This window comes from Schistocerca gregaria, chromosome 9 (genome assembly GCF_023897955.1).
Source record: "Schistocerca gregaria isolate iqSchGreg1 chromosome 9, iqSchGreg1.2, whole genome shotgun sequence".
NCBI classification, from domain to species: Eukaryota; Metazoa; Arthropoda; class Insecta; order Orthoptera; family Acrididae; genus Schistocerca; species Schistocerca gregaria.
This window is the reverse complement of record NC_064928.1, coordinates 44868681-44940769: the sequence shown is the minus strand read 5'-3', so window position 1 is coordinate 44940769 and position 72089 is coordinate 44868681.

The window sequence follows — 72089 nt, the reverse complement described above, 5'->3', positions numbered from 1 at the left end:
ATCCAGATGCAATTTCTGTGTTTCATCAACACTCTGTTAGTCCACAGATTTCAGAATGCCTCCAGATGTGCATCGGAAACTATTACTGGTCTTCCAGGGAACGATCAAAGCGTAGACAGTTTGAGACATTTCTCCCATGGAGGAAAGTGCGCATGGTGACTGTTGTATTCAATCCCGATGCAATTTCTGTGTTTCATAAACACTCTGATTGTCCACACATTACAGAATGCCCCCAGATGTGCATCGGAAACTACTACTGGTCTTCCAGGGATTGATCAAAGCGTATACTGTTTGAGACATTACTCAGATGGAGGATAGTGCGCATGGTGACTGTTGTATTAATTCCCGATGCAATTTCTGTGTTTCATCAACTCTCCGATAAACCAAAGATTACAGATTGCCACCAGATGTGCGTCGGAAACTACTACTGGTATTCCAGGGAACGATCAAAGCGTAGACTGTTTGAGACACTACTCCCATGGAGCGAAGTGCGCATGGTGACTGTTCTATTCAAACCCGATGCAATTTCTGTGTTTCATCAACATTCTGATAGTATACAGATTACAGAATGCCACCAGATGTGCATCGGAAACTACTACTGGTCTTCCAGGGAACGATCAAATCGTAGACTGTTTGAGACAATACTCCCATAGGGGAAAGTGCGCATGGTGACTGTTGTATTCAATCCCGATGGAATTTCTGTGTTTCATCAACACTTTGAAGGTCCACAGATTGAAGAATGCCTCCACAATAGCAAGGGAAACTACTACTGGTCTTCCAGGGGACGATCAAATCGTAGACTGTTTGAGACATTTCGCCCATGGAGGAAAGTGCGCATGGTGACTGTTGTATTCAATCCCGATGCAATTTCTGTGTTTCATAAACACTCTGATAGTCCACAGATTACAGAATGATACCATATGTGCATTGGAAACGACCACAGGCCTTACAGTTAACGATCAAAGCGTAAACTGTTTGAGACATTACTCCCGTTGTGGAAAGTACGCATGGCGACTGTTGTATTCATTCCCGATGCAATTTCTGTGTTTCATCAACACTCTGATAGTCCACAGATTACAGAATGCCACCAGATGTGCATCGGACACTACTACTGGTCTTCCAGGGAACGATCAAAGCGTAGACTGTTTGAGACATTACTCCCATGGAGGAAAGTGCGCATGGAGACTGTTGTATTCAATCCCGATGCAATTTCTGTGTTTCATCAACACTCCGATAAACCAAAGATTACAGAACGCCACCAGATGTGTATCGGAAACTACTACTGGTCTTCCAGGGAACGATCAAAGCGTAGACCGTTTGAGACATTACTTCGTGGAGGAAAGTGCGCATGGTGACTGTTGTATTTAATCCCATGCAATTTCTGTGTTTCATCAAAACTCTGATAGTCCACAGATTACAGAATGATACCATATGTGCATTGGAAACTACTACTGGCTTTACAGTTAACGATCAAAGCGTAAACTGTTTGAGACATTACTCCCGTTGAGGAAAGTGCGCATGGTGACTGTTCTATTCAAAGCCGATGCTATTTCTGTGTTTCATCAACACCTGGATAGACCACAGATTACAGAATGCCTCCAGATGTGCATCGGAAACTACTACTGGTCTTGAGGGAACGATCAAATCGATGACAGTTTTAGACACTACTGCCATGGAGGAAAGTGCGCATGGTGACAGTTGTATTCAATCCAGAAGCAATTTCTGTGTTTCATCAACACTCTGTTCGTCCACAGATTACAGAATGCCTCCAGATGTGCATCGGAAACTATTACTGGTCTTCCAGGGAACGATCAAAGCGTAGACTGTTTGAGACATTTCTCCCATAGGGGAAAGTGCGCATGGTGACTGTTGTATTCAATCCCGATGCAATTTCTGTGTTTCATCTACACTCTGATAGTCCACACATTACAGAATGCCACCAGATGTGCATCGGAAACTACTACTGGTCTTCCAGGGAACGACCAAAGCGTAGACTGTTTGAGACATTACTCCCATGGAGTGAAGGGCGCATGGTGACTGTTGTATTCAATACCGATGCAATTTCTGTTTCTCATCAACACTCTGATAGACCACTGATTACAGAATGCCACCAGATGTGCATCGGAAACTACTACTGGTCTTCCGTTGAACGATCAAAGCGTTGACTGTTTGAGACATTACTCCCGCGGAGAAAAGTGCGCATGGTGAATGTTGTATTCAATCACGATGCAATTTCTGTGTTTCATCAACACTCTGATAGTCCACAGATTACAGAATGATACCAGATGTGCATTGGAAACTACTACTGGTCTTACAGGGAACGATTAAAGCGTAAACTGTTTGAGACATTACTCCCGTTGAGGAAAGAGCGCATGGCGACTGTTGTATTCATTCCCGATGCAATTTCTGTATTTCATCAAAACTCTGATAGTCCACAGATTACAGAATGCCACCAGATGTGCATCGGAAACTACTACTGGTCTTCCAGGGCCTATCAAAGCGTGGACTGTTTCGGCCATTACTCCAATTGAGGAAAGTGCTGATGGTGACTGTTGTATTCAATCCCGATGCAAATTCTGTGTTTCATCAAAACTTTGAAGGTCCACAGATAACAGAATGACTCCATATGTGCATCGGAATCTTCTACTGGTCTTCCAGGGAACGACCAAACCGTAGACTGTTTGAGACACTACTCCCATGGAGGAAAGTGCGCATGGTGACTGTTGTATTCAATCCCGATGGAATTTCTGTGTTTCATCAACACTTTGAAGGTCCACAGATTGCAGAATGCCTCCAGATGTGCATCGGAAACTATTACTGGTCTTCCAGGGAACGATCAAAGCGTAGACTGTTTGAGACATTTCTCCCATGGAGGAAAGTGCGCATGGTGACTGTTGTATTCAATCCCGATGCAATTTCTGTGTTTCATAAACACTGTGATTGTCCACACATTACAGAATGCCCCCAGATGTGCATCGGAAACTACTACTGGTCTTCCAGGGATTGATCAAAGCGTAGACTGTTTGAGACATTACTCAGATGGAGAATAGTGTGCATGGTGGCTGTTGTATTCATTTCCGATGCAATTTCTGTGTTTCATCAACACTCCGATAAACCAAAGATTACAGAATGCCACCAGATGTGCATCGGAAACTACTACTGGTATTCCAGGGAACCGTCAAAGCATAGAATGTTTGAGACATTACTCCCGCGGAGAAAAGTGCGCATGGTGAATGTTGTATTCAATCACGATGCAATTTCTGTGTTTCATCAACACTCTGATAGTCCACAGATTACAGAATGATACCAGATGTGCATTGGAAACTACTACTGGTCTTACAGGGAACGATTAAAGCGTAAACTGTTTGAGACATTACTCCCGTTGAGGAAAGAGCGCATGGCGACTGTTGTATTCATTCCCGATGCAATTTCTGTATTTCATCAAAACTCTGATAGTCCACAGATTACAGAATGCCACCAGATGTGCATCGGAAACTACTACTGGTCTTCCAGGGCCTATCAAAGCGTGGACTGTTTCGGCCATTACTCCAATTGAGGAAAGTGCTGATGGTGACTGTTGTATTCAATCCCGATGCAAATTCTGTGTTTCATCAAAACTTTGAAGGTCCACAGATAACAGAATGCCTCCATATGTGCATCGGAATCTTCTACTGGTCTTCCAGGGAACGACCAAACCGTAGACTGTTTGAGACACTACTCCCATGGAGGAAAGTGCGCATGGTGACTGTTGTATTCAATCCCGATGGAATTTCTGTGTTTCATCAACACTTTGAAGGTCCACAGATTGCAGAATGCCTCCAGATGTGCATCGGAAACTATTACTGGTCTTCCAGGGAACGATCAAAGCGTAGACTGTTTGAGACATTTCTCCCATGGAGGAAAGTGCGCATGGTGACTGTTGTATTCAATCCCGATGCAATTTCTGTGTTTCATAAACACTGTGATTGTCCACACATTACAGAATGCCCCCAGATGTGCATCGGAAACTACTACTGGTCTTCCAGGGATTGATCAAAGCGTAGACTGTTTGAGACATTACTCAGATGGAGAATAGTGTGCATGGTGACTGTTGTATTCATTCCCGATGCAATTTCTGTGTTTCATCAACACTCCGATAAACCAAAGATTACAGAATGCCACCAGATGTGCATCGGAAACTACTACTGGTATTCCAGGGAACGGTCAAAGCATAGACTGTTTGAGACATTATCCCATGGACGAAAGTGCGCATGGTGAATCTTGTATTCAATCCCGATGCAATTTCTGTATTTCATCAACACTTTGAAGGTCCACAGATTACAGAATGCTTCCAGATGTGCATCGGAAACTACTACTGGTCTTGAGGGAACGATCAAATCGATGACAGTTTTAGACACTACTCCCATGGAGGAAAGTGCGCATGGTGACTGTTGTATTCAATCCAGATGCAATTTCTGTGTTTCATCAACACTCTGTTAGTCCACAGATTACAGAATGCCTCCAGATGTGCATCGGAAACTATTACTGGTCTTCCAGGGAACGATAAAAGCGTAGACTGTTTGAGACATTTCTCCCATGGAGGAAAGTGAACATGGTGACTGTTGTATTCAATCCCGAAGCAATTTCTGTGTTTCATAAACACTCTGATAGTCCACACATTACAGAATGCCCCCAGATGTGCATCGGAAACTACTACTGGTCTTCCAGGGATTGATCAAAGCGTAGACTGTTTGAGACATTACTCAGATGGAGAATAGTGCGCATGGTGACTGTTGTATTCATTCCCGATGCAATTTCTGTGCTTCATCAACACTCCGATAAACCAAAGATTACAGAATGCCACCAGATGTGCATCGGAAACTACTACTGGTAATCCAGGGAACGACCAAAGCGTAGACTGATGAGACATTTCTCCCTTGGAGCGAAGGGCGCATGGTGACTGTTGTATTCAATACCCATGCAATTTCTGTGTCTCATCAACACTCTGATAGTCCACTGATTACAGAATGATACCAGATGTGCATTGGAAACTACTACTGGTCTTACAGGGAACGATCAAAGCGTGAACTGTTTGAGACATTACTCCCGTTGAGGAAAGTGCGCATGGCGACTGTTGTATTCATTCCCGATGCAATTTCTGTGTTTCATCAAAACTCTGATAGTCCACAGATTACAGAATGCCACCAGATGTGCATCGGAAACTACTACTGGTCTTCCAGGGAACTATCGAAGCGTGGACTGTTTCAGCCATTACTCCAATTGAGGAAAGTGCTGATGGTGACTGTTGTATTCAATCCCGATGCAAATTCTGTGTTTCATCAAAACTTTGAAGGTCCACAGATAACAGAATGCGTCAATATGTGCATCGGAATCTTCTACTGGTCTTCAAGGGAACGATCAAACCGTAGACCGTTTGAGACATTACTCCCATGGAGGAATGTGCGCATGGTGACCGTTGTATTCAAAGCCGATGCAATTTCTATGTTTCATCAACACCCGGATAGACCACAGATTACAGAATGCCTCCAGATGTGATTCGGAAACTACTACAGGTCTTGAGGGAACGATCAAATCAATGACAGTTTGAGACATTATTCCCATCGAGGTAAGTGCGCATTGTGATTGTTGTATTCAATCCCAATGCAATTTCTGTGCTTCATCAACACTCTGATAGTCCACAGATTACAGAATGCCTCCAGACGTGCATCGGAAACTACTACTGTTCTTCCAGGGAACGATCAAAGCTTAGACTGTTTGAGACATTACTCCCATGGAGGAAAGTGCGCATGGTGACTGTTGTATTCAATCCCGATGCAATTTCTGTGTTTCATCAACACTTTGAAGGTCCACAGATTACAGAACGCCTCCAGACGTGCATCGGAATCTTCTACTGGTCTTCCACAGAACTATCAAATCGTAGACTGTTTGAGACATTACTCGCATGGAGGAAAGTGCGCATGGTGACTGTTGTATTCAATCCCGATGCAATTTCTGTGTTTCAACAACACTCTGATAGTCCACAGATTACAGAATGCCTCCAGATGTTCATCGGAAACTACTACTGGTCTTCCAGGGAACGATCAATACGTAGAATGTTTGAGACATTATCCCATGGAGGAAAGTGCGCATGGTGAATCTTGTATTCAATCCCGATGCAATTTCTGTATTTCATCAACACTTTGAAGGTCCACAGATTACAGAATGCTTCCAGATGTGAATCGAAACTACTACTGTTCTTCCAGGGAACGATCAAAGCGTAGACTGTTTGAGACATTACCCCCATGGAGGAAAGTGCGCATGGAGACTGTTGTATTCAATCCCGATGCAATTTCTGTGTTTCATCAACACTCTGTTAGTCCACAGATTACAGAATGCCTCCAGATGTGCATCGGAAACTATTACTAATCTTCCAGGGAACGATCAAAGCGTAGACTGTTTGAGACATTTCTCCCATGGAGGAAAGTGCGCATGGTGACTGTTGTATTCAATCCCGATGCAATTTCTGTGTTTCATAAACACTCTGATAGTCCACACATTACAGAATGCCCCCAGATGTGCATCGGAAACTACTACTGGTCTTCCAGGGATTGATCAAAGCGTAGACTGTTTGAGACATTACTCAGATGGAGAATAGTGCGCATGTTGACTGTTGTATTCATTCCCGATGCAATTTCTGTGTTTCATCAACACTCCGATAAACCAAAGATTACAGAATGCCACCAGATGTGCATCGGAAACTACTACTGGTATTCCAGGGAACGATCAAAGCGTAGACTGTTTGAGACATTACTCCCATGGAGCGAAGTGCACATGGTGACTGTTCTATTCAAACCCGATGCAATTTCTGTGTTTCATCAACATTCTGATAGTATACAGATTACAGAATGCCACCAGATGTGCATCGGAAACTACTACTGGTCTTCCAGGGAACGATCAAATCGTAGACTGTTTGAGACAATACTCCCATAGGGGAAAGTGCGCATGGTGACTGTTGTATTCAATCCCGATGCAATTTCTGTGTTTCATCTACACTCTGATAGTCCACACATTACAGAATGCCCCCAGATGTGCATCGGAAACTACTACTGGTCTTCCAGGGAACGACCAAAGCGTAGACTGTTTGAGACATTACTCCCATGGAGTGAAGGGCGCATGGTGACTATTGTATTCAATACCGATGCACTTACTGTGTCTCATCAACACTCTGATAGACCACTGATTACAGAATGCCACCAGATGTGCATCGGAAACTACTACTGGTCTTCCGTTGAACGATCAAAGCGTAGACTGTTTGAGACATTACTCCCGCGGAGAAAAGTGGGCATGGAGAATGTTGTATTCAATCACGATGCAATTTCTGTGTTTCATCAACACTCTGATAGTCCACAGAGTACAGATTGATACCAGATGTGCATTGGAAACTACTACTGGTCTTACAGGGAACGATTAAAGCGTGAACTGTTTGAGACATTACTCCCGTTGAGGAAAGTGCGCATGGCGACTGTTGTATTCATTCCCGATGCAATTTCTGTGTTTCATCAAAACTCTGATAGTCCACAGATTACAGAATGCCACCAGATGTGTATCGGAAACTACTACTGGTCTTCCAGGGACCTATCAAAGCGTGGACTGTTTCAGCCCTTACTCCAATTGAGGAAAGTGCTGATGGTGACTGTTGTATTCAATCCCGATGCAAAAATCTGTGTTTCATCAAAACTTTGAAGGTCCACAGATAACAGAATGCCTCCATATGTGCATCGGAATCTTCTACTGGTCTTCCAGGGAACGACCAAACCGTAGACTGTTTGAGACACTACTCCCATGGAGGAAAGTGCGCATGGTGACTGTTGTATTCAATCCCGATGGAATTTCTGTGTTTCATAAACACTTTGAAGGTCCACAGATTGCAGAATGCCTCCAGATGTGCATCGGAAACTACTAATGGTCTTCCAGGGATTGATCAAAGCGTAAACTGTTTGAGACATTACTCAGATGGAGAATAGTGTGCATGGTGACTGTTGTATTCATTCCCGATGCAATTTCTGTGTTTCATCAACACTCCGATAAACCAAAGATTACAGAATGCCACCAGATGTGCATCGGAAACTACTACTGGTATTCCAGGGAACGATCAAAGCATAGACTGTTTGAGACATTACTCCCATGGAGCGAAGTGCGCATGGTGACTGTTGTATTCAATCCAGATGCAATTTCTGTGTTTCATCAACACTCTGATAGTCCACAGATTACAGAATGATACCATATGTGCATTGGAAACTACTACTGGCCTTACAGTTAACGATCAAAGCGTAAACTGTTTGAGACATTACTCCCGTTGAGGAAAGTACGCATTGCGACTGTTGTATTCATTCCCGATGCAATTTCTGTGTTTCATCAACACTCTGATAGTCCACAGATTACAGAATGCCACCAGATGTGCATCGGAAACTACTACTGGTCTTCCAGGGAACGATCAAAGCGTGGACTGTTTTAGCCATTACTCCCATTGAGGAAAGTCCTGATGGTGACTGTTGTATTCAATCCCGATGCAAATTCTGTGTTTCATCAAAACTTTGAAGTACCACAGATAACAGAATGCGTCAATATGTGCATCGGAATCTTCTACTGGTCTTCAAGGGAACGATCAAACCGTAGACTGTTTGAGACATTACTCCCATGGAGGAATGTGCGCATGGTCACCGTTGTATTCAAAGCCGATGCTACTTCTGTGTTTCACCAACACCCGGATAGACCACAGATTACAGAATGCCTCCAGATGTGATTCGGAAACTACTACTGGTCTTGAGGGAACGATCAAATCAATGACAGTTTGAGACATTATTCCCTTGGAGGAAAGTGCGCATTGTGATTGTTGTATTCGATCCCGATGCAATTTCTGTGCTTCATCAACACTCTGATAGTCCACAGATTACAGAATGCCTCCAGACGTGCCTCGGAAACTACTACTGTTCTTCCAGGGAACGATCAAAGCGTAGACTGTTTGAGACATTACTCGCATGGAGGAAAGTGCGCATGGTGACTGTTGTATTCAATCCCGATGCAATTTCTGTGTTTCAACAACACTCTGATAGTCCACAGATTACAGAATGCCTCCAGATGTTCATCGGAAACTACTACTGATCTTCCAGGGAACGATCAAAACGTAGACTGTTTGAGACATTATCCCATGGAGGAAAGTGCGCATGGTGAATGTTGTATTCAATCCCGATGCAATTTCTGTATTTCATCAACACTTTGAAGGTCCACAGATTACAGAATGCTTCCAGATGTGAATCGAAACTACTACTGGTCTTCCAGGGTACGACCAAACCCTAGACTGTTTGAGACATTACTCCCATAGAGGGAAGTGCGGATGGTGACTGTTGTATTCAATCCCGATGCAATTTCTGAGTTTCAACAACACTCTGATAGAAAACAGATTACAGAATGCCTCCAGATGTGCATCGGAAACTACTACTGGTCTTCCAGGGAACGATCGAAGCGTAGACTGTTTGAGACATTACTCCCATGGAGGAAAGTGGTCATGGTGACTGTTGTATTCAATCCCGATGCAATTTCTGTGTTTCATTAACACTTTGAGGGTCCACAGAGTACAGAATGCCTCTAGATGTGCATCGGAAACTACTACTGGTCTTCCAGGGAACGATCATAGCGTAGACTGTTTGAGACAATACTCCCATGGAGGAAAGTGCACATGGTGACTGTTGTATTCAATCCCGATGCAATTTCTGTGTTCCATCAACTCTCTGGTAGTCCACAGATTACAGTTTGCCTCCAGATGTGCATCGGAAACTAGTACTCGTCTTCCTGGGAACGATCAAAGCGTAGACTGTTTGAGAGATTACTCCCATGGAGGAAAGTGTGCATGGTGACTGTTGTATTTAATCCCGATGCAATTTCTGTGTTTCATCAACACTTCGAAGGTCCACAGATTACAGATTGCCTCCAGATATCCATTGGAAACTACTACTGGTCTTCCAGGGAACGATCAAAGCGTAGACTGTTTCAGACGTTACTCCCTTGGAGGAAAGTGAGGATGGTGACTGTTGTATTCACTCCCGATGCAATTTCTGTGTTTCATCAACACTTTGAAGGTCCACAGAGTACAGAATGCCTCCAGATGTGCATCGGAAACTACTACTGGTCTTCCAGGGAACGTTCAAAGCGTAGACTGTTTCTGACATTTCTCCCATGGAGGAAAGTGAGGATGGTGACTGTTGTATGCAATCCCGATGCATTTTCTGTGTTTCATCAACACTCTGACAGTCCACTGATTACAGATTGCCTCCAGATGTGCATCGGAAACTATTACTGGTCTTCCTGGGAACGATCAATGCGTATACTGTTTGAGACATTACTCCCATAGAGGAAAGTGCGCATGGTGACAGTTGTATTCAATCCCGATGTAAATTCTGTGTTTCATCAACACTTTGAAGGTCCACAGCTTACAGATTGCCTCCAGATGCGCATCGGAAACTACTACTGGTCTTCCAGGGAACGATCAAAGCGTAGACTCTTTGAGACATCACTCCCATGGAGGAAAGTGCGCATGGTGACTGTTGTATTCAATCCCGACGCAATTTCTGTGTTTCAACAACACTCTGATAATCCACAGATTACAGAATGCCACCAGATGTGCTTCGGAAACCACTACTGGTCTTCCAGGGAACGATCAAGCCGTAGACTGTTTGAGACATTACTCCTAAGGAGATAAGTGCATATGGTGACTGTTGTATTCAATCCCGATGCTATTTCTGTGTTTCATCAACACTCTGATAGTCCACAGATTACAGAATGCCACCAGATGTGCATCGGAAACTACTACTGCTCTTCCAGGGAACGATCAAAGCGTAGACTGTTTGACTCATTACTCTCGTGGAGGAAAGTGCGCATGGTGAATGTTGTATTCAATCCCGATGCAATTTCTGTGTTTCATCAACACTCTGATAGTCCACAGATTACAGAATGATACGAGATGTGCATTGGAAACTACTACTGGTCTTCCAGGGAACGATCAAAGCGTAAACTGTTTGAGACATTACTCCCATTGAGGAAAGTGCGCATGGTGACTGTTGTATTCAATCCCGATGCATTTTCAGTGTTTCATCAACACTCTGATAGTCCACAGATTACAGAATGCCACCAGATGTGCATCGGACACTACTACTGGTCTTCCAGGGAACGATCAAAGCGTGGACTGTTTCAGTCATTACTCCCATTGAGGAAAGTCCTGATGGTGACTGTTGTATTCAATCCCGATGCAAAATCTGTGTTTCATCAAAACTTTGAAGTACCACAGATAACAGAATGCGTCAATATGTGCATCGGATTCTTCTACTGGTCTTCAAGGGAACGATCAAACCGTAGACCGTTTGAGACATTACTACAATGGAGGAATGTGCGCATGGTGACCGTTGTATTCAGAGCCGATGCTATTTCTATGTTTCATCAACACCCGGATAGACCACAGATTACAGAATGCCTCCAGATGTGATTCGGAAACTACTACAGGTCTTGAGGGAACGATCAAATCAATGACAGTTTGAGACATTATTCCCATGGAGGAAAGTGCGCATTGTGATTGTTGTATTCAATCCCGATGCAATTTCTGTGCTTCATCAACACTCTGATAGTCCACAGATTACAGAATGCCTCCAGACGTGCATCGGAAACTACTACTGTTCTTCCAGGGAACGATCAAAGCTTAGACTGTTTGAGACATTACTTAAATGGAGGAAAGTGCGCATGGTGACTGTTGTATTCAATCCCGATGCAATTTCTGTGTTTCATCAACACTTTGAAGGTCCACAGATTACAGAACGCCTCCAGACGTGCATCGGAATCTTCTACTGGTCTTCCACAGAACTATCAAATCGTAGACTGTTTGAGACATTACTCGCATGGAGGAAAGTGCGCATGGTGACTGTTGTATTCAATCCCGATGCAATTTCTGTGTTTCAACAACACTCTGATAGTCCACAGATTACAGAATGCCTCCAGATGTTCATCGGAAACTACTACTGGTCTTCCAGGGAACGATCAATACGTAGACTGTTTGAGACATTATCCCATGGAGGAAAGTGCGCATGGTGAATCTTGTATTCAATCCCGATGCAATTTCTGTATTTCATCAACACTTTGAAGGTCCGCAGATTACAGAATGCTTCCAGATGTGCATCGAAACTACTACTGTTCTTCCAGGGAACGATCATAGCGTAGACTGTTTGAGACATTACTCCCATGGAGGAAAGTGCGCATGGAGACTGTTGTATTCAATCCCGATGCAATTTCTGTGTTTCATCAACACTCTGTTAGTCCACAGATTACAGAATGCCTCCAGATGTGCATCGGAAACTATTACTGGTCTTCCAGGGAACGATCAAAGCGTAGACTGTTTGAGACATTTCTCCCATGGAGGAAAGTGCGCATGGTGACTGTTGTATTCAATCCCGATGCAATTTCTGTGTTTCATAAACACTCTGATAGTCCACACATTACAGAATGCCCCCAGATGTGCATCGGAAACTACTACTGGACTTCCAGGGATTGATCAAAGCGTAGACTGTTTGAGACATTACTCAGATGGAGAATAGTGCGCATGGTGACTGTTGTATTCATTCCCGATGCAATTTCTGTGTTTCATCAACACTCCGATAAACCAAAGATTACAGAATGCCACCAGATGTGCATCGGAAACTACTACTGGTATTCCAGGGAACGATCAAAGCGTAGACTGTTTGAGACATTACTCCCATGGAGCGAAGTGCACATGGTGACTGTTCTATTCAAACCATATGCAATTTCTGTGTTTCATCAACATTCTGATAGTATACAGATTACAGAATGCCACCAGATGTGCATCGGAAACTACTACTGGTCTTCCAGGGAACGATCAAATCGTAGACTGTTTGAGACAATATTCCCATAGGGGAAAGTGCGCATGGTGACTGTTGTATTCAATCCCGATGCAATTTCTGTGTTTCATCTACACTCTGATAGTCCACACATTACAGAATGCCCCCAGATGTGCATCGGAAACTACTACTGGTCTTCCAGGGAACGACCAAAGCGTAGACTGTTTGAGACATTACTCCCATGGAGTGAAGGGCGCATGGTGACTGTTGTATTCAATACCGATGCAAATACTGTGTCTCATCAACACTCTGATAGACCACTGATTACAGAATGACACCAGATGTGCATCGGAAACTACTACTGGTCTTCTGTTGAACTATCAAAGCGTAGACTGTTTGAGACATTACTCCCGCGCAGAAAAGTGTGCATGGTGAATGTTGTATTCAATCACGATGCAATTTCTGTGTTTCATCAACACTCTGATAGTCCACAGATTACAGAATGATACCAGATGTGCATTGGAAACTACTACTGGTCTTACAGGGAACGATTAACGCGTAAACTGTTTGAGACATTACTCCCGTTAAGGAAAGTGCGCATGGCGACTGTTGTATTCATTCCCGATGCAATTTCTGTGTTTCATCAAAACTCTGATAGTCCACAGATTACAGAATGCCACCAGACGTGCATCGGAAACTACTACTGGTCTTCCAGGGACCTATCAAAGCGTGGACTGTTTCAGCCCTTACTCCAATTGAGGAAAGTGCTGATGGTGACTGTTGTATTCAATCCCGATGCAAATTCTGTGTTTCATCAAAACTTTGAAGGTCCACAGATAACAGAATGCCTCCATATGTGCATCGGAATCTTCTACTGGTCTTCCAGGGAACAACCAAACCGTAGACTGTTTGAGACATTACTCCCATAGAGGAAAGTGCGGATGGTGACTGTTGTATTCAATCCCGATGCAATTTCTGAGTTTCAACAACACTCTGATAGAAAACAGATTACAGAATGCCTCCAGATGTTCATCGGAAACTACTACTGGTCTTCCAGGGAACGATCAATACGTAGACTGTTTGAGACATTATCCCATGGAGGAAAGTGCGCATGGTGAATCTTGTATTCAATCCCGATGCAATTTCTGTATTTCATCAACACTTTGAAGGTCCGCAGATTACAGAATGCTTCCAGATGTGCATCGAAACTACTACTGTTCTTCCAGGGAACGATCATAGCGTAGACTGTTTGAGACATTACTCCCATGGAGGAAAGTGCGCATGGAGACTGTTGTATTCAATCCCGATGCAATTTCTGTGTTTCATCAACACTCTGTTAGTCCACAGATTACAGAATGCCTCCAGATGTGCATCGGAAACTATTACTGGTCTTCCAGGGAACGATCAAAGCGTAGACTGTTTGAGACATTTCTCCCATGGAGGAAAGTGCGCATGGTGACTGTTGTATTCAATCCCGATGCAATTTCTGTGTTTCATAAACACTCTGATAGTCCACACATTACAGAATGCCCCCAGATGTGCATCGGAAACTACTACTGGACTTCCAGGGATTGATCAAAGCGTAGACTGTTTGAGACATTACTCAGATGGAGAATAGTGCGCATGGTGACTGTTGTATTCATTCCCGATGCAATTTCTGTGTTTCATCAACACTCCGATAAACCAAAGATTACAGAATGCCACCAGATGTGCATCGGAAACTACTACTGGTATTCCAGGGAACGATCAAAGCGTAGACTGTTTGAGACATTACTCCCATGGAGCGAAGTGCACATGGTGACTGTTCTATTCAAACCATATGCAATTTCTGTGTTTCATCAACATTCTGATAGTATACAGATTACAGAATGCCACCAGATGTGCATCGGAAACTACTACTGGTCTTCCAGGGAACGATCAAATCGTAGACTGTTTGAGACAATATTCCCATAGGGGAAAGTGCGCATGGTGACTGTTGTATTCAATCCCGATGCAATTTCTGTGTTTCATCTACACTCTGATAGTCCACACATTACAGAATGCCCCCAGATGTGCATCGGAAACTACTACTGGTCTTCCAGGGAACGACCAAAGCGTAGACTGTTTGAGACATTACTCCCATGGAGTGAAGGGCGCATGGTGACTGTTGTATTCAATACCGATGCAAATACTGTGTCTCATCAACACTCTGATAGACCACTGATTACAGAATGACACCAGATGTGCATCGGAAACTACTACTGGTCTTCTGTTGAACTATCAAAGCGTAGACTGTTTGAGACATTACTCCCGCGCAGAAAAGTGTGCATGGTGAATGTTGTATTCAATCACGATGCAATTTCTGTGTTTCATCAACACTCTGATAGTCCACAGATTACAGAATGATACCAGATGTGCATTGGAAACTACTACTGGTCTTACAGGGAACGATTAACGCGTAAACTGTTTGAGACATTACTCCCGTTAAGGAAAGTGCGCATGGCGACTGTTGTATTCATTCCCGATGCAATTTCTGTGTTTCATCAAAACTCTGATAGTCCACAGATTACAGAATGCCACCAGACGTGCATCGGAAACTACTACTGGTCTTCCAGGGACCTATCAAAGCGTGGACTGTTTCAGCCCTTACTCCAATTGAGGAAAGTGCTGATGGTGACTGTTGTATTCAATCCCGATGCAAATTCTGTGTTTCATCAAAACTTTGAAGGTCCACAGATAACAGAATGCCTCCATATGTGCATCGGAATCTTCTACTGGTCTTCCAGGGAACAACCAAACCGTAGACTGTTTGAGACATTACTCCCATAGAGGAAAGTGCGGATGGTGACTGTTGTATTCAATCCCGATGCAATTTCTGAGTTTCAACAACACTCTGATAGAAAACAGATTACAGAATGCCTCCAGATGTGCATCAGAAACTACTACTGGTCTTCCAGGGAACGATCGAAGCGTAGACTGTTTGAGACATTACTCCCATAGAGGAAAGTGCGGATGATGACTGTTGTATTCAATCCCGATGCAATTTCTGAGTTTCAACAACACTCTGATAGAAAATAGATTACAGAATGCCTCCAGAGTGCATCGGAAAATACTACTGGTCATGAGGGAACGATCAAAGCGATGGCAGTTTGAGACATTACTACAATGGAGAAATGTACGCATGGTGAATGTTGTATTCAATCCCGATGCAATTTCTGTGTTTCATCAACAGATTGAAGGTCCACAGATTACAGAATGCCTCCAGATATGCATCCGAAACTACTACTGGTCTTCCAGGGAACGATAATAACGTAGACTGTTTGAGACAATACTCCCATGGAGGAAAGTGCACATGGTGACTGTTGTATTCAATCCCGATGCAATTTCTGTGTTTTATCAACACTCTGATAGTCAACAGGTTACAGAATGCCTCCAGATGTGCATCGGAAACTACTACTGGTCTTCCAGGGATCGATCAAAGCGTAGACTGTTAGAGACATTACACCCATGGTGGAAAGTGTGCATGGTGACAGTTGTATTCAATTCTGATGCAATTTCTGTGTTTTATCAACACTCTGATAGTACACAGATTACAGAATGCCTACAGATGTGCATCGGAAACTACCACTGGTCTTCCAGGGAACGATCAAAGCGTAGACTGTTTGAGACATTATTCCCATGGAGGAAAGTGAGGATTGTGACTGTTGTATACAATCCCGATGCAATTTCTGTGTTCCATCAACTCTCTGGTAGTCCAGAGATTACAGTTTGCCTCCAGATGTGCATCGGAATCTAGTACTCGTCTTCCTGGGAACGATCAAAGCGTAGACTGTTTGAGACATTACTCCCATGGAGGAAAGTGTGCATGGTGACTGTTGTATTTAATCCCGATGCAATTTCTGTGTTTCATCAACACTTTGAAGGTCCACAGCTTACAGATTGCCTCCAGATATCCATCGGAAACTACTACTGGTCTTCCAGGGAACGATCAAAGCGTAGACTGTTTCAGACGTTACTCCCATGGAGGAAAGTGAGGATGGTGACTGTTGTATTCACTCCCGATGAAATTTCTGTGTTTCATCAACACTTTGAAGGTCCACAGAGTACAGAATGCCTCCAGATGTGCATCGGAAACTACTACTGGTCTTCCAGGGAACGTTCAAAGCGTAGACTGTTTCAGACATTACTCCCACGGAGGAAAGTGAGGATGGTGACTGTTGTATTCAATCCCGATGCATTTTCTGTGTTTCATCAACACTCTGATAGTCCACAGATTACAGATTGCCTCCAGATGTGCATCGGAAACTATTACTGGTCTTCCTGGGATCGATCAATGCGTATACTGTTTGAGACATTACTCCCATAGAGGAAAGTGCGCATGGTGACAGTTGTATTCAATCCCGATGCAATTTCTGTGTTTCATCAACACTTTGAAGGTCCACAGCTTACAGATTGCCTCCAGATGCGCATCGGAAACTACTACTGGTCTTCCAAGGAACGATCAAAGCGTAGACTCTTTGAGACATCACTCCCATGGAGGAAAGTGCGCATGGTGACTGTTGTATTCATTCCCCTTGCCATTTCTGTGTTTGATCAACACTCTGATAAACCACAGATTACAGAATGCCACCACATGTGCATCGAAAACTACTATTGGTATTCCAGGGAACGATAAAATCGTAGACTGTTTGAGACACTACTCCCAGGGAGGAAACTGCGCATGGTGACTGTTGTATTCAATCCCGACGCAATTTCTGTGTTTCAACAACACTCTGATAAATCACAGATTACAGAATGCCACCAGATGTGCATCGGAAACCACTACTGGTCATCCAGGGAACGATCAAGCCGTAGACTGTTTGAGACATTACTCCTAAGGAGATAAGTGCATATGTTGACTGTTGTATTCAATCCCGATGCTATTTCTGTGTTTCATCAACACTCTGATAGTCCACAGATTACAGAATGCCACCAGATGTGCATCGGACACTACTACTGGTCTTCCAGGGAACGATCAAAGCGTGGACTGTTTCAGCCATTACTCCCATTGAGGAAAGTCCTGATGGTGACTTTTGTATTCAATCCCGATGCAAAATCTGTGTTTCATCAAAACTTTGAAGTACCACAGATAACAGAATGCGTCAATATGTGCATCGGAATCTTCTACTGTTCTTCCAGGGAACGATCAAAGCTTAGACTGTTTGAGACATTACTCCCATGGAGGAAAGTGCGCATGGTGACTGTTGTATTCAATCCCGATGCAATTTCTGTGTTTCATCAACACTTTGAAGGTCCACAGATTACAGAACGCCTCCAGACGTGAATCGGAATCTTCTACTGGTCTTCCACAGAACTATCAAATCGTAGACTGTTTGAGACATTACTCGCATGGAGGAAAGTGCGCATGGTGAGTGTTGTATTCAATCAAGATGCAATTTCTGTGTTTCAACAACACTCTGATAGTCCACAGATTACAGAATGCCTCCAGATGTGCATCGGAAACTATTACTGGTCTTCCAGGGAACGATCAAAGCGTAGACTGTTTGAGACATTACTCCCATGGAGGAAAGTGCGCATGGTGACTGTTGTATTCAATCCCGATGCAATTTCTGTATTTCATCAACACTTTGAAGGTCCACAGATTACAGAATGCTTCCAGATGTGAATCGAAAGTACTACTGTTCTTCCAGGGAACGATCAAAGCGTAGACTGTTTGAGACATTACTCCCATGGAGGAAAGTGCGCATGGAGACTGTTGTATTCAATCCCGATGCAATTTCTGTGTTTCGTCAACACTCTGTTAGTCCACAGATTACAGAATGCCTCCAGATGTGCATCGGAAACTATTACTGGTCTTCCAGGGAACGATCAAAGCGTAGACTGTTTGAGACATTTCTCCCATGGAGGAAAGTGCGCATGGTGACTGTTGTATTCAATCCCGATGCAATTTCTGTGTTTCATAAACACTCTGATAGTCCACACATTACAGAATGCCCCCAGATGTGCATCGGAAACTACTACTGGTCTTCCAGGGATTGATCAAAGCGTAGACTGTTTGAGACATTACCCAGATGGAGAATAGTGCGCATGGTGACTGTTGTATTCATTCCCGATGCAATTTCTGTGTTTCATCAACACTCCGATAAACCAAAGATTACAGAATGCCACCAGATGTGCATCGGAAACTACTACTGGTATTCCAGGGAACGATCAAAGCGTAGACTGTTTGAGACATTACTCCCATGGAGCGAAGTGCACATGGTGACTGTTCTATTCAAACCCGATGCAATTTCTGTGTTTCATCAACATTCTGATAGTATACAGATTACAGAATGCCACCAGATGTGCATCGGAAACTACTACTGGTCTTCCAGGGAACGATCAAATCGTAGACTGTTTGAGACTATACTCCCATAGGGGAAAGTGCGCATGGTGACTGTTGTATTCAATCCCGATGCATTTTCTGTGTTTCATCTACCCTCTGATAGTCCACACATTACAGAATGCCCCCAGATGTGCATCGGAAACTACTACTGGTCTTCCAGGGATTGATCAAAGCGTAGACTGTTTGAGACATTACCCAGATGGAGAATAGTGCGCATGGTGACTGTTGTATTCATTCCCGATGCAATTTCTGTGTTTCATCAACACTCCGATAAACCAAAGATTACAGAATGCCACCACATGTGCATCGGAAACTACTACTGGTATTCCAGGGAACGATCAAAGCGTAGACTGTTTGAGACATTACTCCCATGGAGTGAAGAGCGCATGGTGACTGTTGTATTCAATACCGATGCAATTACTGTGTCTCATCAACTCTCTGATAGACCACTGATTACAGAATGCCACCAGATGTGCATCGGAAACTACTACTGGTCTTCCAGGGACCTATCAAAGCGTGGACTGTTTCAGCCCTTACTCCAATTGAGGAAAGTGCTGATGGTGACTGTTGTATTCAATCCCTATGCAAATTCTGTGTTTCATCAAAACTTTGAAGGTCCACAGATAACAGAATGCCTCCATATGTGCATCGGAATCTTCTACTGGTCTTCCAGGGAACGACCAAACCGTAGACTGTTTGAGACACTACTCCCATGGAGGAAAGTGCGCATGGTGACTGTTGTATTCAATCCCGATGGAATTTCTGTGTTTCATCAACACTTTGAAGGTCCACAGATTGCAGAATGCCTCCAGATGTGCATCGGAAACTATTACTGGTCTTCCAGGTAACGATCAAAGCATAGACTGTTTGAGACATTACTCCCATGCAGCGAAGTGTGCAAGGTGACTGTTGTATTCAATCCCGATGCAATTTCTGTGTTTCATCAAAACTTTGAAGTACCACAGATAACAGAATGCGTCAATATGTGCATCGGAATCTTCTACTGGTCTTCAAGGGAACGATCAAACCGTAGACTGTTTGAGACATTACTCCCATGGAGGAATGTGCGCATGGTGAATCTTGTATTCAATCCCGATGCAATTTCTGTATTTCATCAACACTTTGAAGGTCCACAGATTACAGAATGCTTCCAGATGTGAATCGAAACTACTACTGTTCTTCCAGGGAACGATAAAAGCGTAGACTTTTTGAGACATTACTCCCATGGAGGAAAGTGCGCATGGTGACTGTTGTATTAAATCCCGATGCAATTTCTGTGCTTCATCAACACTCTGACAGTCCACAGATTACAGATTGCCTCCAGACGTGCATCGGAAACTACTACTGTTCTTCCAAGTAACGATCAAAGCGTAGACTGTTTGAGACATTACTCCCATGGAGGAAAGTGCGCATGGTGACTGTTGTATTCAATCCCGATGCAATTTCTGTGTTTCATCAACACTCCGATAAACGAAAGATTACAGAATGCCACCAGATGTGCATCGGAAACTACTACTGGTCTTCCAGGGAACGATCAAAGCGTAGACTGTTTGAGACATTACTCCCGTGGAGGAAAGTGCGCATGGTGACTGTTGTATTTAATCATGATGCAATTTCTGTGTTTCATCAACACTCTGATAGTCCACAGATTACAGAATGATACCATATGTGCATTGGAAACTACTACTGGCCTTACAGTTAACGATCAAAGCGTAAACTGTTTGAGACATTACTCCCGTTGAGGAAAGTACGCATTGCGACTGTTGTATTCATACCCGATGCAATTTCTGTGTTTCATCAACACTCTGATAGTCCACAGATTACAGAATGCCACCAGATGTGCATCGGAAACTACTACTGGTCTTCCAGGGAACGATCAATACGTAGACTGTTTGAGACATTATCCCATGGAGGAAAGTGCGCATGGTGAATCTTGTATTCAATCCCGATGCAATTTCTGTATTTCATCAACACTTTGAAGGTCCGCAGATTACAGAATGCTTCCAGATGTGCATCGAAACTACTACTGTTCTTCCAGGGAACGATCATAGCGTAGACTGTTTGAGACATTACTCCCATGGAGGAAAGTGCGCATGGAGACTGTTGTATTCAATCCCGATGCAAATTCTGTGTTTCATCAAAACTTTGAAGTACCACAGATAACAGAATGCGTCAATATGTGCATCGGAATCTTCTACTGGTCTTCAAGGGAACGATCAAACCGTAGACTGTTTGAGACATTACTCCCATGGAGGAATGTGCGCATGGTGACCGATGTATTCAAAGCCGATGCTACTTCAGTGTTTCACCAACACCCGGATAGACCACAGATTACAGAATGCCTCCAGATGTGATTCGGAAACTACTACTGGTCTTGAGGGAACGATCAAATCAATGACAGTTTGAGACATTATTCCCATGGAGGCAAGTGCGCATTGTGATTGTTGTATTCAATCCCGATGCAATTTCTGTGCTTCATCAACACTCTGATAGTCCACAGATTACAGAATGCCTCCAGACGTGCATCGGAAACTACTACTGTTCTTCCAGGGAACGATCAAAGCGTAGACTGTTTGAGACATTACTCCCATGGAGGAAAGTGCGCATGGTGACTGTTGTATTAAATCCCGATGCAATTTCTGTGTTTCACCAACACTTTGAAGGTCCACAGAATACAGAATGCCTCCAGATGTGCATCGGAATCTTCTACTGGTCTTCCACGGCACTATCAAATCGTAGACTGTTTAAGACATTACTCGCATGGAGGAAAGTGAGCATGGTGACTGTTGTATTCAATCCCGATGCAATTTCTGTGTTTCAACAACACTCTGATAGTCCACAGATTACAGAATGCCTCCAGATGTTCATCGGAAACTACTACTGATCTTCCAGGGAACGATCAAAACGTAGACTGTTTGAGACATTATACCATGGAGGAAAGTGCGCATGGTGAATGTTGTATTCAATCCCTATGCAATTTCTGTGTTTCATCAACACTTTGATGGTCCAGAGATTACAGAATGCCTCCAGATGTGAATCGGAACTACTACTGGTCTCCCAGGGTACGACCAAACCGTAGACTGTTTGAGACATTACTCCCATAGAGGAAAGTGCGGATGGTGACTGTTGTATTCAATCCCGAAGCAATTTCTGAGTTTCAACAACACTCTGATAGAAAACAGATTACAGAATGCCTCCAGATGTGCATCGGAAACTACTACTGGTCTTCCTGGGAACGATCGAAGCGTAGACTGTTTGAGACATTACTCCCATGGAGGAAAGTGGTCATGGTGACTGTTGTATTCAATCCCGATGCAATTTCTGTGTTTCATTAACACTTTGAAGGTCCACAGAGTACAGAATGCCTCCAGATGTGCATCGGAAACTACTACTGGTCTTCCAGGGTACGACCAAACCGTAGACTGTTTGAGACATTACTCCCATAGAGGAAAGTGCGGATGGTGACTGTTGTATTCAATCCCGATGCAATTTCTGAGTTTCAACAACACTCTGATAGAAAACAGATTACAGAATGCCTCCAGAGTGCATCGGAAAATACTACTGGTCTTCAGGGAACGATCAAAGCGATGGGAGTTTGAGACATTACTACAATGGAGAAATGTACGCATGGTGAACGTTGTATTAAATCCCGATGCAATTTCTGTGTTTCATCAACAGATTGAAGGTCCACAGATTACAGAATGCCTCCAGATATGCATCCGAAACTACTACTGGTCTTCCAGGGAACGATCATAGCGTAGACTGTTTGAGACAATACTCCCATGGAGGAAAGTGCACATGGTGACTGTTGTATTCAATCCCGATGCAATTTCTGTGTTTTATCAACACTCTGATAGTCAACAGGTTACAGAATGCCTCCAGATGTGCATCGGAAACTACTACTGGTCTTCCAGGGATCGATCAAAGCGTAGACTGTTAGAGACATTACACCCATGGTGGAAAGTGTGCATGGTTACCGTTGTATTCAATTCTGATGCAATTTCTGTGTTTTATCAACACTCTGATAGTCCACAGATTACAGAATGCCTACAGATGTGCATCGGAAACTACCACTGGTCTTCCAGGGAACGATCAAAGCGTAGACTGTTTGAGACATTATTCCCATGGAGGAAAGTGAGGTTTGTGACTGTTGTATACAATCCCGATGCAATTTCTGTCTTCCATCAACTCTCTGGTAGTCCACAGATTACAGTTTGCCTCCAGATGTGCATCGGAAACTAGTACTCGTCTTCCTGGGAACGATCAAACCGTAGACTGTTTGAGACATTACTCCCATGGAGGAAAGTGTGCATGGTGACTGTTGTATTTAATCCCGATGCAATTTCTGTGTTTCATCAACACTTCGAAGGTCCACAGCTTACAGATTGCCTCCAGATGCGCATCAGAAACTACTACTGGTCTTCCAGGGAACGATCAAGCCGTAGACTGTTTGAGACATTACTCCTAAGGAGATAAGTGCATATGGTGACTGTTGTATTCAATCCCGATGCTATTTCTGTCTTTCATCAACACTCTGATAGTCCACAGATTACAGAATGCCACCAGATGTGCATCGGAAACTACTACTGCTCTTCCAGGGCACGATCAAAGCGTAGACTGTTTGACTCATTACTCCCGTGGAGGAAAGTGCGCTTGGTGAATGTTGTATTCAATCCCGATGCAATTTCTGTGTTTCATCAACACTCTGATAGTCCACAGATTACAGAATGCCGCCAGATGTGCATCGGACACTTCTACTGGTTTTCCAGGGATCGATCAAAGCGTGTACTGTTTCAGACATTACTCCCATTGAGGAAAGTGCGGATGGTTACTGCTGTATTCAATCCCGATGCAAATTCTGTGTTTCATCAACACTTTGAAGGTCCACATATAACATAATGCCTCCATATGTGCATCGGAATCTTCTACTGGTCTTCCAGGGAACGATCAAACCGTAGACTCTTTGAGATATTACCCCCATGGAGGAAAGTGCGCATGGTGACTGTTGTATTCACTCCCGATGCAATTACTGTGTTTCATCAACACTTTGAAGGTCCACAGCTTACAGATTGCCTCCAGATGCGCATCGGAAACTACTACTGGTCTTCCAGGGATCGATCAAAGCGTAGACTGTTTGAGACATTTCTCCCATGGAGGAAAGTGCGCATGGTGAATGTTGTATCCAATCCCGATGCAATTTCTGTGTTTCATCAACACTCTGATAGTTCACACATTCCAGAATTCCCCCAGATGTGCATCCGAAACCACTACTGGTCTTCAGGGAACGATCAAAGCGATGGGAGTTTGAGACATTACTACAATGGAGAAATGTACGCATGGTGAACGTTGTATTAAATCCCGATGCAATTTCTGTGTTTCATCAACAGATTGAAGGTCCACAGATTACAGAATGCCTCCAGATATGCATCCGAAACTACTACTGGTCTTCCAGGGAACGATCATAGCGTAGACTGTTTGAGACAATACTCCCATGGAGGAAAGTGCACATGGTGACTGTTGTATTCAATCCCGATGCAATTTCTGTGTTTTATCAACACTCTGATAGTCAACAGGTTACAGAATGCCTCCAGATGTGCATCGGAAACTACTACTGGTCTTCCAGGGATCGATCAAAGCGTAGACTGTTAGAGACATTACACCCATGGTGGAAAGTGTGCATGGTTACAGTTGTATTCAATTCTGATGCAATTTCTGTGTTTTATCAACACTCTGATAGTCCACAGATTACAGAATGCCTACAGATGTGCATCGGAAACTACCACTGGTCTTCCAGGGAACGATCAAACCGTAGACTCTTTGAGATATTACCCCCATGGAGGAAAGTGCGCATGGTGACTGTTGTATTCACTCCCGATGCAATTACTGTGTTTCATCAACACTTTGAAGGTCCACAGCTTACAGATTGCCTCCAGATGCGCATCGGAAACTACTACTGGTCTTCCAGGGATCGATCAAAGCGTAGACTGTTTGAGACATTTCTCCCATGGAGGAAAGTGCGCATGGTGAATGTTGTATTCACTCCCGATGCAATTTCTGTGTTTCATCAACACTTTGAAGGTCCACAGAGTACAGAATTCATCCAGATGTGCATCGGAAACTACTACTGGTCTTCCAGGGAACGTTCAAACGTAGACTGTTTCAGACATTACTCCCATGGAGGAAAGTGAGGATAGTGACTGTTGTATTCAATCCCGATGCAATTTCTGTGTTTCATCAACACTCTGATAGTCCACAGATTACAGAATGCCACCAGATGTGCATCGGAAACTACTACTGGTCTTCCAGGGAACGATCAAAGCGTGGACTGTTTTAGCCATTACTCCCATTGAGGAAAGTCCTGATGGTGACTGTTGTATTCAATCCCGATGCAAATTCTGTGTTTCATCAAAACTTTGAAGTACCACAGATAACAGAATGCGTCAATATGTGCATCGGGATCTTCTACTGGTCTTCAAGGGAACGATCAAACCGTAGACTGTTTGAGACATTACTCCCATGGAGGAATGTGCGCATGGTGACCGTTGTACTCAAAGCCGATGCTACTTCTGTGCTTCACCAACACCCGGATAGACCACAGATTACAGAATGCCTCCAGATGTGATTTGGAAACTACTACTGGTCTTGAGGGAACGATCAAATTAATGACAGTTTGAGACATTATTCCCATGGAGGAAAGTGCGCATTGTGATTGTTGTATTCAATCCCGATGCAATTTCTTTGCTTCATCAACACTGTGATAGTCCACAGATTACAGAATGCCTCCAGACGTGCATCGGAAACTACTACTGTTCTTCCAGGGAACGATCAAAGCGTAGACTGTTTGAGACATTACTCCCATGGAGGAAAGTGCGCATGGTGACTGTTGTATTAAATCCCGATGCAATTTCTGTGTTTCATCAACACTTTGAAGGTCCACAGAATACAGAATGCCTCCAGATGTGCATCGGAATCTTCTACTGGTCTTCCACGGCACTATCAAATCGTAGACTGTTTAAGACATTACTCGCATGGAGGAAAGTGCGCATGGTGACTGTTGTATACAATCCCGATGCAATTTCTTTGTTTCAACAACACTCTGATAGTCCACAGATTACAGAATGCCTCCAGATGTTCATCGGAAACTACTACTGATCTTCCAGGGAACGATCAAAACGTAGACTGTTTGAGACATTATCCCATAGAGGAAAGTGCGCATGGTGAATGTTGTATTCAATCCCGATGCAATTTCTGTATTTCATCAACACTTTGAAGGTCCACAGATTACAGAATGCTTCCAGATGTGAATCGAAACTACTACTGGTCTTCCAGGGTACGACCAAACCGTAGACTGTTTGAGACATTACTCCCATAGAGGAAAGTGCGGATGGTGACTGTTGTATTCAATCCCGATGCAATTTCTGAGTTTCAACAACACTCTGACAGAAAACAGATTACAGAATGCCTCCAGATGTGCATCGGAAACTACTACTGGTCTTCCAGGGAACGATCGAAGCGTAGACTGTTTGAGACCTTACTCCCATGGAGGAAAGTGGTCATGGTGACTGTTGTATTCAATCCCGATGCAATTTCTGTGTTTCATTAACACTTTGAAGGTCCACAGAGTACAGAATGCCTCCAGATGTGCATCGGAAACTACTACTGGTCTTCCAGGGTACGACCAAACCGTAGACTGTTTGAGACATTACTCCCATAGAGGAAAGTGCGGATGGTGACTGTTGTATTCAATCCCGATGCAATTTCTGAGTTTCAACAACACTCTGATAGAAAACAGATTACAGAATGCCTCCAGAGTGCATCGGAAAATACTACTGGTCTTGAGGGAACGATCAAAGCGATGGCAGTTTGAGACATTACTACAATGGAGAAAAGTACGCATGGTGAACGTTGTATTCAATCCCGATGCAATTTCTGTGTTTCATCAACAGATTGAAGGTCCACAGATTACAGAATGCCTCCAGATATGCATCCGAAACTACTACTGGTCTTCCAGGGAACGATCATAGCGTAGACTGTTTGAGACAATACTCCCATGGAGGAAAGTGCACATGGTGACTGTTGTATTCAATTCCGACGCAATTTTTGTGTTTTATCAACACTCTGATAGTCAACAGGTTACAGAATGCCTCCAGATGTGCATCGGAAACTACTACTGGTCTTCCAGGGATCGATCAAAGCGTAGACTGTTAGAGACATTACACCCATGGTGGAAAGTGTGCATGGTGACAGTTGTATTCAATTCTGATGCAGTTTCTGTGTTTTATCAACACTCTGATAGTCCACAGATTACAGAATGCCTACAGATGTGCATCGGAAACTACCACTGGTCTTCCAGGGAACGTTCAAAGCGTAGACTGTTTTAGACTTTATTCCCATGGAGGAAAGTGAGGATTGTGACTGTTGTATACAATCCCGATGCAATTTCTGTGTTCCATCAACTCTCTGGTAGTCCACAGATTACAGTTTGCCTCCAGATGTGCATCGGAAACTAGTACTCGTCTTCCTGGGAACGATCAAAGCGTAGACTGTTTGAGACATTACTCCCATGGAGGATAGTGTGCATGGTGACTGTTGTATTTAATCCTGATGCAATTTCTGTGTTTCATCAACACTTCGAAGGTCCACAGCTTACAGATTGCCTCCAGATATCCATCGGAAACTACTACTGGACTTCCAGGGAACGATCAAAGCGTAGACTGTTTCAGACGTTACTCCCATGGAGGAAAGTGAGGATGGTGACTGTTGTATTCACTCCCGATGCAATTTCTGTGTTTCATCAACACTTTGAAGGTCCACAGAGTACAGAATGCCTCCAGATGTGCATCGGAAACTACTACTGGTCTTCCAGGGAACGTTCAAAGCGTAGACTGTTTCAGACATTACTCCCATGGAGGAAAGTGCGCATGGTGACTGTTGTATTCAATCCCGATGCATTTTCTGTGTTTCATCAACACTCTGATAGTCCACAGATTACAGATTGCCTCCAGATGTGCATCGGAAACTATTACTGGTCTTCCTGGGAACGATCAATGCGTATACTGTTTGAGACATTACTCCCATAGAGGAAAGTGCGCATGGTGACAGTTGTATTCAATCCCGACGCAATTTCTGTGTTTCAACAACACTCTGATAATCCACAGATTACAGAATGCCACCAGATGTGCATCGGAAACCACTACCGGTCTTCCAGGGAACGATCAAGCCGTAGACTGTTTGAGACATTACTCCTAAGGAGATAAATGCATATGGTGACTGTTGTATTCAATCCCGATGCTATTTCTGTGTTTCATCAACACTCTGATAGTCCACAGATTACAGAATGCCACCAGATGTGCATCGGAAACTACTACTGCTCTTCCAGGGTACGATCAAAGCGTAGACTGTTTGACTCATTACTCCCGTGCAGGAAAGTGCGCTTGGTGAATGTTGTATTCAATCCCGATGCAATTTCTGTGTTTCATCAACACTCTGATAGTCCACAGATTACAGAATGATACGAGATGTGCATTGGAAACTACTACTGGTCTTCCAGGGAACGATCAAAGCGTAAACTGTTTGAGACATTACTCCCATTGAGGAAAGTGCGCATGGTGACTGTTGTATTCAATCCCGATGCAATTTCTGTGTTTCATCAACACTCTGATAGTCCACAGATTACAGAATGCCGCCAGATGTGCATCGGAAACTTCTACTGGTTTTCCAGGGAACGATCAAAGCGTGGACTGTTTCAGACATTACTCCCATTGAGGAAAGTGCGGATGGTTACTGCTGTATTCAATCCCGATGCAAATTCTGTGTTTCATCAACACTTTGAAGGTCCACATATAACATAATGCCTCCATATGTGCATCGGAATCTTCTACTGGTCTTCCAGGGAACGATCAAACCGTAGACTCTTTGAGATATTACCCCCATGGAGGAAAGTGCGCATGGTGACTGTTGTATTCAATCCCTATGCAATTTCTGTGTTTCATCAACACTCTGATAGTCCACAGATTACAGATTGCCTCCAGATATCCATCGGAAACTACTACTGGTCTTCCAGGGAACGATCAAAGCGTAGACTGTTTCAGACGTTACTCCCATGGAGGAAAGTGAGGAAGGTGACTGTTGTATTCACTCCCGATGCAATTTCTGTGTTTCATCAACACTTTGAAGGTCCACAGAGTACAGAATGCCTCCAGATGTGCATCGGAAACTACTACTGGTCTTCCAGGGAACGTTCAAAGCGTAGACTGTTTCAGACATTACTCCCATGGAGGAAAGTGAGGATGGTGACTGTTGTATTCAATCCCGATGCATTTTCTGTGTTTCATCAACACTCTGATAGTCCACAGATTACAGATTGCCTCCAGATGTGCATCGGAAACTATTACTGGTCTTCCTGGGAACGATCAATGCGTATACTGTTTGAGACATTACTCCCATAGAGGAAAGTGCGCATGTTGACAGTTGTATTCAATCCCGACGCAATTTCTGTGTTTCAACAACACTCTGATAATCCACAGATTACAGAATGCCACCAGATGTGCATCGGAAACCACTACTGGTCTTCCAAGGAACGATCAAGCCGTAGACTGTTTGAGACATTACTCCTAAGGAGATAAATGCATATGGTGACTGTTGTATTCAATCCCGATGCTATTTCTGTGTTTCATCAACACTCTGATAGTCCACAGATTACAGAATGCCACCAGATGTGCATCGGAAACTACTACTGCTCTTCCAGGGTACGATCAAAGCGTAGACTGTTTGACTCATTACTCCCGTGCAGGAAAGTGCGCTTGGTGAATGTTGTATTCAATCCCGATGCAATTTCTGTGTTTCATCAACACTCTGATAGTCCACAGATTACAGAATGATACGAGATGTGCATTGGAAACTACTACTGGTCTTCCAGGGAACGATCAAAGCGTAAACTGTTTGAGACATTACTCCCATTGAGGAAAGTGCGCATGGTGACTGTTGTATTCAATCCCGATGCAATTTCTGTGTTTCATCAACACTCTGATAGTCCACAGATTACAGAATGCCGCCAGATGTGCATCGGAAACTTCTACTGGTTTTCCAGGGAACGATCAAAGCGTGGACTGTTTCAGACATTACTCCCATTGAGGAAAGTGCGGATGGCTACTGCTGTATTCAATCCCGATGCAAATTCTGTGTTTCATCAACACTCTGATAGTCCACAGATTACAGAATGCCAACAGATGAGCATCGGAAACTACTACTGGTGTTCCAGGGAACGATCAAAGCGTAGACTGTTTGAGACATTACTCCCATGGAGGAAAGTGCGCATGGCGACTGTTGTATTCAATCCCGATCGAATTTCTGTGTTTCATCAACACTTTGAAGGTCCACAGATTGCAGAATGCCTCCAGATGTGCATCGGAAACTACTACTGGTCTTCCAGGGAACGATCAAAGCGTAGACTGTTTCAGACGTTACTCCCATGGAGGAATGTGAGGATGGTGACTGTTGTATTCACTCCCGATGCAATTACTGTGTTTCATCAACACTTTGAAGGTCCACAGCTTACAGATTGCCTCCAGATGCGCATCGGAAACTACTACTGGTCTTACAGGGATCGATCAAAGCGTAGACTGTTTGAGACATTTCTCCCATGGAGGAAAGTGCGCATGGTGAATGTTGTATCCAATCCCGATGCAATTTCTGTGTTTCATCAACACTCTGATAGTTCACACATTCCAGAATTCCCCCAGATGTGCATCGGAAACTACTACTGGTCCTCCAGGGAACGATCAAAGCGTAGACTGTTTCAGACGCTACTCCCATGGAGGAAAGTGAGTATGGTGACTGTTGTATTCACTCCCGATGCAATTTCTGTGTTTCATCAACACTTTGAAGGTCCACAGAGTACAGAATGCATCCAGATGTGCATCGGAAACTACTACTGGTCTTCCAGGGAACGTTCAAACGTAGACTGTTTCAGACATTACTCCCATGGAGGAAAGTGAGGATAGTGACTGTTGTATTCAATCCCGATGCATTTTCTGTGTTTCATCAACACTCTGATAGTCCACAGATTACAGATTGCCTCCAGATGTGCATCGGAAACTATTACTGGTCTTCCTGGGAACGATCAATGCGTAGACTGTTTGAGACACTACTCCCATAGAGGAAAGTGCGCATGGCGACTGTTGTATTCAATCCCGATGCAATTTCTGTATTTCATCAACACTTTGAAGGTCCACAGCTTACAGATTGCCTCCAGATGCCCATCGGAAACTACTACTGGTCTTCCAGGGAACGATCAAACCCTAGACTGTTTGAGACATTTCTCCCATGGAGGAAAGTGCGCATGGTGAATGTTGTATCCAATCCCGATGCAATTTCTTAGTTTCATCAACACTCTGATAGTCCACACATTCCAGAATTCCCCCAGATGTGCATCGGAAACTACTACTGGTCTTCCAGGGAACGATCAAAGCGTAGACGGTTTGAGACATTACTCCCATGGAGGAAAGTGCGCATGGTGACTGTTGTATTCATTCCCATTGCAATTTCTGTGTTTCATCAACACTCTGATAAACCACAGATTACAGAATGCCACCAGATGTGGATCGGAAACTACTACTAGTATTCCAGGTAACGATCAAAGCGTAGACTGTTTGAGACACTACTCCCAGGGAGGAAACTGCGCATGGTGACTATTGTATTCAATCCCGACGCAATTTCTGTGTTTCAACAACACTCTGATAATCCACAGATTACAGAATGCCACCAGATGTGCATCGGAAACCACTACTGGTCTTCCAGGGAACGTTCAAAGCGTAGACTGTTTCAGACATTACTCCCATGGAGGAAAGTGAGGATAGTGACTGTTGTATTCAATCCCGATGCATTTTCTGTGTTTCATCAACACTCTGATAGTCCACAGATTACAGATTGCCTCCAGATGTGCATCGGAAACTACTACTGGTCTTCCATGGAACGATCAAAGCGTAGACTGTTTGAGACATTACTCCCGTGCAGGAAAGTGCGCTTGGTGAATGTTGTATTCAATCCCGATGCAATTTCTGTGTTTCATCAACACTCTGATACTCCACAGATTACAGAATGATACGAGATGTGCATTGGAAACTACTACTGGTCTTCCAGGGAACGATCAAAGCGTAAACTGTTTGAGACATTACTCCCATTGAGGAAAGTGCGCATGGTGACTGTTGTATTCAATCCCGATGCAATTTCTGTGTTTCATCAACACTCTGATAGTCCACAGATTACAGAATGCCGCCAGATGTGCATCGGAAACTTCTACTGGTTTTCCAGGGAACGATCAAACCGTAGACTCTATGAGATATTACCCCCATGGAGGAAAGTGCGCATGGTGACTGTTGTATTCAATCCCTATGCAATTTCTGTGTTTCATCAACACTCTGATAGTCCACAGATTACAGAATGCCAACAGATGAGCATCGGAAACTACTACTGGTGTTCCAGGGAACGATCAAAGCGTAGACTGTTTGAGACATTACTCCCATGGAGGAAAGTGCGCATGGCGACTGTTGTATTCAATCCCGATCGAATTTCTGTGTTTCATCAACACTTTGAAGGTCCACAGATTGCAGAATGCCTCCAGATGTGCATCGGAAACTACTACTGGTCTTCCAGGGAACGATCAAAGCGTAGACTGTTTCAGACGTTACTCCCATGGAGGAATGTGAGGATGGTGACTGTTGTATTCACTCCCGATGCAATTACTGTGTTTCATCAACACTTTGAAGGTCCACAGCTTACAGATTGCCTCCAGATGCGCATCGGAAACTACTACTGGTCTTACAGGGATCGATCAAAGCGTAGACTGTTTGAGACATTTCTCCCATGGAGGAAAGTGCGCATGGTGAATGTTGTATCCAATCCCGATGCAATTTCTGTGTTTCATCAACACTCTGATAGTTCACACATTCCAGAATTCCCCCAGATGTGCATCGGAAACTACTACTGGTCTTCCAGGGAACGATCAAAGCGTAGACGGTTTGAGACATTACTCCCATGGAGGAAAGTGCGCATGGTGACTGTTGTATTCATTCCCATTGCAATTTCTGTGTTTTATCAACACTCTGATAAACCACAGATTACAGAATGCCACCAGATGTGCATCGGAAACTACTACTAGTATTCCAGGTAACGATCAAAGCGTAGACTGTTTGAGACACTACTCCCAGGGAGGAAACTGCGCATGGTGACTATTGTATTCAATCCCGACGCAATTTCTGTGTTTCAACAACACTCTGATAATCCACAGATTACAGAATGCCACCAGATGTGCATCGGAAACCACTACTGGTCTTCCAGGGAACGTTCAAAGCGTAGACTGTTTCAGACATTACTCCCATGGAGGAAAGTGAGGATAGTGACTGTTGTATTCAATCCCGATGCATTTTCTGTGTTTCATCAACACTCTGATAGTCCACAGATTACAGATTGCTTCCAGATGTGCATCGGAAACTACTACTGGTCTTCCAGGTAACGATCAAAGCGTAAACTGTCTGAGACATTACTCCCGTTGAGGAAAGTGCGCATGGCGACTGTTGTATTCATTCCCGATGCAATTTCTGTGTTTCATCAGCACTCTGATAGTCCACAGATTACAGAATGCCACCAGATGTGCATCGGAAACTACTACTGGTCTTCCAGAGAACGATCAAAGCGTGGACTGTTTGAGCCATTACTCCCATTGAGGAAAGTGCTGATGGTGACTGTTGTATTCAATCCCGATGCAAATTCTGTGTTTCATCAACACTCTGATAGTCCACAGATTACAGAATGCCTCCAGATGTGCATCGGAAAGTACTACTGTTCTTCCAGGGAACGATCAAAGCGTCGACTGTTTGAGACATTACTCCCATGGAGGAAAGAGCGCATGGTGACTGTTGTATTCAATCCCGATGCAATTTCTGTGTTTCATCAACACTCTGATAGTCCACAGATTACAGAATGCCACCAGATGTGCATCGGAAACTACTACTGGTCTTCCAGGCAACGATCAAATCGTAGACTGTTTGAGACATTACTCCCATAGAGGAAAGTGCGCATGGTGACTGTTGTATTCAATCCCGATGCAATTTCTGTGTTTCATCAACACTCTGATAGTCCACAGATTACAGAATGCCGCCAGATGTGCATCGGAAACTTCTACTGGTTTTCCAGGGAACGATCAAACCGTAGACTCTATGAGATATTACCCCCATGGAGGAAAGTGCGCATGGTGACTGTTGTATTCAATCCCTATGCAATTTCTGTGTTTCATCAACACTCTGATAGTCCACAGATTACAGAATGCCAACAGATGAGCATCGGAAACTACTACTGGTGTTCCAGGGAACGATCAAAGCGTAGACTGTTTGAGACATTACTCCCGTGGAGGAAAGTGCGCATGATGAATGTTGTATTCAATCTCGATGCAATTTCTGTGTTTCATCAACACTCTGATAGTCCACAGATTACCGAATGATACCAGATGTGCATTGGAAACTACTACTGGTCTTACAGGTAACGATCAAAGCGTAAACTGTCTGAGACATTACTCCCGTTGAGGAAAGTGCGCATGGCGACTGTTGTATTCATTCCCGATGCAATTTCTGTGTTTCATCAGCACTCTGATAGTCCACAGATTACAGAATGCCACCAGATGTGCATCGGAAACTACTACTGGTCTTCCAGAGAACGATCAAAGCGTGGACTGTTTGAGCCATTACTCCCATTGAGGAAAGTGCTGATGGTGACTGTTGTATTCAATCCCGATGCAAATTCTGTGTTTCATCAACACTCTGATAGTCCACAGATTACAGAATGCCTCCAGATGTGCATCGGAAAGTACTACTGTTCTTCCAGGGAACGATCAAAGCGTCGACTGTTTGAGACATTACTCCCATGGAGGAAAGAGCGCATGGTGACTGTTGTATTCAATCCCGATGCAATTTCTGTGTTTCATCAACACTCTGATAGTCCACAGATTACAGAATGCCACCAGATGTGCATCGGAAACTACTACTGGTCTTCCAGGCAACGATCAAATCGTAGACTGTTTGAGACATTACTCCCATAGAGGAAAGTGCGCATGGTGACTGTTGTATTCAATCCCGATGCAATTTCTGTGTTTCATCAACACCCTGATAGTCCACAGATTACAGAATGCCGCCAGATGTGCATCGGAAACTTCTACTGGTTTTCCAGGGAACGATCAAACCGTAGACTCTATGAGATATTACCCCCATGGAGGAAAGTGCGCATGGTGACTGTTGTATTCAATCCCTATGCAATTTCTGTGTTTCATCAACACTCTGATAGTCCACAGATTACAGAATGCCAACAGATGAGCATCGGAAACTACTACTGGTGTTCCAGGGAACGATCAAAGCGTAGACTGTTTGAGACATTACTCCTATGGAGGAAAGTGCGCATGGCGACTGTTGTATTCAATCCCGATCGAATTTCTGTGTTTCATCAACACTTTGAAGGTCCACAGATTGCAGAATGCCTCCAGATGTGCATCGGAAACTACTACTGGTCTTCCAGGGAACGATCAAAGCGTAGACTGTTTCAGACGTTACTCCCATGGAGGAATGTGAGGATGGTGACTGTTGTATTCACTCCCGATGCAATTACTGTGTTTCATCAACACTTTGAAGGTCCACAGCTTACAGATTGCCTCCAGATGCGCATCGGAAACTACTACTGGTCTTACAGGGATCGATCAAAGCGTAGACTGTTTGAGACATTTCTCCCATGGAGGAAAGTGCGCATGGTGAATGTTGTATCCAATCCCGATGCAATTTCTGTGTTTCATCAACACTCTGATAGTTCACACATTCCAGAATTCCCCCAGATGTGCATCGGAAACTACTACTGGTCTTCCAGGGTACGACCAAACCCTAGACTGTTTGAGACATTACTCCCATAGAGGGAAGTGCGGATGGTGACTGTTGTATTCATTCCCATTGCAATTTCTGTGTTTTATCAACACTCTGATAAACCACAGATTACAGAATGCCACCAGATGTGCATCGGAAACTACTACTAGTATTCCAGGTAACGATCAAAGCGTAGACTGTTTGAGACACTACTCCCAGGGAGGAAACTGCGCATGGTGACTATTGTATTCAATCCCGACGCAATTTCTGTGTTTCAACAACACTCTGATAATCCACAGATTACAGAATGCCACCAGATGTGCATCGGAAACCACTACTGGTCTTCCAGGGAACGTTCAAAGCGTAGACTGTTTCAGACATTACTCCCATGGAGGAAAGTGAGGATAGTGACTGTTGTATTCAATCCCGATGCATTTTCTGTGTTTCATCAACACTCTGATAGTCCACAGATTACAGATTGCTTCCAGATGTGCATCGGAAACTACTACTGGTCTTCCAGGGAACGATCAAAGCGTAGACTGTTTGAGACATTACTCCCGTGGAGGAAAGTGCGCATGATGAATGTTGTATTCAATCTCGATGCAATTTCTGTGTTTCATCAACACTCTGATAGTCCACAGATTACCGAATGATACCAGATGTGCATTGGAAACTACTACTGGTCTTACAGGTAACGATCAAAGCGTAAACTGTCTGAGACATTACTCCCGTTGAGGAAAGTGCGCATGGCGACTGTTGTATTCATTCCCGATGCAATTTCTGTGTTTCATCAGCACTCTGATAGTCCACAGATTACAGAATGCCACCAGATGTGCATCGGAAACTACTACTGGTCTTCCAGAGAACGATCAAAGCGTGGACTGTTTGAGCCATTACTCCCATTGAGGAAAGTGCTGATGGTGACTGTTGTATTCAATCCCTCAATCCCGATGCAAATTCTGTGTTTCATCAACACTCTGATAGTCCACAGATTACAGAATGCCTCCAGATGTGCATCGGAAAGTACTACTGTTCTTCCAGGGAACGATCAAAGCGTCGACTGTTTGAGACATTACTCCCATGGAGGAAAGAGCGCATGGTGACTGTTGTATTCAATCCCGATGCAATTTCTGTGTTTCATCAACACTCTGATAGTCCACAGATTACAGAATGCCACCAGATGTGCATCGGAAACTACTACTGGTCTTCCAGGCAACGATCAAATCGTAGACTGTTTGAGACATTACTCCCATAGAGGAAAGTGCGCATGGTGACTGTTGTATTCAATCCCGATGGAATTTCTGTGTTTCATCAACGCTTTGATGGTCCACAGATTGCAGAATGCCTCCAGATGTGCATCGGAAACTACTACTGGTCTTCCAGGGAACGATCAAAGCGTAGACTGTTTGAGACATTTCTCCCATGGAGGAAAGTGCGCATTGTGATTGTTGTATTCAATCCCGATGCAATTCCTGTGTTTCATCAACACTCTGATAGTCCACAGATTACAGAATGCCTCCAGATGTGCATCGGAAAGTACTACTGTTCTTCCAGGGAACGATCAAAGCGTCGACTGTTTGAGACATTACTCCCATGGAGGAAAGTGCGCATGGTGACTGTTGTATTCAATCCGGATGCAATTTCTGTGTTTCAACAACACTCTGATAGTCCACAGATTACAGAATACCTTCAGATGTGCATCGGAAACTACTACTTTTCTTCCAGGGAACGATCAAGACGTAGACTGTTTCAGACATTACACCCATATAGGAAAGTGCTCATGGTGACTGTTGTATTCAAAGCCGATGCTATTTCTGTGTTTCATCAACACCTGGATAGACCACAGATTACAGAATGCCACCAGATGTGCATCGGAAACTACTACTGGTCTTGAGGGAACGATCAAATCGATGACAGTTTGAGACATTACTCCCATGGAGGAAAGTGCGCATGGTGACTGTTGCATTCGATCCCGATGCAATTTCTGTGTTTCATCAACACTCTGATAGTCCACAGATTACAGAATGCCACCAGATGTGCATCGGAAACTACTACTGGTCTTCCAGGCAACGATCAAATCGTAGACTGTTTGAGACATTACTCCCATAGAGGAAAGTGCGCATGGTGACTGTTGTATTCAATCCCGATGGTATTTCTGTGTTTCATCAACGCTTTGATGGTCCACAGATTGCAGAATGCCTCCAGATGTGCATCGGAAACTACTACTGGTCTTCCAGGGAACGATCAAAGCGTAGACTGTTTGAGACATTTCTCCCATGGAGGAAAGTGCGCATTGTGATTGTTGTATTCAATCCCGATGCAATTCCTGTGTTTCATCAACACTCTGATAGTCCACACATTCCAAAATGCCCCCAGATGTGCATCGGAAACTACTACTGGTCTTCCAGGGAACGATCAAAGCGTAGACTGTTTGAGAAATTACTCCCATGGAGCGAAGTGCGCATGGTGACTGTTGTATTCAATCCCGATGCAATTTCTGTGTTTCATCAACACTCTGATAGTCCAGTGATTACAGAATGCCACCATATGTGCATCGGAAACTACTACTGGTCTTCCAGGGAACGATCAATGCGTAGACTGTTTGAGACATTACTCCCGTGGGGGAAAGTACGCATGGCGACTGTTGTATTCTTTCCCGATGCAATTTCTGTGTTTCATCAACACTCTGATAGTCCACAGATTACAGAATGCCACCAGATGTGCATCGGAAACTACTACTGGTCTTCCAGGGATCGATCAAAGCGTGGACTGTTTCAGCCATTACTCCCATTGAGGAAAGTCCTGATGGTGACTTTTGTATTCAATCCCGATGCAAATCCTGTGTTTCATCAAAACTTTGAAGGTCCACAGATAACAGAATGCCTCCATATGTGCATCGGAATCTTCTACTGGTCTTCCAGGGAACGACCAAACCGTAGACTGTTTGAGACATTACTCCCATGGTGGAAAGTGCGCATGGTGACTGTTGTATTCAATCCCGATGCAATTTCTGTGTTTCATCAACACTCTCATAGTCCACAGATTACAGAACGCCTCCAGATGTGCATCGGAAACTACTACTGTTGTTCCAAGGAACGATCAAAACCTAGACTGTTTGAGACATTACTCCTATGGAGGAAAATGCCCATGGTGACTGTTTTATTAAATCCCGATGCATTTTCTGTGTTTCATCAACACTTTGAAGGTCCACAGATTACAGAAGGCCTCCAGATGTGCATCGGAATCTTCTACTGGTCTTCCACGGAACTATCAAATCGTAGACTGTTTGAGACATTACTCCCATGGATGAAAGTGCGCATGGTGACTGTTGTATTCAATCCCGATGCAATTTCTGTGTTTCAACAACACTCTGATAATCCACAGATTACAGAATGACACCAGATGTGCATCGGAAACTACTACTGGTCTTCCTGGGAACGATCAAAACGTAGACTGTTTGAGACATTATCGTATGTAGGAAAGTTCGCATGGTGAATGTTGTATTCAATCCCCAACGCAATTTCTGTGTTAATCAACACTCTGATAGTCCACAGTTTACAGAATGCCTCCAGATGTACATCGGAAACTACTACTGGACTTCCAGGGAGCGATCAAAGCGTAAACTGTTTGAGATATTACTCCCATGGAGGAAAGTGCGCATGGGGAATGTCGTATTCAATCCCGATGCAATTTCTGTGTTTCATCAACACTCTGATGGTCCACAGACTACAGAATGCTTCCAGATGTGCATTGGAAACTACTACTGGTCTTCAGGGAACGATCAAATCGATGACAGTTTGAGACATTTCTCCCATGGAGGAAAGTGCGCATGGTGACTGTTGTATTCATTCCCGATTCAATTTCTGTGTTTCATCAACACTCTGATAGTCCACAGATTACAGAATGCCACCAGATGTGCATCGGAAACCTCTACAGGTCTTCCAGAGAACGATCAAAGCGTATACTGTTTGAGACATTTCTCACATGGAGGAAAGTGCGCATGGTGACTGTTGTATTCAATCCCGATGCAATTTCTGTGTTTCATCAACACTTTGAAAGTCCACAGATTACAGAATGCCTCCAGATGTGAATCGAAACTAATACTGGTCTGCCAGGGAACGATCACAGCGTAGACTGTTTGAGACATTACTCCCATGGAGGAAAGTGCGGATGGTGACTGTTGTACTCAATCCCCATGCAATTTCTGTGTATCAACAACACTCTGATAGTCCACAGATTACAGAATGCCTCCAGGTGTGCATCGGAAACTACTACTGGTCTTCCAGGGAACGATCAGTGCGTAGACTGTTTGAGACGCTACTCCCATGGAGGAACGTCCGCATGGCGACTGCTGTATTCAATCCTGATGCAATTTCTGTGTTTCAACAACACTTTGACGGTCCAAAGATAACAGAATGCCTCCAGATTTGAGTCGAAACTACTACTGGTCTTCCAAGGAACGATCAAAGCGTAGACTGTTTGAGACACTACTTCCAAGGAGGAAAGTGCGGATGGTGACTGTTGTATTCAAACCCGATGCAATTTCTGTGTTTCAACAACACTCTGATAGTCCACAGATTACAGAATGCCTCCAGATGTGACCCGAAACTACTACTGGTCTTCCTGGGAACGATCAATGCGTAGACTGTTTGAGACATTACTCCCATGGAGGAAAGTCGGCATGGTGACTGTTGTAATCATTCCCGATGCAATTTCTGTGTTTGATCAACACTCTGATAAACCACAGATTACAGAATGCCACCACATGTGCATCGAAAACTACTACTGGTATTCCAGGGAACGATAAAATCGTAGACTGTTTGAGACACTACTCCCTAGGAGGAAACTGCGCATGGTGACTGTTGTATTCAATCCCGACGCAATTTCTGTGTTTCAACAACACTCTGATAATCCACAGATTACAGAATGCCACCAGATGTGCATCGGAAACCACTACTGGTCTTCCAGGGAACGATCAAGCCGTAGACTGTTTGAGACATTACTCCTAAGGAGATAAGTGCATATGGTGACTGTTGTATTCAATCCCGATGCTATTTCTGTGTTTCATCAACACCCTGATAGTCCACAGATTACAGAATGCCACCAGATGTGCATCGGAAACTACTACTGCTCTTCCAGGGTACGATCAAAGCGTAGACTGTTTGACTCATTACTCCCGTGCAGGAAAGTGCGCTTGGTGAATGTTGTATTCAATCCCGATGCAATTTCTGTGTTTCATCAACACTCTGATAGTCCACAGATTACAGAATGATACGAGATGTGCATTGGAAACTACTACTGGTCTTCCAGGGAACGATCAAAGCGTAGACTGTTTGAGACACTACTCCCAGGGAGGAAACTGCGCATGGTGACTATTGTATTCAATCCCGACGCAATTTCTGTGTTTCAGCAACACTCTGATAATCCACAGATTACAGAATGCCACCAGATGTGCATCGGAAACCACTACTGGTCTTCCAGGGAACGTTCAAAGCGTAGACTGTTTCAGACATTACTCCCATGGAGGAAAGTGAGGATAGTGACTGTTGTATTCAATCCCGATGCATTTTCTGTGTTTCATCAACACTCTGATAGTCCACAGATTACAGATTGCTTCCAGATGTGCATCGGAAACTACTACTGGTCTTCCAGGGAACGATCAAAGCGTAGACTGTTTGAGACATTACTCCCGTGGAGGAAAGTGCGCATGATGAATGTTGTATTCAATCTCGATGCAATTTCTGTGTTTCATCAACACGCTGATAGTCCACAGATTACCGAATGATACCAGATGTGCATTGGAAACTACTACTGGTCTTACAGGTAACGATCAAAGCGTAAACTGTCTGAGACATTACTCCCGTTGAGGAAAGTGCGCATGGCGACTGTTGTATTCATTCCCGATGCAATTTCTGTGTTTCATCAGCACTCTGATAGTCCACAGATTACAGAATGCCACCAGATGTGCATCGGAAACTACTACTGGTCTTCTAGAGAACGATCAAAGCGTGGACTGTTTGAGCCATTACTCCCATTGAGGAAAGTGCTGATGGTGACTGTTGTATTCAATCCCGATGCAAATTCTGTGTTTCATCAACACTCTGATAGTCCACAGATTACAGAATGCCTCCAGATGTGCATCGGAAAGTACTACTGTTCTTCCAGGGAACGATCAAAGCGTCGACTGTTTGAGACATTACTCCCATGGAGGAAAGAGCGCATGGTGACTGTTGTATTCAATCCCGATGCAATTTCTGTGTTTCATCAACACTCCGATAGTCCACAGATTACAGAATGCCACCAGATGTGCATCGGAAACTACTACTGGTCTTCCAGGCAACGATCAAATCGTAGACTGTTTGAGACATTACTCCCATAGAGGAAAGTGCGCATGGTGACTGTTGTATTCAATCCCGATGGAATTTCTGTGTTTCATCAACGCTTTGATGGTCCACAGGTTGCAGAATGCCTCCAGATGTGCATCGGAAACTACTACTGGTCTTCCAGGGAACGATCAAAGCGTAGACTGTTTGAGACATTTCTCCCATGGAGGAAAGTGCGCATTGTGATTGTTGTATTCAATCCCGATGCAATTCCTGTGTTTCATCAACACTCTGATAGTCCACAGATTACAGAATGCCTCCAGATGTGCATCGGAAAGTACTACTGTTCTTCCAGGGAACGATCAAAGCGTCGACTGTTTGAGACATTACTCCCATGGAGGAAAGTGCGCATGGTGACTGTTGTATTCAATCCCGATGCAATTTCTGTGTTTCAACAACACTCTGATAGTCCACAGATTACAGAATACCTTCAGATGTGCATCGGAAACTACTACTTTTCTTCCAGGGAACGATCAAGACGTAGACTGTTTCAGACATTACACCCATATAGGAAAGTGCTCATGGTGACTGTTGTATTCAAAGCCAATGCTATTTCTGTGTTTCATCAACACCTGGATAGACCACAGATTACAGAATGCCACCAGATGTGCATCGGAAACTACTACTGGTCTTGAGGGAACGATCAAATCGATGACAGTTTGAGACATTACTCCCATGGAGGAAAGTGCGCATGGTGACTGTTGTATTCGATCCCGATGCAATTTCTGTGTTTCATCAACACTCTGATAGTCCACAGATTACAGAATGCCACCAGATGTGCATCGGAAACTACTACTGGTCTTCCAGGCAACGATCAAATCGTAGACTGTTTGAGACATTACTCCCATAGAGGAAAGTGCGCATGGTGACTGTTGTATTCAATCCCGATGGAATTTCTGTGTTTCATCAACGCTTTGATGGTCCACAGATTGCAGAATGCCTCCAGATGTGCATCGGAAACTACTACTGGTCTTCCAGGGAACGATCAAAGCGTAGACTGTTTGAGACATTTCTCCCATGGAGGAAAGTGCGCATTGTGATTGTTGTATTCAATCCCGATGCAATTCCTGTGTTTCATCAACACTCTGATAGTCCACACATTCCAAAATGCCCCCAGATGTGCATCGGAAACTACTACTGGTCTTCCAGGGAACGATCAAAGCGTAGACTGTTTGAGAAATTACTCCCATGGAGCGAAGTGCGCATGGTGACTGTTGTATTCAATCCCGATGCAATTTCTGTGTTTCATCAACACTCTGATAGTCCAGTGATTACAGAATGCCACCATATGTGCATCGGAAACTACTACTGGTCTTCCAGGGAACGATCAATGCGTAGACTGTTTGAGACATTACTCCCGTGGGGGAAAGTACGCATGGCGACTGTTGTATTCTTTCCCGATGCAATTTCTGTGTTTCATCAACACTCTGATAGTCCACAGATTACAGAATGCCACCAGATGTGCATCGGAAACTACTACTGGTCTTCCAGGGATCGATCAAAGCGTGGACTGTTTCAGCCATTACTCCCATTGAGGAAAGTCCTGATGGTGACTGTTGTATTCAATCCCGATGCAAATCCTGTGTTTCATCAAAACTTTGAAGGTCCACAGATAACAGAATGCCTCCATATGTGCATCGGAATCTTCTACTGGTCTTCCAGGGAACGACCAAACCGTAGACTGTTTGAGACATTACTCCCATGGTGGAAAGTGCGCATGGTGACTGTTGTATTCAATCCCGATGCAATTTCTGTGTTTCATCAACACTCTCATAGTCCACAGATTACAGAACGCCTCCAGATGTGCATCGGAAACTACTACTGTTGTTCCAAGGAACGATCAAAACCTAGACTGTTTGAGACATTACTCCTATGGAGGAAAATGCCCATGGTGACTGTTTTATTAAATCCCGATGCATTTTCTGTGTTTCATCAACACTTTGAAGGTCCACAGATTACAGAAGGCCTCCAGATGTGCATCGGAATCTTCTACTGGTCTTCCACGGAACTATCAAATCGTAGACTGTTTGAGACATTACTCCCATGGATGAAAGTGCGCATGGTGACTGTTGTATTCAATCCCGATGCAATTTCTGTGTTTCAACAACACTCTGATAATCCACAGATTACAGAATGACACCAGATGTGCATCGGAAACTACTACTGGTCTTCCTGGGAACGATCAAAACGTAGACTGTTTGAGACATTATCGTATGTAGGAAAGTGCGCATGGTGAATGTTGTATTCAATCCCCAACGCAATTTCTGTGTTAATCAACACTCTGATAGTCCACAGTTTACAGAATGCCTCCAGATGTACATCGGAAACTACTACTGGACTTCCAGGGAGCGATCAAAGCGTAAACTGTTTGAGATATTACTCCCATGGAGGAAAGGGCGCATGGGGAATGTCGTATTCAATCCCGATGCAATTTCTGTGTTTCATCAACACTCTGATGGTCCACAGACTACAGAATGCTTCCAGATGTGCATTGGAAACTACTACTGGTCTTCAGGGAACGATCAAATCGATGACAGTTTGAGACATTTCTCCCATGGAGGTAAGTGCGCATGGTGACTGTTGTATTCATTCCCGATTCAATTTCTGTGTTTCATCAACACTCTGATAGTCCACAGATTACAGAATGCCACCAGATGTGCATCGGAAACCTCTACAGGTCTTCCAGAGAACGATCAAAGCGTATACTGTTTGAGACATTTCTCACATGGAGGAAAGTGCGCATGGTGACTGTTGTATTCAATCCCGATGCAATTTCTGTGTTTCATCAACACTTTGAAAGTCCACAGATTACAGAATGCCTCCAGATGTGAATCGAAACTAATACTGGTCTGCCAGGGAACGATCACAGCGTAGACTGTTTGAGACATTACTCCCATGGAGGAAAGTGCGGATGGTGACTGTTGTACTCAATCCCCATGCAATTTCTGTGTATCAACAACACTCTGATAGTCCACAGATTACAGAATGCCTCCAGGTGTGCATCGGAAACTACTACTGGTCTTCCAGGGAACGATCAGTGCGTAGACTGTTTGAGACGCTACTCCCATGGAGGAACGTCCGCATGGCGACTGCTGTATTCAATCCTGATGCAATTACTGTGTTTCTACAACACTTTGACGGTCCAAAGATAACAGAATGCCTCCAGATTTGAGTCGAAACTACTACTGGTCTTCCAAGGAACGATCAAAGCGTAGACTGTTTGAGACACTACTTCCAAGGAGGAAAGTGCGGATGGTGACTGTTGTATTCAAACCCGATGCAATTTCTGTGTTTCAACAACACTCTGATAGTCCACAGATTACAGAATGCCTCCAGATGTGACCCGAAACTACTACTGGTCTTCCTGGGAACGATCAATGCGTAGACTGTTTGAGACATTACTCCCATGGAGGAAAGTCGGCATGGTGACTGTTGTAATCATTCCCGATGTAATTTCTGTGTTTGATCAACACTCTGATAAACCACAGATTACAGAATGCCACCACATGTGCATCGAAAACTACTACTGGTATTCCAGGGAACGATAAAATCGTAGACTGTTTGAGACACTACTCCCTAGGAGGAAACTGCGCATGGTGACTGTTGTATTCAATCCCGACGCAATTTCTGTGTTTCAACAACACTCTGATAATCCACAGATTACAGAATGCCACCAGATGTGCATCGGAAACCACTACTGGTCTTCCAGGGAACGATCAAGCCGTAGACTGTTTGAGACATTACTCCTAAGGAGATAAGTGCATATGGTGACTGTTGTATTCAATCCCGATGCTATTTCTGTGTTTCATCAACACCCTGATAGTCCACAGATTACAGAATGCCACCAGATGTGCATCGGAAACTACTACTGCTCTTCCAGGGTACGATCAAAGCGTAGACTGTTTGACTCATTACTCCCGTGCAGGAAAGTGCGCTTGGTGAATGTTGTATTCAATCCCGATGCAATTTCTGTGTTTCATCAACACTCTGATAGTCCACAGATTACAGAATGATACGAGATGTGCATTGGAAACTACTACTGGTCTTCCAGGGAACGATCAAAGCGTAAACTGTTTGAGACATTACTCCCATTGAGGAAAGTGCGCATGGTGACTGTTGTATTCAATCCCGATGCAATTTCTGTGTTTCATCAACAGTCTGACAGTCCACAGATTACAGAATGATACCATATGTGCATTGGAAACTACTACTGGCCTTACAGTTAACGAAAAAAGCGTAAACTGTTTGAGACATTACTCCTGTTGAGGAAAGTACGCATGGCGACTGTTGTATTCATTCCGGATGCAATTGCTGTGTTTCGTCAACACTCTGACAGTCCACAGATTACAGAATGCCGCCAGATGTGCATCGGAAACTTCTACTGGTTTTCCAGGGAACGATCAAAGCGTGGACTGTTTCAGACATTACTCCCATTGAGGAAAGTGCGGATGGTTACTGCTGTATTCAATCCCGATGCAAATTCTGTGTTTCATCAACACTTTGAAGGTCCACATATAACATAATGCCTCCATATGTGCATCGGAATCTTCTACTGGTCTTCCAGGGAACGATCAAACCGTAGACTCTTTGAGATATTACCCCCATGGAGGAAAGTGCGCATGGTGACTGTTGTATTCAATCCCTATGCAATTTCTGTGTTTCATCAACACTCTGATAGTCCACAGATTACAGAATGCCAACAGATGAGCATCGGAAACTACTACTGGTCTTCCAGGGAACGATCAAAGCGTAGACTGTTAGAGACATTACTCCCATGGAGGAAAGTGCGCATGGCGACTGTTGTATTCAATCCCGATCGAATTTCTGTGTTTCATCAACACTTTGAAGGTCCACAGATTGCAGAATGCCTCCAGATGTGCATCGGAAACTACTACTGGTCTTCCAGGGAACGATCAAAGCGTAGACTGTTTCAGACGTTACTCCCATGGAGGAATGTGAGGATGGTGACTGTTGTATTCACTCCCGATGCAATTACTGTGTTTCATCAACACTTTGAAGGTCCACAGCTTACAGATTGCCTCCAGATGCGCATCGGAAACTACTACTGGTCTTACAGGGATCGATCAAAGCGTAGACTGTTTGAGACATTTCTCCCATGGAGGAAAGAGCGCATGGTGAATGTTGTATACAATCCCGATGCAATTTCTGTGTTTCATCAACACTCTGATAGTTCACACATTCCAGAATTCCCCCAGATGTGCATCGGAAACTACTACTGGTCCTCCAGGGAACGATCAAAGCGTAGACTGTTTCAGACGCTACTCCCATGGAGGAAAGTGAGGATGGTGACTGTTGTATTCACTCCCGATGCAATTTCTGTGTTTCATCAACACTTTGAAGGTCCACAGAGTACAGAATGCATCCAGATGTGCATCGGAAACTACTACTGGTCTTCCAGGGAACGTTCAAACGTAGACTGTTTCAGACATTACTCCCATGGAGGAAAGTGAGGATAGTGACTGTTGTATTCAATCCCGATGCATTTTCTGTGTTTCATCAACACTCTGATAGTCCACAGATTACAGATTGCCTCCAGATGTGCATCGGAAACTATTACTGGTCTTCCTGGGAACGATCAATGCGTAGACTGTTTGAGACACTACTCCCATAGAGGAAAGTGCGCATGGCGACTGTTGTATTCAATCCCGATGCAATTTCTTTATTTCATCAACACTTTGAAGGTCCACAGCTTACAGATTGCCTCCAGATGCCCATCGGAAACTACTACTGGTATTCCAGGGAACGATCAAACCGTAGACTGTTTGAGACATTTCTCCCATGGAGGAAAGTGCGCATGGTGAATGTTGTATCCAATCCCGATGCAATTTCTGTGTTTCATCAACACTCTGATAGTCCACACATTCCAGAATTCCCCCAGATGTGCATCGGAAACTACTACTGGTCTTCCAGGGAACGATCAAAGCGTAGACGGTTTGAGACATTACTCCCATGGAGGAAAGTGCGCATGGTGACTGTTGTATTCATTCCCATTGCAATTTCTGTGTTTCATCAACACTCTGATAAACCACAGATTACAGAATGCCACCAGATGTGCATCGGAAACTACTACTGGTATTCCAGGTAACGATCAAAGCGTAGACTGTTTGAGACACTACTCCCAGGGAGGAAACTGCGCATGGTGACTGTTGTATTCAATCCCCACGCAATTTCTGTGTTTCAACAACACTCTGATAATCCACAGATTACAGAATGCCTCCAGATGTGCATCGGAAACCACTACTGGTCTTCCAGGGAACGTTCAAAGCGTAGACTGTTTCAGACATTACTCCCATGGAGGAAAGTGAGGATAGTGACTGTTGTATTCAATCCCGATGCATTTTCTGTGTTTCATCAACACTCTGATAGTCCACAGATTACAGATTGCCTCCAGATGTGCATCGGAAACTACTACTGGTCTTCCAGGGAACGATCAAAGCGTAGACTGTTTGAGACATTACTCCCGTGGAGGAAAGTGCGCATGATGAATGTTGTATTCAATCTCGATGCAATTTCTGTGTTTCATCAATACTCTGATAGTCCACAGATTACCGAATGATACCAGATGTGCATTGGAAACTACTACTGGTCTTACAGGTAACGATCAAAGCGTAAACTGTCTGAGACATTACTCCCGTTGAGGAAAGTGCGCATGGCGACTGTTGTATTCATTCCCGATGCAATTTCTGTGTTTCATCAGCACTCTGATAGTCCACAGATTAAGGAATGCCACCAGATGTGCATCGGAAACTACTACTGGTCTTCCAGAGAACGATCAAAGCGTGGACTGTTTGAGCCATTACTCCCATTGAGGAAAGTGCTGATGGTGACTGCTGTATTCAATCCCGATGCAAATTCTGGGTTTCATCAAAACTTAAAGGTCCACAGATAACAGAATGCCTCCATATGTGCATCGGAATCTTTTACTGGTCTTCCAGGGGACGATCAAACCGTAGACTGTTTGAGACACTACTCCCATGGAGGAAAGTTCGCATGGTGACTGTTGTATTCAAATCCGATGCAATTTCTGTGTTTCATCAACACTCTGATAGTCCACAGATTACAGAATGCCTCCAGATGTGCATCGGAAAGTACTACTGTTCTTCCAGGGAACGATCAAAGCGTCGAATGTTTGAGACATTACTCCCATGGAGGAAAGTGCGCATGGTGACTGTTGTATTCAATCCCGATGCAATTTCTGTGTTTCAACAACACTCTGATAGTCCACAGATTACAGAATACCTTCAGATGTGCATCGGAAACTACTACTTTTCTTCCAGGGAACGATCAAGACGTAGACTGTTTCAGACATTACACCCATATAGGAAAGTGCTCATGGTGACTGTTGTATTCAAAGCCGATGCTATTTCTGTGTTTCATCAACACCTGGATAGACCACAGATTACAGAATGCCTGCAGATGTGCATCGGAAACTACTACTGGTCTTGAGGGAACGGTCAAATCGATGACAGTTTGAGACATTACTCCCATGGAGGAAAGTGCGCATGGCGACTGTTGTATTCGATCCCGATGCAATTTCTGTGTTTCATCAACACTCTGATAGTCCACAGATTACAGAATGCCACCAGATGTGCATCGGAAACTACTACTGGTCTTCCAGGCAACGATCAAATCGTAGACTGTTTGAGACGTTACTCCCATAGAGGAAAGTGCGCATGGTAACTGTTGTATTCAATCCCGATGGCATTTCTGTGTTTCATCAACGCTTTGATGGTCCACAGATTGCAGAATGCCTCCAGATGTGCATCGGAAACTACTACTGGTCTTCCAGGGAACGATCAAAGCGTAGACTGTTTGAGACATTTCTCCCATTAAGGAAAGTGCGCATTGTGATTGTTGTATTCAATCCCGATGCAATTCCTGTGTTTCATCAACACTCTGATAGTCCACACATTCCAAAATGCCCCCAGATGTGCATCGGAAACTACTACTGGTCTTCCAGGGATCGATCAAAGCGTGGACTGTTTCAGCCATTACTCCCATTGAGGAAAGTCCTGATGGTGACTGTTGTATTCAATCCCGATGCAAATCCTGTGTTTCATCAAAACTTTGAAGGTCCACAGATAACAGAATGCCTCCATATGTGCATCGGAATCTTCTACTGGTCTTCCAGGGAACGACCAAACCGTAGACTGTTTGAGACATTACTCCCATGGTGGAAAGTGCGCATGGTGACTGTTGTATTCAATCCCGATGCAATTTCTGTGTTTCATCAACACCCTCATAGTCCACAGATTACAGAACGCCTCCAAATGTGCAACGGAAACTACTACTGTTGTTCCAAGGAACGATCAAAACCTAGACTGTTTGAGACATTACTCCTATGGAGGAAAATGCCCATGGTGACTGTTTTATTAAATCCCGATGCAATTTCTGTGTTTCATCAACACTTTGAAGGTCCACAGATTACAGAAGGCCTCCAGATGTGCATCGGAATCTTCTACTGGTCTTCCACGGAACTATCAAATCGTAGACTGTTTGAGACATTACTCCCATGGATGAAAGTGCGCATGGTGACCGTTGTATTCAATCCCGATGCAATTTCTGTGTTTCAACAACACTCTGATCGTCCACAGATTACAGAATGACACCAGATGTGCATCGGAAACTACTACTGGTCTTCCTGGGAACGATCAAAACGTAGACTGTTTGAGACATTATCGTATGGAGGAAAGTGCGCATGGTGAATGTTGTATTCAATCCCCAACGCAATTTCTGTGTTAATCAACACTCTGATAGTCCACAGTTTACAGAATGCCTCCAGATGTACATCGGAAACTACTACTGGACTTCCAGAAAGCGATCAAAGCGTAAACTGTTTGAGATATTACTCCCATGGAGGAAAGTGCGCATGGGGAATGTCGTATTCAATCCCGATGCAATTCCTGTGTTTCATCAACACTCTGATAGTCCACAGACTACAGAATGCTTCCAGATGTGCATTGGAAACTACTAGTGGTCTTCAGGGAACGATCAAATCGATGACAGTTTGAGACATTTCTCCCATGGAGGAAAGTGCGCATGGTGACTGTTGTATTCATTCCCGATTCAATTTCTGTGTTTCATCAACACTCTGATAGTCCACAGATTACAGAATGCCACCAGATGTGCATCGGAAACCTCTACAGGTCTTCCAGAGAACGATCAAAGCGTATACTGTTTGAGACATTTCTCACATGGAGGAAAGTGCGCATGGTGACTGTTGTATTCAATCCCGATGCAATTTCTGTGTTTCATCAACACTTTGAAAGTCCACAGTTTACAGAATGCCTCCAGATGTGAATCGAAACTAATACTGGTCTGCCAGGGAACGATCACAGCGTAGACTGTTTGAGACATTACTCCCATGGAGGAAAGTGCGGATGGTGACTGTTGTACTCAATCCCGATGCAATTTCTGTGTATCAACAACACTCTGATAGTCCACAGATTACAGAATGCCTCCAGGTGTGCATCGGAAACTACTACTGGTCTTCCAGGGAACGATCAGTGCGTAGACTGTTTGAGACGCTACTCCCATGGAGGAACGTCCGCATGGCGACTGCTGTATTCAATCCTGATGCAATTTCTGTGTTTCAACAACACTTTGACGGTCCAAAGATAACAGAATGCCTCCAGATTTGAGTCGAAACTACTACTGGTCTTCCAAGGAACGATCAAAGCGTAGACTGTTTGAGACATTACTCCCATGGAGGAAAGTGCGCATGGTGACTGTTGTATTCAATCCCGATGCAATTTCTGTGTTTCATCAGCACTCTGATAGTCCACACATTACGGAATGCCCCCAGATGTGCATCGGAAACTACTACTGGTCTTCCAGGGAACGATCAAAGCGTAGACTCTTTGTGACATTACTCCCATATAGGAAAGTGCGCATGGTGACTGTTGTATTCATTCCCGATGAAATTTCTGTGTTTGATCAACACTCTGATAAACCACAGATTACAGAATGCCACCAGATGTGCATCGGAAACTACTACTGGTCTTCCTGGGAACGATCAAAACGTAGACTGTTTGAGACATTATCGTATGGAGGAAAGTGCGCATGGTGAATGTTGTATTCAATCCCCAACGCAATTTCTGTGTTAATCAACACTCTGATAGTCCACAGTTTACAGAATGCCTCCAGATGTACATCGGAAACTACTACTGGACTTCCAGGGAGCGATCAAAGCGTAAACTGTTTGAGATATTACTCCCATGGAGGAAAGTGCGCATGGGGAATGTCGTATTCAATCCCGATGCAATTTCTGTGTTTCATCAACACTCTGATAGTCCACACACTACTGAATGCTTCCAGATGTGCATTGGAAACTACTACTGGTCTTCAGGGAACAATCAAATCGATGACAGTTTGAGACATTTCTCCCATGGAGGAAAGTGCGCTTGGTGACTGTTGTATTCATTCCCGATTCAATTTCTGTGTTTCATCAACACTCTGATAGTCCACAGATTACAGAATGCCTCCAGATGTGAATCGAAACTGCTACTGGTCTGCCAGGGAACGATCACAGCGTAGACTGTTTGAGACATTACTCCCATGGAGGAAAGTGCGGATGGTGACTGTTGTACTCAATCCCGATGCAATTTCTGTGTATCAACAACACTCTGATAGTCCACAGATTACAGAATGCCTCCAGGTGTGCATCGGAAACTACTACTGGTCTTCCAGGGAACGATCAGTGCGTAGACTGTTTGAGACGCTACTCCCATGGAGGTACGTCCGCATGGCGACTGCTGTATTCAATCCTGATGCAATTTCTGTGTTTCAACAACACTTTGACGGTCCAAAGATAACAGAATGCCTCCAGATTTGAGTCGAAACTACTACTGGTCTTCCAGGGAACGATCAAAGCGTAGACTGTTTGAGACACTACTTCCAAGGAGGAAAGTGCGGATGGGGACTGTTGTATTCAAACCCGATGCAATTTCTGTGTTTCAACAACACTCTGATAGTCCACAGATTACAGAATGCCTCCACATGTGACCCGAAACTACTACTGGTCTTCCTGGGAACGATCAATGCGTAGACTGTTCGAGACATTACTCCCATTTAGGAAAGTCGGCATGGTGACTGTTGTAATCATTCCCGATGCAATTTCTGTGTTTGATCAACACTCTAATAAACCACAGATTACAGAATGCCAACAGATGTGCATCATAAATTACTACTGGTATTCAAGGGAACGATCAAAGCATAGACTGTTTGAGACACTACTCCCGTGGAGGAAACTGCGCATGGTGACTATTGTATTCAATCCCGACGCAATTTCTGTGTTTCATCAACACTTTGAAGGTCCACAGATAACAGAATGCCACCAGATGTGAATCGAAACTACTACTGGTCTTCCTGGGAACGATCAATGCGTAGACTGTTTGAGACATTACTCCCATGGAGGAAAGTGCGCATGGTGGCTGTTGTATTCAATCCCGATGCAGTTTCTGTGTTTCATCAACACTCTGATAGTCCACACATTACAGAATGCCCCCAGATGTGCATCGGAAACTACTACTGGTCTTCCAGGGAACGATCAAAGCGTAGACCCTTTGAGACATTACTCCCATATAGGAAAGTGCGCATGGTGACTGTTGTATTCATTCCCGATGAAATTTCTGTGTTTCATCAACACTCTGATAAACCACAGATTACAGAATGCCACCAGATGTGCATCGGAAACTACTACTGGTATTCCAGGGAACGATCAAAGCGTAGACTGTTTTAGACACTACTCCCAGGGAGGAAACTGCGCATGGTGACTGTTGTATTCAATCCCGACGCAATTTCTGTGTTTCAACAACACTCTGATAATCCACAGATTACAGAATGCCACCAGATGTGCATCGGAAACCACTACTGGTCTTCCATGGAACGTTCAAAGCGTAGACTGTTTGAGACATTACTCCCATGGAGATAAGTGCGCATGGTGACTGTTGTATTCAATCCCGATGCTATTTCTGTGTCTCATCAACACTCTGATGGTCCACAGATTACAAAATGTCACCAGATGTGCATCGGAAACTACTACTGCTCTTCCAGGGAACGATCAAAGCGTAGACTGTTTGACTCATTACTCCCGTGGAGGAAAGTGCGCATTGTGAATGTTGTATTCAATCCCGATGCAATTTCTGTGTTTCATCAACACTCTGATAATCCACAGATTACAGAATGATACCAGATGTGCATTGGAAACTACTACTGGTCTTCAAGTCAACGATCAAAGCTTAAACTGTTTGAGACATTACTCCCGTTGAGGAAAGTGCGCATGGTGACTGTTGTATTCAAACCCGATGCAATTTCTGTGTTTCATCAACACTCTAATAGTCCACAGATTACAGAATGCCACCAGATATGCATCGGAAACTTCTACTGGTCTTCCAGGGAACGATCAAAGCGTGGACTGTTTCAGACATTACTCCCATTGAGGAAAGTGCGGATAGTGACTGTTGTATTCAATTCCGATGCAAATTCTGTGTTTCATCATCACTTTGAAGGTCCACAGATTACTGAATGCTTCCAGATGTGAATCTGAAACAACTACTGGTCTTCCAGGGGACGATCAAAACGTAGACAGTTTGAGACATTACTCCCATGGAGGAAAGTCGGCATGGTGACTGTTGTATTCAATCCCGATGCAATATCTGTGTTTCATTAACACTCGGATAATCCACAGATTACAGAATGCATCCAGATGTGCATCGGAAAATACTACTGGTCTTGAGGGAACGATCAAAGCGATGACAGTTTGAGACATTACTACAATGGAGAAATGTACGCATGGTGCCTGTTGTATTGAATCCCGATGCAATTTCTGTGTTTCATCAATACTTTGAAGGTCCACAGATTACAGAATGCCTCCAGATATGCATCGGAAGCTACTTCTGGTCTTCCAGGGAACGATCAAAGCGTAGAGTGTTTGAGACATTACTCCCATGGAGGAAATTGCGCATGGTGACTGTTGTATTCAAACCCCAACGCAATTTCTGTGTTCATCAACACTCTGATAGTCCACAGTTTACAGAATGCCTACAGATGTGCATCGGAAACTACTACTGGACTTCCAGGGAGCGACCAAAGCGTAAAATGTTTCAGACATTACTCCCGTGTAGGAAAGTGCGCATTGTGACAGTCGTAATCAATCCCGATGCAATTTCTGTGTTTCATCAACACTCTGATAGTCCACATATTACAGAATGCTTCCAGATGTGCATTGGAAGCTACTACTGGACTTCAGGGAACGATCAAATCGATGACACTTTGAGAAATTACTCCCATGGAGGAAAGTGCGCATGGAGACTGTTGAATTTAATACCGATGCAATTTCTAAGCTTCATCAACACTCTGATAGTCCACACATTACAGAATGATACCAGATGTGCATTGGAAACTACTACTGGTCTTCCAGGGAACGATCAAAGCGTAAACTATTTCAGACATCACTCCCGTTCAGGAAAGTGCGCATGGTGACTGTTGTATTCAATCCCGATGCAATTTCTGTGTTTCATCAACACTCTGATAGTCCACAGATACAGAATTCCCCCAGATGTGCATCGGAAAATTCTACTGGTCTTCCAGGGAACGATCAAAGCGTGGACTGTTTCAGACATTACTCCCATTGAGGAAAGTTCGGATGGTGACTGTTGTATTCAATCTCGATGCAAATTCTGTGTTTCATCAACACTTTGAAGGTCCACAGATAACAGAATGCCTCGATATGTACATCTGAATTTTCTACTGGTCTTCCAGGGAACGATCAAACCGTAGACTGTTTGAGACATTACTCCCATGGAGGAAAGTGCGCATGGTGACTGTTGTATTCATTCCCATTGCAATTTCTGTGTTTTATCAACACTCTGATAAACCACAGATTACAGAATGCCACCAGATGTGCATCGGAAACTACTACTAGTATTCCAGGTAACGATCAAAGCGTAGACTGTTTGAGACACTACTCCCAGGGAGGAAACTGCGCATGGTGACTATTGTATTCAATCCCGACGCAATTTCTGTGTTTCAACAACACTCTGATAATCCACAGATTACAGAATGCCACCAGATGTGCATCGGAAACCACTACTGGTCTTCCAGGGAACGTTCAAAGCGTAGACTGTTTCTGACATTACTCCCATGGAGGAAAGTGAGGATAGTGACTGTTGTATTCAATCCCGATGCATTTTCTGTGTTTCATCAACACTCTGATAGTCCACAGATTACAGATTGCTTCCAGATGTGCATCGGAAACTACTACTGGTCTTCCAGGGAACGATCAAAGCGTAGACTGTTTGAGCCATTACTCCCATTGAGGAAAGTGCTGATGGTGACTGTTGTATTCAATCCCGATGCAAATTCTGTGTTTCATCAACACTCTGATAGTCCACAGATTACAGAATGCCTCCAGATGTGCATCGGAAAGTACTACTGTTCTTCCAGGGAACGATCAAAGCGTCGACTGTTTGAGACATTACTCCCATGGAGGAAAGAGCGCATGGTGACTGTTGTATTCAATCCCGATGCAATTTCTGTGTTTCATCAACACTCTGATAGTCCACAGATTACAGAATGCCACCAGATGTGCATCGGAAACTACTACTGGTCTTCCAGGCAACGATCAAATCGTAGACTGTTTGAGACATTACTCCCATAGAGGAAAGTGCGCATGGTGACTGTTGTATTCAATCCCGATGCAATTTCTGTGTTTCATCAACACTCTGATAGTCCACAGATTACAGAATGCCGCCAGATGTGCATCGGAAACTTCTACTGGTTTTCCAGGGAACGATCAAACCGTAGACTCTATGAGATATTACCCCCATGGAGGAAAGTGCGCATGGTGACTGTTGTATTCAATCCCTATGCAATTTCTGTGTTTCATCAACACTCTGATAGTCCACAGATTACAGAATGCCAACAGATGAGCATCGGAAACTACTACTGGTGTTCCAGGGAACGATCAAAGCGTAGACTGTTTGAGACATTACTCCCATGGAGGAAAGTGCGCATGGCGACTGTTGTATTCAATCCCGATCGAATTTCTGTGTTTCATCAACACTTTGAAGGTCCACAGATTGCAGAATGCCTCCAGATGTGCATCGGAAACTACTACTGGTCTTCCAGGGAACGATCAAAGCGTAGACTGTTTCAGACGTTACTCCCATGGAGGAATGTGAGGATGGTGACTGTTGTATTCACTCCCGATGCAATTACTGTGTTTCATCAACACTTTGAAGGTCCACAGCTTACAGATTGCCTCCAGATGCGCATCGGAAACTACTACTGGTCTTACAGAGATCGATCAAAGCGTAGACTGTTTGAGACATTTCTCCCATGGAGGAAAGTGCGCATGGTGAATGTTGTATCCAATCCCGATGCAATTTCTGTGTTTCATCAACACTCTGATAGTTCACACATTCCAGAATTCCCCCAGATGTGCATCGGAAACTACTACTGGTCTTCCAGGGAACGATCAAAGCGTAGACGGTTTGAGACATTACTCCCATGGAGGAAAGTGCGCATGGTGACTGTTGTATTCATTCCCATTGCAATTTCTGTGTTTTATCAACACTCTGATAAACCACAGATTACAGAATGCCACCAGATGTGCATCGGAAACTACTACTAGTATTCCAGGTAACGATCAAAGCGTAGACTGTTTGAGACACTACTCCCAGGGAGGAAACTGCGCATGGTGACTATTGTATTCAATCCCGACGCAATTTCTGTGTTTCAACAACACTCTGATAATCCACAGATTACAGAATGCCACCAGATGTGCATCGGAAACCACTACTGGTCTTCCAGGGAACGTTCAAAGCGTAGACTGTTTCAGACATTACTCCCATGGAGGAAAGTGAGGATAGTGACTGTTGTATTCAATCCCGATGCATTTTCTGTGTTTCATCAACACTCTGATAGTCCACAGATTACAGATTGCTTCCAGATGTGCATCGGAAACTACTACTGGTCTTCCAGGGAACGATCAAAGCGTAGACTGTTTGAGACATTACTCCCGTGGAGGAAAGTGCGCATGATGAATGTTGTATTCAATCTCGATGCAATTTCTGTGTTTCATCAACACTCTGATAGTCCACAGATTACCGAATGATACCAGATGTGCATTGGAAACTACTACTGGTCTTACAGGTAACGATCAAAGCGTAAACTGTCTGAGACATTACTCCCGTTGAGGAAAGTGCGCATGGCGACTGTTGTATTCATTCCCGATGCAATTTCTGTGTTTCATCAGCACTCTGATAGTCCACAGATTACAGAATGCCACCAGATGTGCATCGGAAACTACTACTGGTCTTCCAGAGAACGATCAAAGCGTGGACTGTTTGAGCCATTACTCCCATTGAGGAAAGTGCTGATGGTGACTGTTGTATTCAATCCCTCAATCCCGATGCAAATTCTGTGTTTCATCAACACTCTGATAGTCCACAGATTACAGAATGCCTCCAGATGTGCATCGGAAAGTACTACTGTTCTTCCAGGGAACGATCAAAGCGTCGACTGTTTGAGACATTACTCCCATGGAGGAAAGAGCGCATGGTGACTGTTGTATTCAATCCCGATGCAATTTCTGTGTTTCATCAACACTCTGATAGTCCACAGATTACAGAATGCCACCAGATGTGCATCGGAAACTACTACTGGTCTTCCAGGCAACGATCAAATCGTAGACTGTTTGAGACATTACTCCCATAGAGGAAAGTGCGCATGGTGACTGTTGTATTCAATCCCGATGGAATTTCTGTGTTTCATCAACGCTTTGATGGTCCACAGATTGCAGAATGCCTCCAGATGTGCATCGGAAACTACTACTGGTCTTCCAGGGAACGATCAAAGCGTAGACTGTTTGAGACATTTCTCCCATGGAGGAAAGTGCGCATTGTGATTGTTGTATTCAATCCCGATGCAATTCCTGTGTTTCATCAACACTCTGATAGTCCACAGATTACAGAATGCCTCCAGATGTGCATCGGAAAGTACTACTGTTCTTCCAGGGAACGATCAAAGCGTCGACTGTTTGAGACATTACTCCCATGGAGGAAAGTGCGCATGGTGACTGTTGTATTCAATCCCGATGCAATTTCTGTGTTTCAACAACACTCTGATAGTCCACAGATTACAGAATACCTTCAGATGTGCATCGGAAACTACTACTTTTCTTCCAGGGAACGATCAAGACGTAGACTGTTTCAGACATTACACCCATATAGGAAAGTGCTCATGGTGACTGTTGTATTCAAAGCCGATGCTATTTCTGTGTTTCATCAACACCTGGATAGACCACAGATTACAGAATGCCACCAGATGTGCATCGGAAACTACTACTGGTCTTGAGGGAACGATCAAATCGATGACAGTTTGAGACATTACTCCCATGGAGGAAAGTGCGCATGGTGACTGTTGCATTCGATCCCGATGCAATTTCTGTGTTTCATCAACACTCTGATAGTCCACAGATTACAGAATGCCACCAGATGTGCATCGGAAACTACTACTGGTCTTCCAGGCAACGATCAAATCGTAGACTGTTTGAGACATTACTCCCATAGAGGAAAGTGCGCATGGTGACTGTTGTATTCAATCCCGATGGAATTTCTGTGTTTCATAACGCTTTGATGGTCCACAGATTGCAGAATGCCTCCAGATGTGCATCGGAAACTACTACTGGTCTTCCAGGGAACGATCAAAGCGTAGACTGTTTGAGACATTTCTCCCATGGAGGAAAGTGCGCATTGTGATTGTTGTATTCAATCCCGATGCAATTCCTGTGTTTCATCAACACTCTGATAGTCCACACATTCCAAAATGCCCCCAGATGTGCATCGGAAACTACTACTGGTCTTCCAGGGAACGATCAAAGCGTAGACTGTTTGAGAAATTACTCCCATGGAGCGAAGTGCGCATGGTGACTGTTGTATTCAATCCCGATGCAATTTCTGTGTTTCATCAACACTCTGATAGTCCAGTGATTACAGAATGCCACCATATGTGCATCGGAAACTACTACTGGTCTTCCAGGGAACGATCAATGCGTAGACTGTTTGAGACATTACTCCCGTGGGGGAAAGTACGCATGGCGACTGTTGTATTCTTTCCCGATGCAATTTCTGTGTTTCATCAACACTCTGATAGTCCACAGATTACAGAATGCCACCAGATGTGCATCGGAAACTACTACTGGTCTTCCAGGGATCGATCAAAGCGTGGACTGTTTCAGCCATTACTCCCATTGAGGAAAGTCCTGATGGTGACTGTTGTATTCAATCCCGATGCAAATCCTGTGATTCATCAAAACTTTGAAGGTCCACAGATAACAGAATGCCTCCATATGTGCATCGGAATCTTCTACTGGTCTTCCAGGGAACGACCAAACCGTAGACTGTTTGAGACATTACTCCCATGGTGGAAAGTGCGCATGGTGACTGTTGTATTCAATCCCGATGCAATTTCTGTGTTTCATCAACACTCTCATAGTCCACAGATTACAGAACGCCTCCAGATGTGCATCGGAAACTACTACTGTTGTTCCAAGGAACGATCAAAACCTAGACTGTTTGAGACATTACTCCTATGGAGGAAAATGCCCATGGTGACTGTTTTATTAAATCCCGATGCATTTTCTGTGTTTCATCAACACTTTGAAGGTCCACAGATTACAGAAGGCCTCCAGATGTGCATCGGAATCTTCTACTGGTCTTCCACGGAACTATCAAATCGTAGACTGTTTGAGACATTACTCCCATGGATGAAAGTGCGCATGGTGACTGTTGTATTCAATCCCGATGCAATTTCTGTGTTTCAACAACACTCTGATAATCCACAGATTACAGAATGACACCAGATGTGCATCGGAAACTACTACTGGTCTTCCTGGGAACGATCAAAACGTAGACTGTTTGAGACATTATCGTATGTAGGAAAGTGCGCATGGTGAATGTTGTATTCAATCCCCAACGCAATTTCTGTGTTAATCATCACTCTGATAGTCCACAGTTTACAGAATGCCTCCAGATGTACATCGGAAACTACTACTGGACTTCCAGGGAGCGATCAAAGCGTAAACTGTTTGAGATATTACTCCCATGGAGGAAAGTGCGCATGGGGAATGTCGTATTCAATCCCGATGCAATTTCTGTGTTTCATCAACACTCTGATGGTCCACAGACTACAGAATGCTTCCAGATGTGCATTGGAAACTACTACTGGTCTTCAGGGAACGATCAAATCGATGACAGTTTGAGACAGTTCTCCCATGGAGGAAAGTGCGCATGGTGACTGTTGTATTCATTCCCGATTCAATTTCTGTGTTTCATCAACACTCTGATAGTCCACAGATTACAGAATGCCACCAGATGTGCATCGGAAACCTCTACAGGTCTTCCAGAGAACGATCAAAGCGTATACTGTTTGAGACATTTCTCACATGGAGGAAAGTGCGCATGGTGACTGTTGTATTCAATCCCGATGCAATTTCTGTGTTTCATCAACACTTTGAAAGTCCACAGATTACAGAATGCCTCCAGATGTGAATCGAAACTAATACTGGTCTGCCAGGGAACGATCACAGCGTAGACTGTTTGAGACATTACTCCCATGGAGGAAAGTGCGGATGGTGACTGTTGTACTCAATCCCCATGCAATTTCTGTGTATCAACAACACTCTGATAGTCCACAGATTACAGAATGCCTCCAGGTGTGCATCGGAAACTACTACTGGTCTTCCAGGGAACGATCAGTGCGTAGACTGTTTGAGACGCTACTCCCATGGAGGAACGTCCGCATGGCGACTGCTGTATTCAATCCTGATGCAATTTCTGTGTTTCAACAACACTTTGACGGTCCAAAGATAACAGAATGCCTCCAGATTTGAGTCGAAACTACTACTGGTCTTCCAAGGAACGATCAAAGCGTAGACTGTTTGAGACACTACTTCCAAGGAGGAAAGTGCGCATGGTGACTGTTGTATTCAAACCCGATGCAATTTCTGTTTTTCAACAACACTCTGATAGTCCACAGATTACAGAATGCCTCCAGATGTGACCTGAAACTACTACTGGTCTTCCTGGGAACGATCAATGCGTAGACTGTTTGAGACATTACTCCCATGGAGGAAAGTCGGCATGGTGACTGTTGTAATCATTCCCGATGCAATTTCTGTGTTTGATCAACACTCTGATAAACCACAGATTACAGAATGCCACCACATGTGCATCGAAAACTACTACTGGTATTCCAGGGAACGATAAAATCGTAGACTGTTTGAGACACTACTCCCTAGGAGGAAACTGCGCATGGTGACTGTTGTATTCAATCCCGACGCAATTTCTGTGTTTCAACAACACTCTGATAATCCACAGATTACAGAATGCCACCAGATGTGCATCGGAAACCACTACTGGTCTTCCAGGGAACGATCAAGCCGTAGACTGTTTGAGACATTACTCCTAAGGAGATAAGTGCATATGGTGACTGTTGTATTCAATCCCGATGCTATTTCTGTGTTTCATCAACACCCTGATAGTCCACAGATTACGGAATGCCACCAGATGTGCATCGGAAACTACTACTGCTCTTCCAGGGTACGATCAAAGCGTAGACTGTTTGACTCATTACTCCCGTGCAGGAAAGTGCGCTTGGTGAATGTTGTATTCAATCCCGATGCAATTTCTGTGTTTCATCAACACTCTGATAGTCCACAGATTACAGAATGATACGAGATGTGCATTGGAAACTACTACTGGTCTTCCAGGGAACGATCAAAGCGTAGACTGTTTGAGACACTACTCCCAGGGAGGAAACTGCGCATGGTGACTATTGTATTCAATCCCGACGCAATTTCTGTGTTTCAGCAACACTCTGATAATCCACAGATTACAGAATGCCACCAGATGTGCATCGGAAACCACTACTGGTCTTCCAGGGAACGTTCAAAGCGTAGACTGTTTCAGACATTACTCCCATGGAGGAAAGTGAGGATAGTGACTGTTGTATTCAATCCCGATGCATTTTCTGTGTTTCATCAACACTCTGATAGTCCACAGATTACAGATTGCTTCCAGATGTGCATCGGAAACTACTACTGGTCTTCCAGGGAACGATCAAAGCGTAGACTGTTTGAGACATTACTCCCGTGGAGGAAAGTGCGCATGATGAATGTTGTATTCAATCTCGATGCAATTTCTGTGTTTCATCAACACTCTGATAGTCCACAGATTACCGAATGATACCAGATGTGCATTGGAAACTACTACTGGTCTTACAGGTAACGATCAAAGCGTAAACTGTCTGAGACATTACTCCCGTTGAGGAAAGTGCGCATGGCGACTGTTGTATTCATTCCCGATGCAATTTCTGTGTTTCATCAGCACTCTGATAGTCCACAGATTACAGAATGCCACCAGATGTGCATCGGAAACTACTACTGGTCTTCCAGAGAACGATCAAAGCGTGGACTGTTTGAGCCATTACTCCCATTGAGGAAAGTGCTGATGGTGACTGTTGTATTCAATCCCGATGCAAATTCTGTGTTTCATCAACACTCTGATAGTCCACAGATTACAGAATGCCTCCAGATGTGCATCGGAAAGTACTACTGTTCTTCCAGGGAACGATCAAAGCGTCGACTGTTTGAGACATTACTCCCATGGAGGAAAGAGCGCATGGTGACTGTTGTATTCAATCCCGATGCAATTTCTGTGTTTCATCAACACTCCGATAGTCCACAGATTACAGAATGCCACCAGATGTGCATCGGAAACTACTACTGGTCTTCCAGGCAACGATCAAATCGTAGACTGTTTGAGACATTACTCCCATAGAGGAAAGTGCGCATGGTGACTGTTGTATTCAATCCCGATGGAATTTCTGTGTTTCATCAACGCTTTGATGGTCCACAGATTGCAGAATGCCTCCAGATGTGCATCGGAAACTACTACTGGTCTTCCAGGGAACGATCAAAGCGTAGACTGTTTGAGACATTTCTCCCATGGAGGAAAGTGCGCATTGTGATTGTTGTATTCAATCCCGATGCAATTCCTGTGTTTCATCAACACTCTGATAGTCCACAGATTACAGAATGCCTCCAGATGTGCATCGGAAAGTACTACTGTTCTTCCAGGGAACGATCAAAGCGTCGACTGTTTGAGACATTACTCCCATGGAGGAAAGTGCGCATGGTGACTGTTGTATTCAATCCCGATGCAATTTCTGTGTTTCAACAACACTCTGATAGTCCACAGATTACAGAATACCTTCAGATGTGCATCGGAAACTACTACTTTTCTTCCAGGGAACGATCAAGACGTAGACTGTTTCAGACATTACACCCATATAGGAAAGTGCTCATGGTGACTGTTGTATTCAAAGCCGATGCTATTTCTGTGTTTCATCAACACCTGGATAGACCACAGATTACAGAATGCCACCAGATGTGCATCGGAAACTACTACTGGTCTTGAGGGAACGATCAAATCGATGACAGTTTGAGACATTACTCCCATGGAGGAAAGTGCGCATGGTGACTGTTGTATTCGATCCCGATGCAATTTCTGTGTTTCATCAACACTCTGATAGTCCACAGATTACAGAATGCCACTAGATGTGCATCGGAAACTACTACTGGTCTTCCAGGCAACGATCAAATCGTAGACTGTTTGAGACATTACTCCCATAGAGGAAAGTGCGCATGGTGACTGTTGTATTCAATCCCGATGGAATTTCTGTGTTTCATCAACGCTTTGATGGTCCACAGATTGCAGAATGCCTCCAGATGTGCATCGGAAACTACTACTGGTCTTCCAGGGAACGATCAAAGCGTAGACTGTTTGAGACATTTCTCCCATGGAGGAAAGTGCGCAATGTGATTGTTGTATTCAATCCCGATGCAATTCCTGTGTTTCATCAACACTCTGATAGTCCACACATTCCAAAATGCCGGCAGATGTGCATCGGAAACTACTACTGGTCTTCCAGGGAACGATCAAAGCGTAGACTGTTTGAGAAATTACTCCCATGGAGCGAAGTGCGCATGGTGACTGTTGTATTCAATCCCGATGCAATTTCTGTGTTTCATCAACACTCTGATAGTCCAGTGATTACAGAATGCCACCATATGTGCATCGGAAACTACTACTGGTCTTCCAGGGAACGATCAATGCGTAGACTGTTTGAGACATTACTCCCGTGGGGGAAAGTACGCATGGCGACTGTTGTATTCTTTCCCGATGCAATTTCTGTGTTTCATCAACACTCTGATAGTCCACAGATTACAGAATGCCACCAGATGTGCATCGGAAACTACTACTGGTCTTCCAGGGATCGATCAAAGCGTAGACTGTTTGAGACATTTCTCCCATGGAGGAAAGTGCGCATTGTGATTGTTGTATTCAATCCCGATGCAAATCCTGTGTTTCATCAAAACTTTGAAGGTCCACAGATAACAGAATGCCTCCATATGTGCATCGGAATCTTCTACTGGTCTTCCAGGGAACGACCAAACCGTAGACTGTTTGAGACATTACTCCCATGGTGGAAAGTGCGCATGGTGACTGTTGTATTCAATCCCGATGCAATTTCTGTGTTTCATCAACACTCTCATATTCCACAGATTACAGAACGCCTCCAGATGTGCATCGGAAACTACTACTGTTGTTCCAAGGAACGATCAAAACCTAGACTGTTTGAGACATTACTCCTATGGAGGAAAATACCCATGGTGACTGTTTTATTAAATCCCGATGCATTTTCTGTGTTTCATCAACACTTTGAAGGTCCACAGATTACAGAAGGCCTCCAGATGTGCATCGGAATCTTCTACTGGTCTTCCACGGAACTATCAAATCGTAGACTGTTTGAGACATTACTCCCATGGATGAAAGTGCGCATGGTGACTGTTGTATTCAATCCCGATGCAATTTCTGTGTTTCAACAACACTCTGATAATCCACAGATTACAGAATGACACCAGATGTGCATCGGAAACTACTACTGGTCTTCCTGGGAACGATCAAAACGTAGACTGTTTGAGACATTATCGTATGTAGGAAAGTGCGCATGGTGAATGTTGTATTCAATCCCCAACGCAATTTCTGTGTTAATCAACACTCTGATAGTCCACAGTTTACAGAATGCCTCCAGATGTACATCGGAAACTACTACTGGACTTCCAGGGAGCGATCAAAGCGTAAACTGTTTGAGATATTACTCCCATGGAGGAAAGTGCGCATGGGGAATGTCGTATTCAATCCCGATGCAATTTCTGTGTTTCATCAACACTCTGATGGTCCACAGACTACAGAATGCTTCCAGATGTGCATTGGAAACTACTACTGGTCTTCAGGGAACGATCAAATCGATGACAGTTTGAGACATTTCTCCCATGGAGGTAAGTGCGCATGGTGACTGTTGTATTCATTCCCGATTCAATTTCTGTGTTTCATCAACACTCTGATTGTCCACAGATTACAGAATGCCACCAGATGTGCATCGGAAACCTCTACAGGTCTTCCAGAGAACGATCAAAGCGTATACTGTTTGAGACATTTCTCACATGGAGGAAAGTGCGCATGGTGACTGTTGTATTCAATCCCGATGCAATTTCTGTGTTTCATCAACACTTTGAAAGTCCACAGATTACAGAATGCCTCCAGATGTGAATCGAAACTAATACTGGTCTGCCAGGGAACGATCACAGCGTAGACTGTTTGAGACATTACTCCCATGGAGGAAAGTGCGGATGGTGACTGTTGTACTCAATCCCCATGCAATTTCTGTGTATCAACAACACTCTGATAGTCCACAGATTACAGAATGCCTCCAGGTGTGCATCGGAAACTACTACTGGTCTTCCAGGGAACGATCAGTGCGTAGACTGTTTGAGACGCTACTCCCATGGAGGAACGTCCGCATGGCGACTGCTGTATTCAATCCTGATGCAATTTCTGTGTTTCAACAACACTTTGACGGTCCAAAGATAACAGAATGCCTCCAGATTTGAGTCGAAACTACTACTGGTCTTCCAAGGAACGATCAAAGCGTAGACTGTTTGAGACACTACTTCCAAGGAGGAAAGTGCGGATGGTGACTGTTGTATTCAAACCCGATGCAATTTCTGTGTTTCAACAACACTCTGATAGTCCACAGATTACAGAATGCCTCCAGATGTGACCCGAAACTACTACTGGTCTTCCTGGGAACGATCAATGCGTAGACTGTTTGAGACATTACTCCCATGGAGGAAAGTCGGCATGGTGACTGTTGTAATCATTCCCGATGTAATTTCTGTGTTTGATCAACACTCTGATAAACCACAGATTACAGAATGCCACCACATGTGCATCGAAAACTACTACTGGTATTCCAGGGAACGATAAAATCGTAGACTGTTTGAGACACTACTCCCTAGGAGGAAACTGCCCATGGTGACTGTTGTATTCAATCCCGACGCAATTTCTGTGTTTCAACAACACTCTGATAATCCACAGATTACAGAATGCCACCAGATGTGCATCGGAAACCACTACTGGTCTTCCAGGGAACGATCAAGCCGTAGACTGTTTGAGACATTACTCCTAAGGAGATAAGTGCATATGGTGACTGTTGTATTCAATCCCGATGCTATTTCTGTGTTTCATCAACACCCTGGTAGTCCACAGATTACAGAATGCCACCAGATGTGCATCGGAAACTACTACTGCTCTTCCAGGGTACGATCAAAGCGTAGACTGTTTGACTCATTACTCCCGTGCAGGGAAGTGCGCTTGGTGAATGTTGTATTCAATCCCGATGCAATTTCTGTGTTTCATCAACACTCTGATAGTCCACAGATTACAGAATGATACGAGATGTGCATTGGAAACTACTACTGGTCTTCCAGGGAACGATCAGAGCGTAAACTGTTTGAGACATTACTCCCATTGAGGAAAGTGCGCATGGTGACTGTTGTATTCAATCCCGATGCAATTTCTGTGTTTCATCAACAGTCTGACAGTCCACAGATTACAGAATGATACCATATGTGCATTGGAAACTACTACTGGCCTTACAGTTAACGAAAAAAGCGTAAACTGTTTGAGACATTACTCCTGTTGAGGAAAGTACGCATGGCGACTGTTGTATTCATTCCGGATGCAATTGCTGTGTTTCGTCAACACTCTGACAGTCCACAGATTACAGAATGCCGCCAGATGTGCATCGGAAACTTCTACTGGTTTTCCAGGGAACGATCAAAGCGTGGACTGTTTCAGACATTACTCCCATTGAGGAAAGTGCGGATGGTTACTGCTGTATTCAATCCCGATGCAAATTCTGTTTTTCATCAACACTTTGAAGGTCCACATATAACATAATGCCTCCATATGTGCATCGGAATCTTCTACTGGTCTTCCAGGGAACGATCAAACCGTAGACTCTTTGAGATATTACCCCCATGGAGGAAAGTGCGCATGGTGACTGTTGTATTCAATCCCTATGCAATTTCTGTGTTTCATCAACACTCTGATAGTCCACAGATTACAGAATGCCAACAGATGAGCATCGGAAACTACTACTGGTCTTCCAGGGAACGATCAAAGCGTAGACTGTTAGAGACATTACTCCCATGGAGGAAAGTGCGCATGGCGACTGTTGTATTCAATCCCGATCGAATTTCTGTGTTTCATCAACACTTTGAAGGTCCACAGATTGCAGAATGCCTCCAGATGTGCATCGGAAACTACTACTGGTCTTCCAGGGAACGATCAAAGCGTAGACTGTTTCAGACGTTACTCCCATGGAGGAATGTGAGGATGGTGACTTTGTATTCACTCCCGATGCAATTACTGTGTTTCATCAACACTTTGAAGGTCCACAGCTTACAGATTGCCTCCAGATGCGCATCGGAAACTACTACTGGTCTACAGGGATCGATCAAAGCGTAGACTGTTTGAGACATTTCTCCCATGGAGGAAAGAGCGCATGGTGAATGTTGTATACAATCCCGATGCAATTTCTGTGTTTCATCAACACTCTGATAGTTCACACATTCCAGAATTCCCCCAGATGTGCATCGGAAACTACTACTGGTCCTCCAGGGAACGATCAAAGCGTAGACTGTTTCAGACGCTACTCCCATGGAGGAAAGTGAGGATGGTGACTGTTGTATTCACTCCCGATGCAATTTCTGTGTTTCATCAACACTTTGAAGGTCCACAGAGTACAGAATGCATCCAGATGTGCATCGGAAACTACTACTGGTCTTCCAGGGAACGTTCAAACGTAGACTGTTTCAGACATTACTCCCATGGAGGAAAGTGAGGATAGTGACTGTTGTATTCAATCCCGATGCATTTTCTGTGTTTCATCAACACTCTGATAGTCCACAGATTACAGATTGCCTCCAGATGTGCATCGGAAACTATTACTGGTCTTCCTGGGAACGATCAATGCGTAGACTGTTTGAGACACTACTCCCATAGAGGAAAGTGCGCATGGCGACTGTTGTATTCAATCCCGATGCAATTTCTTTATTTCATCAACACTTTGAAGGTCCACAGCTTACAGATTGCCTCCAGATGCCCATCGGAAACTACTACTGGTATTCCAGGGAACGATCAAACCGTAGACTGTTTGAGACATTTCTCCCATGGAGGAAAGTGCGCATGGTGAATGTTGTATCCAATCCCGATGCAATTTCTGTGTTTCATCAACACTCTGATAGTCCACACATTCCAGAATTCCCCCAGATGTGCATCGGAAACTACTACTGGTCTTCCAGGGAACGATCAAAGCGTAGACGGTTTGAGACATTACTCCCATGGAGGAAAGTGCGCATGGTGACTGTTGTATTCATTCCCATTGCAATTTCTGTGTTTCATCAACACTCTGATAAACCACAGATTACAGAATGCCACCAGATGTGCATCGGAAACTACTACTGGTATTACAGGTAACGATCAAAGCGTAGACTGTTTGAGACACTACTCCCAGGGAGGAAACTGCGCATGGTGACTGTTGTATTCAATCCCGACGCAATTTCTGTGTTTCAACAACACTCTGATAATCCACAGATTACAGAATGCCTCCAGATGTGCATCGGAAACCACTACTGGTCTTCCAGGGAACGTTCAAAGCGTAGACTGTTTCAGACATTACTCCCATGGAGGAAAGTGAGGATAGTGACTGTTGTATTCAATCCCGATGCATTTTCTGTGTTTCATCAACACTCTGATAGTCCACAGATTACATATTGCCTCCAGATGTGCATCGGAAACTACTACTGGTCTTCCAGGGAACGATCAAAGCGTAGACTGTTTGAGACATTACTCCCGTGGAGGAAAGTGCGCATGATGAATGTTGTATTCAATCTCGATGCAATTTCTGTGTTTCATCAATACTCTGATAGTCCACAGATTACCGAATGATACCAGATGTGCATTGGAAACTACTACTGGTCTTACAGGTAACGATCAAAGCGTAAACTGTCTGAGACATTACTCCCGTTGAGGAAAGTGCGCATGGCGACTGTTGTATTCATTCCCGATGCAATTTCTGTGTTTCATCAGCACTCTGATAGTCCACAGATTAAGGAATGCCACCAGATGTGCATCGGAAACTACTACTGGTCTTCCAGAGAACGATCAAAGCGTGGACTGTTTGAGCCATTACTCCCATTGAGGAAAGTGCTGATGGTGACTGTTGTATTCAATCCCGATGCAAATTCTGGGTTTCATCAAAACTTAAAGGTCCACAGATAACAGAATGCCTCCATATGTGCATCGGAATCTTTTACTGGTCTTCCAGGGGACGATCAAACCGTAGACTGTTTGAGACACTACTCCCATGGAGGAAAGTTCGCATGGTGACTGTTGTATTCAAATCCGATGCAATTTCTGTGTTTCATCAACACTCTGATAGTCCACAGATTACAGAATGCCTCCAGATGTGCATCGGAAAGTACTACTGTTCTTCCAGGGAACGATCAAAGCGTCGAATGTTTGAGACATTACTCCCATGGAGGAAAGTGCGCATGGTGACTGTTGTATTCAATCCCGATGCAATTTCTGTGTTTCAACAACACTCTGATAGTCCACAGATTACAGAATACCTTCAGATGTGCATCGGAAACTACTACTTTTCTTCCAGGGAACGATCAAGACGTAGACTGTTTCAGACATTACACCCATATAGGAAAGTGCTCATGGTGACTGTTGTATTCAAAGCCGATGCTATTTCTGTGTTTCATCAACACCTGGATAGACCACAGATTACAGAATGCCTGCAGATGTGCATCGGAAACTACTACTGGTCTTGAGGGAACGATCAAATCGATGACAGTTTGAGACATTACTCCCATGGAGGAAAGTGCGCATGGCGACTGTTGTATTCGATCCCGATGCAATTTCTGTGTTTCATCAACACTCTGATAGTCCACAGATTACAGAATGCCACCAGATGTGCATCGGAAACTACTACTGGTCTTCCAGGCAACGATCAAATCGTAGACTGTTTGAGACGTTACTCCCATAGAGGAAAGTGCGCATGGTAACTGTTG